Genomic DNA, 72089 nt, shown 5'->3' with positions numbered 1-72089 from the left:
TTACATAAGCGAGATACAATAAAACTTGGGGACATAATTCTATCACAGTTCCAACAGATAACAGTTATTCATTGCTTTTTATAGTAATAAACATTACTATAAAAAAATGTGGATGTCAATTTCTACAAAAATGAATAATAAGGACGACTAAACCTAATTTTTCATATATTAAGGGGAAATATCCTTGAGGAAAAATGACTTTAAGATTAAAGGATATTGTCCCGAGGCAAAATAATTCAAAGCGAAAGTCTGGATACGAGGAGGCTTTTGTGTTTATTTCCTTACTTTATAGATGCTTTTTTCATGACAATTAAACTGCTTTATTCTTCAAAATTGTAGGCGTCCATTTCATTTATGTTAACCCAAAGGCAGGCTACAATCTATATAACTCTATATACAGTATATTTGCAAGTAACGTTAATAGATTTGTATGACATATGACCTAAAATGCATGAACTAGGTATATAATCTAAAAAGTGTTTTTTATTTCCAAAAGCTGTTATCTTTAATTATTGAGGAAGAAATATGAAAGTATAAATTAATCACTAGTATATTATAGATGAAGTGTAGCAATGATGATTTATCGTGTGGCACATTAAAGTCCGACTACTTTGAATTTTAAACTTCAACAATATATAATTTATTAATAAACAATAGAATTTCAACAAAAAGAATACTGTTATCTTTAATTATTGAGGAAGTAAATCTGTCATGGCGTACCATTTCTGGCTGAAGTGTATAAATTAATCACATGAACCCAAAAGGTGTAGTAGGGGGCTATTATAGATGAAGTGTAGTCTTGCGGAATGATGATCTTTTTATCGTAAAGGGGCCTCTCCGTCTTTGGCTCCATTACTTCTTTTAAATTTTATGTGAAACTACTTTGAATTTTAAACTTTCAACAATATCAAATAATTTATTAATAAACAATAGAATTTCAACAAAACTGCTGTTTTTTTTTAATACTATAAATAGAACGTGTGTCTGAGCTCTCTTAATCATTAATGTAGCAGCCCTTAGGGGCAATGATGGTTTTTTTCCTGAAACATTCTTCAAATAATCAGGGTTACCATATTAATTCACCTGATGTTTTTACGTTGTTAAAATGCTTACAATTTAGAACTCTACTCACGAAAGACATACCTATATCATTGCTAGCTATGTAGTGGGATTTGAGTTTATATTCTTCATCTCAAAGCTTCTTGTAGCTGATCTAAGGAAACGTCATGACAGATAAGCTACTCTCTTCCAAAACATTCATCAAAATATCTGTGTGTCCACGTTGATTTTGGGATTTTTTTTATATTATCATATTTTCTACTACAACTCCCCTTTTCCAAGAATATATCATTAACATAAAATATGTAGAGGAAAAGACAAGAACAGCATACGTACATTATAATCCTATATATGTACGTAGCAAGACAGATAAGAGATAGATTAGGATCTAAGCCTTGATTCTGTCTCTCTTTGCCTAGCTGTATGTATGCGTGCTTCAGCAATATGAAATCACACCACACAAAATAAATATTTACTCTAGCATACTACACAAACTGACTAGTTATATTCTTTTGCAAATATTCTCTTCTTCATCTGCTTGAAAAAAAAAAAAAAAAAAAAAGTCCTTACCTTTGTTTACTTATGGTATATTCAGTTACTTACCTTGCAACTTGTATAAGCAAGCTGTACAAGTTGCAACAGTACTTAGGATGAGATGATAATAATTCTTAATGCTTTGACCCCTTCAATGGAATATAGGATTCGTGGATAAAATAAAGTTTCTAGAAATTCGTCTGGAAATTCGTTCGCATATAAATTTAACATATAAAAATTGATGTTGAACTGAAATATCTGTCATTTTCTGTATAATTCTCCATTTTTAAGAAGTAATACCGCACTGCATTTTCTGCAAAAATAATTTAGACTCTAACATTACACTATTTAATTTTCAATTTCCAGAACATTTTATAACATAATTTTTGCAATATTTGCAAAAATGAACCATTTATGACAGTTATTTTTTCGACGACATTATTCTCCATAACTTTTTGTTTTTGTTAGTAGAAAAATAAAATCTTGGTAGGTTTTTTTCCTCTTAACAGTGCTAACACACGCCATGTTCCACTTTTTTTTTTTTTTTTTTAATTAGTGAAGAAAAGTTTTTTTACAATTTTGTTCGTGAATTTCAATTTGGCAATTTTTTGAAAAAATTAAAAGATGGACTTCTCATCTAGCCATTTTTTTCATACACATATGATATATCTATAATATTTGAAGCTAATAACATAATAATGTTTTAATAAAAAAATTCATATGTATATATATATTATACAGGCGCTATATTAACTTTTATTATAATTGTAATAATTCTATTACAAGAAATTACATTGATCACTGTCAGCGTGATTTCCTGCTCCCTCCTTGGCCCAATCAAGGCCGGGTAAACCTTTCTAGTTTCCTTATAAATAGTGATAAAGTCTAAATATATTGTATAATTAAGTATCACTGAATTGTGTTATAATTATATCGATCACAATTGTTCGAATAATTTCTTACGTTTTACCCGGAACAACAGTCATTTCTGACGATTGGGCACCCTATCGCAACCTTGGGAATGAGTGAGATATGGTACACTTTACTGTTGTGCATAAGTATAACTTGTTGTGATCCATTAACTGGAGCTCACACTCATTTCAGGGGTATCCTCAGACAATATGGAGTAATTAACACCTCTAGAGAGCTTTTTCAGACTTATATCAACGAGTATACATGGGGGAAGTGTCTTAAGGATATTAAGTCCTTGTTTTAGAATTCTTGACAACATTATGAGTCAATATCCCATATGAGGTTCTTTCATTTATTTTTTTAAGTTTCTTTGTGGATTTGTTTGCATACATGTTCTTCACAGTGGTATAAATTCCTTTCACCTAAGAAGAAGAAGTATATCTGAAACATTATTCCCAAGTTGGATTTGTTCGATAGCTTTGGATCAAAATATTTTCTTTTGGAAGGATTAAACGAATTGGAAATTTATACTGCTTTAATTGAATGTTTTCAATTTATTTTTTCTTTATTTAAGTATGCCCTACGCTTGACGTACCAAAGGTATTTCCTAATTATTATTAAAAGGTCCCAATAATTGAATTTGAATTATCCTCTATCGCTTTCTTCAATTCCGAGATGGAAGGAGAAGGTATGACGTAAGAGCAAACTTGTACAGGATACTCAATCATTTTGTAGGAAGAAAATGAATTACTACTATAAAGACCTTCTAGTTTTAAAATATCATTACTGCAGGGAAATATTATAATTATCTTTAAATTCATCGATACTTATTTTATTATACATCTTTTTAAAAGCAATTTACACCAAAGATAGGAAAGAATTATTCTTTGAGAGGGAGATGTTAACACACAGACGATTATTAAATAATGGAAAAAGATGAGGAAGGAGCACACGCATCAATCGTTTTTCCTTTATTTTTTTTTTCTTATCAACTATGATGAAAACCAGTGTTTAATGGGCATGTTAACAAAAAAGAAACCAGAAATCAACATGGTAACCCTAATAATTTAATTAAGTTTTTGGAGGAGATAAAGAATAATGCTCATGACGTTTCATTAGATCAGCTACGATCAGCTGTGACAAGGGAGGAAGGAGAAAAGGATTTACACAAGGACATTTGCTGAAGGATATGTTCACCGTTTCTGCAAATCCTCATTTGCTTAAGAATTCTTTAATCCTCAAAAAGAAATGTGGACTTAAGTTTACAGTTATATTTTTAAAAAATTGTATACGATTGGGTTTTAGAGTTCACAACAAAAAAACAAACAGACACAGGGGGTATTTGCCTGAATTACTCCAATGTCGATCTCTAATTCTACTCTGAGTCCAACAAGGACTTACAATTATAACTCTGCAAAAAATCCTCAGGGTTACGTTCCGTCCTTTATGAGAACACACGAATGTTCAATCAGGTCTTGAATATGATTGAATCTATATAGGAAAGGATGTTCACTTCTGAGTAATTAAATGACAACTTCTAAGGAAAAGGAAATTCATTCTTTAGATTACCAAACCCAAAAAAACGGGCCAGTTAAAAAAACCCACAGGATTAACATCACTGCTTATAAAATATGAAAATAAATTATTCAATTTCACCGTCTTATTTATTTACTAGGTGGGATACTCATATATTTACTGGATTCACGCTCACGACAATTTCCCGGAGAAATGATAATGTTTAGTATGTCCCATTTTTTGGATATTATTATCTCTATCGACGTATTGTATATTTATTTACAGAGACTATATGCACATAATATTCTTACTGTATGTCAAATACAAATAATCCAAAAGATAGCAAACAAGGTATTATTATTTTTACACAGTAGGGGGTTTGTTTTTCAACTTTTTTCTAATTTCTATTATGACTAGTGTGTAAAAGTTGTAGTATGGTAGAAGAAATGACCTATGCAAATTGCAATGTCCTCCAAGGTTATCTTTAAGTTGCACATCTCGATTAAATTATATATAATAAAAGACAAAAACTTTTTAATTATTGAATATTGATTCTAAAAACCCACTTTTAGTTATTTTGCAAATAATACTTTTGATAGACATTTTTCTAACCTAGAAAAAGTATTCCTCAAGTTTTTTTCTAAAATTCTCTTATCGATCAACAAAAGAGAAAAATGATATATACGTATAGCTTTTTTTTTATATTTTTCGAAGGAAAATATCAAATTTTTCTTATGTTAATCTCTCTTTTTGCTACATAGGGTAGCTTTAAAAAAAACTTTACTAATATCTTTTATAGTTTAGAATAATGTCGATCATAATTAACAAATGCAAAATAATGATTAATGCAGTAATATTTATTGACGAAATAATAAGTTTTGTCTCCTTTTAAACTTTGAACGACATGCGTAACCTAAAGATGACATCGAAGGACTATGAAATTTTAAATAGGTTATTTTGTTAATGTTAATTTAATGGGTCAGATGGTGTTGAACTGATTACATATAATAAATAAACTCAGGAATTAAATGATAATATTCATTCTTCAGATGACCAATTCCCAAAAAAAAATAAAAAATGGGGCACATAAAAAATACATTATGATTTACATCAGAAGTTATACTGTAAGTTCCTCTTGGACCCGGACTATTATTGAGAATCGACATCAGAGAAATTCCTGCTAATGACTTTTCTATATATATACTAAGTTGGACTTGGGTTAATTTCCTTATTCGTGTAGATGCTTGTAGCTGATCTAATGAACCGTCAAAAACAATCAATAACATTCTTCAAATTGTAAGTGTGACCATATTACTTTCCAGTTTTTGTTTTTACACACCAAAAAAGCTTATATTTAACAGCCCTACTTATGAAAGACGGAGAGTAACTCTCATGATTTAAAAAGGAGGTATAACTGTGACAGCTGTAGCTGATCAAATAATGTTTCATGATATCTAAGCTGCTTTTCTCCTAAACATATGTCTTGCAGGCATTTAGTTCCACTTATCTTAAAAAGAAGAAAAAGTGGGAAGTACTTTATATATATATAAAAAAAATCACGATTAATGGAAATACCGCCACACTTTTTAATAGGGACGTCATAGAGAAAATATGTTACGGAGAGAAGCTATATATGACCCTCCTTGACTGTTACTGTTAGAGTACAGCTGTTATTCTTTATGGCGTCAAAAATTGCATGTCTTGCCTAGCAGTTTGTACGAGACATCAAATTGAAAATTCTAGCAAGGCTGATTACATGATGATTGATGATCTAACCCTGTATTTCTATTCACCTTGAAAAAAATGAATGTGACTTTAGTTTTTAGGCTTAGAAACGAGTTAAAGTACTCCTTGGCTCATCAAATCTTATTTTTCTTGAGAATAGAATTGCTAAGTATTAAGGAAGACGCTACATGTGAGTGTGCTCTTGAAAAACGGAGGGTAACATCAAGGATTTCTTGGGCTGTTATCTTCGATATTATTAAAACTACAGCTAGTACATTAATATTCGAAAGTTTATCCGTCTGTTTGTCCCCCCTAATAAGTCCAAGTAATGCCGGGTACTCCCCGACTCCCACTAGTCTTTAATAAAATTATAATAAATATGAAAGTACTTGGACTTGTGAGCAAGGACTCGAGACTCGATTTGGACTTGCACTATAAGAACTTTTTCTCACCTCTGCTAATTAGTAATGTACCTGTGAACATTTGAACTTGATAATGCAGAACAGAATATATCCCACCGACAAGTAAAAAAAAAATGACAGCATTAATAATATATTGGCCATTGTAGGAAAATTGCACTGTCCACGTCATAGACGTAGGAGACGGTAGAAGGAGAGAAAACTATCAATAATTTATTAGGTAATTAATATTCTATATTCGGGAAATGGTCTCCCTCCCCCCTTTTTGAGGAAAAATAAACAATTTTCGTACAAGCAATATGGTATATTCAAGCAATATTAGAAATTTACAAAAAAAACTAATTCGTTCCAGAACGAAAAACAATTCAGCCGAGTTCAGAAGCCATTGTTTTATCTAAAACAGTTTATAACACTACGAAAATAACGTCACCCGAAAGTTTGAAAAATTGTGTGCGAGAGTGTCCTTTTGCTTAGAACTTTGAATATATCAGTCAAATTTCTGAGTTCTACTTTACCTAACGAGGGATGTATCTAATGTGGTGTCGGTTCTTGGTTATTGACTGTCAGTCCTTGGAATGTCTCCTAACAATGTGGATGGTTTAATAAGCAGAGTAACATATATGAGATATGTATTTTGCAAAAAATATTCCTGTTTCTTCATTTTTAAAGCAATATAATTCGAATAATATATTATTTTTACTTAGTTATATAATTTATTCTATATTTTAACAGAATAATTAAAGAAAAAAAACAACACCTGAATGACGTCACAAGTGAACGATTTTACCTTCTTCAAGGAACGACAAGAGGGACTGGACTAAATTGCAGTCCTGACTAGTTGTATCAGTTCTTAATATGGGACTTACAAATTATTTTTGGTTCCTTTATTTTTAACATACACAAAATATTTGCGATTTTCATCATTAAATATTGACCATGGTGCGTCCGATTCGGACGCCTCATTAGAAATTAGGTATATTAATTTATCTTAACAAGAGAGAGAGAGACAGAGAGCCGATGGTATTTTTTTGGACGGATTTATCTCTAGTATTACCTTTATTAATATTATATATCCGAATCCTGAATCCGGAGACACACTGTAGAAATCTCTAAATTTTCAGTTACTCCCTTATTTTTAATTGATTTTTTATTTTTGTAGATTTATTCCTTTAGCAGGTAAGTCTACAAATACTGTATAATATAATATTACGTGTATATATATATATATATGAGTCTGAAAGTCAGGACCACACAATACGTTGTAGGGATTTCTTCCCGAACTATTTATTTATTTATATTTTTATATATGAGTATTACATAAAACAGAGTGGCCCTTAAATTTGTGGTTTTTTTAACGAAATGTTTTTTGTTTTTTTCATTGAGACCCCCCTAAAAGTTTCTGAAGCTCCCCCACAATTTTTATGATATTTTATAAATATTTATAAGTCTGTTTTGATGTTGACACGCAATACGGTACCCAAAATGGTCTATTAGATAATCTGAAACTAAGCAAAGTAGACGTATAAAATAAAGAAACAAGTTCCTATGGTATGATTTTGGACCTCTGAGATCCTTAAGAGTCCGTTTTTTTCTCGAAATAAAACATATTTTCCCGTTTCTCTTTCAACAGGGTTGTTCAGACCAGCGTTGACAAAATCTATTACCTATTTTTCAACAATAAGACTTCTAGAGGAAAAGCTTAATAATATTTATTTTTAAATACTTGAAATGTACAAAAAATATTAAAAATTATTCCATAAAACCAACTCCCTTTTCAATTACTGCTTGGAGTCTTTTTTTGGCAATCATTGCCATGATTTCTGCACTAAGGATTCAGGTAATGCGTTCTATTCCTGCTCAATGCTATCTTTAAGAGATTCATTATTTGGATGTCGTATTGTTCCTAACTTCGACTCTAGATAATCTTAAACGAAATAATCGAGGGATTTAATATCTGAGTTAAAAGGCGAGCATAAGTTATTTGACCGAAATTCCATATTAGACTTCAGCCACTCTTGAGTTTGTCTTCCGGTATGTGCAGGTCCTGCTCAAAAATAAGTGTTTTTTTTTTTTTTTTGGACTTCCGGGATTTATACCAAAGAAGGATAACATGCTCATAAATTTCGAATACGTAGCGTTGTTTGTTCAATCGAACACCACTTTGAAGAAAAAATTAAAAAAAGGTTGACACCTTGACTTAAATTACGCCCCATACCATCAACGAAGCTGCAAATTTAGACTTAAGGACTACTCTTGCATCTGATGAAACCTCATAACCTGGACCAGCTAATATTCGTTCATTTTGACGGTTGAACTTGGGATCCAGGTCAAGCTTTTTCTCGTACTAAAAGATAATTTCCATACGTCACGTAAAACTTTGAAAAAAAAAAATCTACTTCGTTAAAGACAGAGCGCTGCTGGGGCTGTAGCTTTAGCAATTGCATTTTGAGATCTTCATGAACCATATTAAGATACGCAAAATATTCTTAATGCCTCCTTCTCTCTGTCTCGTTTCTTCTACCGTCATTCTTTGTTTATATTTCCCGCTATTTACCCCTGCAACCTCTACTAGTATATATATATAAAATACACCTATTTATATTATTAATTATGTAATGGTGATGATAATTTTAGGGGCTAAGCACCCAAAAAAGAACAAAGCTATCAAAGCCCCTGATGCAAATTATGAGATCCGGATAGTGGTTATCAGTGGACGCTTCGTTGGTCGCAATTCAATTATTGCCCAAATTGGTTTTAAATGAATAAAAAAAGTTACTAAGAATTGCGCTACTAATAGAATAAATCAACTTTTTTTACAGGGTTAGGCAACAAAACGTGGCTTAGTTTTAATTTTCTCATTAATGTAGGAAAGTTTAGTTAACTATTTTTTGAAACTTCCAGTTTAAACATACTTTGTGTATAAGCAAACTATAATAAACATATTTCGTTATCTAATCATCATGAGAGAGGAAGAAGCCAAAAGGCAGTGCATCTCAGATCTCCTAGATGCTAAAGTTGATGCGCACCCCCCATCGACATAGCCGCCATGGTGGCTGCAGAGGACAATTTGTCTGAGGAGTTTGTTATCAAGGCCTAACGGCGACGTGTAAAGGCTGATATTCATGCTGAAAGTGGCCAAATTAACTATTGAACGATCAAGTTTACAGAGGCATTGTTTAGAAGTTTTGTAAAAATTATATTTTTTTATAACTTTTCAAAATGAAAAGTTATTAAAGTGTTTTTAAAGCAACTTCTCGAGTTTTTGTTGCCCCGCTCTGTACAATGTTTATTCATGTTGTGAGGAACGCAATTCTTTGTAACATTTTACATTGATTTAAACCTATTTGTACATATATCAACGATATTAATAAAGGCGCCTCAAAAACATTGTAATATCAATATTCATTTATTTCTTCTTTTTTTTTATGAAAAATAATCATTTTAGAGGGAAACCGTATTAGTAATTTTGAAATTTTGTCTATTCATCTAATATAATTATGGTTAATAAATTGCTCTATTTATTAAAGGCAATATTTGCAATTTTTTATTTGAAAAAAAAAAGAAAAAAAATATTTAATTTAGAAACTTCAAAGGCCCATTGCAACATTAAAACATTGAACATGTGTCTCAAACTTTTTTTTTTTTTTTCATTTTTTGGTATTACATTATTGTATTGCTCACGGTTTTACATTCTCTCAAAAAAGTACTTGTATTTGTTAAATAGAACACAAATTTCACTCCTTAAAATTTATTATATCGCCTTCAAATTAATCTCCATTTGATACAATACACATATGCCTGCGTTGTTTCCAGTCATCGTAGCATTTTTTATAGGAACTTTTTGGCATGGCCTTCAGCTCCTTCCACGAATTTTGTTTGATGAACTAAAACAGGATTCCACGGAGTGGAAATTTAAGTTTGTATAACAAAAAAAAGTTACACGGAGCTAAATCAAGTGAATATGGTTATTGATTGATGGTATTTATTGCATGTGTGACTTTGAATTTGTGCACTATCGTGGCGATGGTGATCCAGGAGTTGTTCTTTCATAGTTATAGCTGTTTTCGACTGATTTTCTCATGCAAATGCCTTAGTACGCCCAAATAGTACTCCTTTTTGGACTATTTGTGCCTTTGTAACGAATTTATCATGCACCAGATCGCAGGTATCAAAGAAAACAATGAACATCACCTTGACTTTTTTGGAGGATCTCAAGGCCCTCCTTGAACGCTTTGTACTACTCATATGATGCATGGGTTTTTGATAAAACTGATTCCCCCAAAGCTTTTTCTAACATTTTTATCGCGTCCGCACATTCAAATAGAGGATTTTATAGAGGAAAAAAGAATCTTCCCATGGGCCACTCTTTTGACATTCATTGAGAAGATGACGATGCTTTAGGCCAGAGATGAACAACCCTTTTAATATAATGAGCTGCATTGCCACTTGAAATATTTTAACGGGGCACATAATCTATTAGATTAATTTTCATGAAAAAATAAAACCATAAATGATATATTTATTTAAAATTTAGGTCAAATATTAAAAAAGGCCACATCTAATTATTCAAGGCCTAAATGATTAAAAATGATCAACCTGGCAACACTGCTCAGATGTGTTCACAGAATTCTTTTTTAGAAAATAAATCGTTAAAAGAATATTTTATCGCCTGTTTTCTCATTATTATTTTTTTTTACCAAAGCAAAATATTTCTAAAAAATTCTTTATTTGCAAGTATTATACATTACGTATTATGTGCATTTTACGCGATTTGATGATATTGTGACCATTGTAAAAAAAATCTACTTGAATTGGGAATGGATAGTTGGCCGCAATGTTGCCCATGTGCTACGGATTTGATATCCCCGCTTTAGGCAATAAGAAGTAAGGTCAAGATATAGCTTGGTAGATTTTTGCTTTGCTCAGGAGACGATCTTTTCCCAACTTACTCATTGGATAACTTTGGGATGATGTTATTTAACCGTTTGATCCCAGCCAAGAATCGTGGGATACGTTTCTTATCTTATCAAGACATATAGAGCATTGGTAGATTGTTTAAATCTGTCTATAATACGATGGACAGATCGATTGTGGAAAAATCCGAGCTGTCCAATGTCCTTTGCTTCAGGGGCGCGTGGAAGTGGGTAAAAACGGTCTCTCCTTTGATTCGTTTCCATATTTATCAAACCTTAAGATAAAATAATGTAAACAAAGTGTCACTAAACCTATAACATTTCTTAGTTTTTAATTTGAGTCATGGTGAAGATTTTAAATGGTGATTTAAGATAAAGACAATTTACTTGAAATGCACTGTACTTAAAATGGTCTGTAGAATACCAAAATGGCCTGCGAGGGCTTATTATTTGCCAAAATCAGCTGTTTGATTAGCCGCAAGAGCAAAGGTCTTTGTTTAGGGAGAGAAAAATATTAGCCCAAACACGGGACAGCCTAACGTATAAACATAATACGCACATAATTCTTCTGTTGAAAATGCCTTTCGTTCTGTTTGCGGATATCTTATACAGAGTATGGGTGATGGGTGGTTGGATGTGACTATTAAAAAAAATTGCCTCTCCCTACCTGAATCGGATTGATTCACTCTACTCAAAATGTAATTTTTTAATTTTTTTTATAAAATTTTCATCGCATGTCAATGGAAATACGAGTACATATATATGTATATGTAGAATGCATTTTGAAAATACTTTGTTAGTGATGATAATGAAACATGTAACTCGGAATGGACAAGATAAATTGTTCGAGTTATGTGAAGTACTCAGTTATGGATATATATATTTTTTGAATTATATTTTAAATAAATGTGTGGTGCGTCAACATGAAAACAATCTTGATCAAAAATCAATAAATATAATATATTCATACAACTTAGCTGTAATCAGGTGATATTGCATGGGTGTCCACAGGATTATATATCTATGTATATATTTATGATTAATTTTTTGATTTAAGGATTTTGTTTGTAAAAAACATCCAGAAGTTGTATTTAAAAAAGAAAACCAAATCCATTAATATTCTCAGAATATAAATGGATTTGGATAAAAATTACAAAAATTAAATTTGAAATTAGAAATTTTATGAAAAAAAAGATAAAAAATTTAGAAATATTGACAAAAATTAAATTTTTTGAATTTTTTTTTCAAAAATTCGAAGCTGCTTACAAAAAATTCTATTTCCTGGAAAAAAATTCTAAAATTAAATTTGAAATAAGAAATTTAAAAAAAATTAAAAATCTAGATATATTGACAAAACATAAATTTGTTACCAAATTACAACTTCTCGGATTTAAAAACTTGTTCTATTGTCTTTTGAAAACAGGTAATTATGTTGTCTGATCCTGTACATACACAGATGATACATATAGCCCAATGCTTCATAGACATATTTGAGTCAATTATTGCATTTGCATCCAAATTACCGGCAGAATTTAGGATATCCAATAATTTGAGCTGTAATTTAAAGACTTTATTTCAGTTTAGAGACTTATATTGGCTCCGATATTGCCCTTCAAATAAAATCCATTTATTTCTCATTTCTTTAATGTGACTATAAAATTTGTCTACTTTAAATGCAATTTGCGACAAGGGTTCATACGAATGATTTGTAAATATAAGCTGAAGAATACATATAAATGTAATCTACACTTCATTTTGAGGTAAATATTGTCACATTCAATTAAAAAAAGTATATATATTTATGTATTTTGTTGGGATCAGAGAAAATACCTTTATCTGCTTGTATAAAAAAAGTTACAGGGTGCACCGTATATATTGGACCCTGATGTATATCATATATATATAATTGTTATAAGAAATGTAGCCGTATTAATGAAATATTGCAGGCGTGTGCGTATAACAAGAGCACTGCTTCCGTTTGTTTTAATTATTAGTATCTTATACGTATCTGGTATCATCATAATTCATATACATTTACAGTATATCTCAAGGTTAATAGAAATACATGGTTATAAATAAACGCTTTTCCTACAAATATTTGACTTCCACCACGCTTTTTAATAGTGACGTCATAGAGAATAATTGTTACTAAAAGTAGCTATATATCGTCCTCCTTGACTGTTACTGTTATATCACCGCTTTTATTCCCTATAACGCCAAAATCTGCGTTTCCTGCCTAGCAGTTGTTAGAATACATAAAATTGAAACTTATAGCAAGTCCGATTAATTGATGGTCTAACCTTGTATTTCTATTAACCTTGATATATCTTAAGATTTGAGTAAAATATAAACGCTAGTATCTAAAAATGAATTAAACCTCACACGCGTTTTGCATTTAACATACGGGTTTATTTGTTTTTGTTGGTGAGCACTCTAGAGACAAAGGTACTCCTCAGTCATCATATTTAAAAAATATCTAACTTTTATTAATATTCATTTATTCTTGAAGATATAATATATCATATAAATTGATTTATGTATTGAGTGGTTACGTGTGAGTCTGCTCATGAAAACCATAGATTGACACTGACAATTTCTTTGGGAGTTATTTTCTATATTATTCCAAACTAAATTTGTCTTTTAGCCGAAACCTAATCACTCCGGGTAATGCCAAGTACTACCCCAGTAGCTTCTTATATAACTAAGTGGAAATTTAATATAAACTAGTATTATATTACAATATAATAAAAAGAAATATTGTTTTTTGCAAGAAATGTACAATGTTCTTAATAAAATAATCTCATATATTTTATTAGGCCTAATAAACCATCAATATTTCTACGACAAATTCCAGGGACCGAGAGTTAAGAAATTGCTCCGTAGGACTCCTCAGGATCTGTCCCAGGGACTGACGGTCTTATATTCTATTGATATTTGTAAAAAATTCCCAGGACCGATCCTAAAGATATTTTTATGCTTCTTGAAGCAATAGGAACACACTATCTCATACCAAAGGGAAAACTTTGTTAACTCGTATAATTATTTAAGATCAAAATCATTATTTGAATGCCAATAAAAAAGTCAGTGAACACTATGATACTGAGGTAATTTTTTTTATATACGCTCGCAAGATAGAATTGTGATTATATTCGGCTCAGGTGAATGCTGTATCATATAATAGATTATTCATGATTTGATAGTTTTATTTACAAAAAGATGACTTTTGGCCCTTGATGAGTGTTAAAAGTCAATTTAAAATGAAAAAATATGAAGTTATAAATTTTTTTTCTTGAATTGAACTAATTTACAAATATTTGACTCCCCCTCCCTTCTAAAAACGTCATTGATCGGGACCATCTGCCCTCTTTTTTTGGAAATCCAATGTAGTCAATTTGATGGGTTCATATTTGTTTAAATAGTGCCCTTTTAACTACAAAATCAAGTTTTTTGCATTGAATAAGAGTTGTACCTATAGTACTTAGCTGTACATATAAACAAACAAAAAAATTAGATAAAAAATGTCGAAACTAGAGGGAAAACGGGTACAGGTATACACTCTCCTGGATGCCGAAGCCAAAATAGATATCAGCCCTTATTTGCGCCAGTCCAAGCACTATAAAACGTGTGGCAATGCAGGAAAAAGGACCGAGTCAGTTATGATAAGGGACAACTCCCTCTTTCTTGAGGAGCTTTTGAAGATACTCAATAATTTTAACTTAGTCTGAAAACTTTATTTGAGTATGTAGATAAATAAATCCAGATTCAATTTTTCTAAAAATAATTTATGAATCTTTCAATTGGCTGACCAGACAAAATCAATCAAGGGTCATTATCTCACCCTCAAAGTCAGCCATGATACCATGAGAAGGGACTTTACTTCAATAGGCAATAATATATTCAAGCCAGATGGTACATCGGCGCCCAAAGTGGGCAAAGAGTCTTCTGACCAACTCTTTCTCAAAGTTTTGCCCGAAGATATATTGGCCAGATCATCCACAGATATGAATCTGTTGGACTACTTCTGATAGGGTATCAAGGAAAGAAAAGTCAAGGAGAAACAGTCTTAAGAACCGTTCCTAAGACTAAATTGGACCAAATAAATTAAAACCGACACAACACTATTTCAGACCCGTCTTGGATTTCCAGAACGAAAATCAACAATATTGACTGTGTGGTATATTGAAATCTAATCACTTACTAATACGATAATTAATTAAGTTTGAGTGATTGAAATTAATTCATATTCCGATATATTAAACTATGAACAATTAGTTAAAATACAAAGCTCTGAGCTCTGTAGTTTACGTAGAAGGCGAGAAAATGAGACTTGAACGTGATCTACAAATTTTCATTCCCACACTCCAAGCAGATGGGTGTCTCCAAGACTACCGTCTATACCGTCAGCAAGTCCTAAACGTTGGAGAAGAAGAAGAAGGGCTATGTCAAAAAGGCCAAACTGGACACAGATGAGTTAAAGGAAACACCCCCAGACTGTCCGGAGAGCTATCAAACAAGTGGGTAGAAAGAGCCTTGAAAGGGTGGAGAGACCACTTTGGACACCAGCAGTGAAATAAATCTATCTTCTCCACTGCAAGCCTCTTTTGAATGAGTATTTTGAGTTCTTTGGAACTCTTTTTGACACGTTTGGCTCCCTACATCCCTGATGCCAGTCCTTCTCGAATACACCTTTTTGTTGCATGTCGAGAGGAAGGCCTGCAGGGGCTGCCATCCAGTCAGCCAGCACTGAGACACCGTGACAGAGAACTACATCCGCAGTGGTTCCTAGGCCTTCCACCGTTCCCTGTGAGCCACAATTACTGCTAAGGGTAACTACATTAATGGTTATGAGAGCTCAGACACACGTCTATTTATACTATTAGTTTTGTTGAAATTCTATTGTTAATTAATAAATTATATCTAGTTGAAATTTAAAATTCAGAGTGTTCCCGTATTATTAATAGTAGAATGACGAGTTATGTAGGTTTGAATCTACAATGTACCTGAATTTGTCCGTGACCAAACGTTACGACCTGTGCAGTTTCGCCCTGGGAATTTTTGCCCTCATACAGATATTATAGCATAAATATATCTTTCAAATATAATTTGAGGTCAACTTGAAGCCCTTCCTAATTAATGATGAAATTATGGCATTTGAGTAATTAATATGAAATAATTGTTGTTCCTTATTATAATGAATTCGAACCGCTTAATATGTTCTATTTTAAAATTGAACTAAATGCACTCATTTTACACTACTGAATGCAAAAATGCATTACAAAGGACTTTAATTGGGGGGGAGACTAATTTTAATTCTTAAATTATATGTAAAATATACATTTATGCTGTAATATGTATTTATGCCGGCAAATCTTCCCAGGGCGAGAATACCCGGGCCGTAGCATCCAACAACCGAATTTGTGAATAGAATTCCCCGGTTTTATCAAACAGAACATAAATATTTACTTGGGAGTGTCCCTCAAACTCCCTCCCGTGGGAGTTTGTACTATAAGTTATTGATGCTTGTTACTTTTGCCTACTATTAATAAGTTATTAGTTATAACTTTTCCTACTGTAAGAAGAGGAAGAAGAGAAGGGGGAGAAGCTCAATAAATCAAAAAAAAAAAATAATAATAATATTTTTTTATTATTATTTTTAAGATAAAGTTTTATTTTTTATTTTACGAGGCTATAATACTTTTATATGTATATATATGTATAAGTTTTTATTTTCATTTTATACTTTTACGCTCTCTCTCTCTCTCCTGGATGTCACCAGATTATTATTTTTGTTATTCATACTGCTTGTAACTAACTAAACAGGTGGTGGAGGTGGGATAGACAGTAGAGGGCGCTCCATTCAACACCACAGAGCAATCAACGTTCAACAACCAACGTTGTAGTGTTTGCTATTATAGAAATGGAAAATACATTTAATACATTAGAAAACCCGTCAATCAAATACAATATTTTATTCTCTTTTCTTCTTCTTTCCCCCTTTTTTACTCCCAGAATATGATATGAAAGAAAAGTGTACGTTTTGTAATACATATGCCTTGTAGGGTAGTCCAGGAAACTAAATTGCTCAAATGTATGTTTTTGTGTTCTTTTAGCCCAAGTTTGCATTTGCATGTTTAAATTAATACAAAATTCCTTAAAAAGCAGAGGCATTTCCACTTCCTCAATGAATGGGATGACGTTTCCGACCCAATTCATATTTCATGGACTCTTACAAGAAAGTATTGTCTAGTAAACTCCATAGTATCGCCATAAAGTATATGATTAAATGGTATTTCACTATCTAAATATATATCTTCATTTTCCAAGTTTGGCTAGGAACAAGTATCAACTTGTTTTTTAAAAAAATGCTAGAGATATTCCCAGCATTATCTTTTCCCCCCACTTCATAATAATACGTTTATGGTGATAACACTCTAGACACCGCTGTGGAAACTACTACAAGCATCCACTATCTTGGACAATTCGCCGAATAATACAAATGTTATATAAGCTGAGTTTTGAGCTAAATCATTTTAACTTGCTTTTATATTGACAGACTACATATGTAGAGATATTCTACTTAAGGGGAGGGGGTGCTGGAGGGTGGTTCCAATGAAATGCTCGTGAGGAGGAAAAAGTTTTACGACAAAAATAAAGGTAAAACTTTTTTTTAATGATTTTCGAAAAAAAACAAAAACAAAAAAAAAAACCTCCCTCCACAAAAATAATATAATCCTCTGAACGCCCCTGTTCTTTTTTAAATTTCTGCAACAGTTTGTACAAAGGGATCATACACTTTTGGCGTCCCTAAAAAAGTACCATTTTCCCCTGTCTGTGTTTTTCCAAAACTTGATACTCTATTTCGATTGGACGTTCAGAACTTTTAGATCCATCTGTATATATTTCTAAATAAAATATATTGGTTCATTTTTTTTTTGAAAAAAATCCATAAACTAAAATTTTTGGTCCACTGGATAATTTGGTCGAATGACTTATTTTTTTTTTTTTAAACCTCAATTTCCGCATAAAACATTTTCTACCAACCGATAGTTTGTGGCCCTCCAGACTCCCCTCTACACCTTCCCCTCCTAAAATACTTAATATTGTAAGGTTTTGTTCATCAGTGAAATAGTAAACAGTTCTCAATGTAGTGGTCTCCGAAATATACAATCCTACAAAAAATCTTTAAATCGGTACCCCCCGTCAAGTAGACGTCATATATGTATGACTAGTGTTGTGTCATTCTGTATTTCTTCGGGTCCAGTCCATTCCAGTTTCTTAGAACCGATTCTATCTATCCTGGGGAGCGGTCTTACAGACCGCCGGTCCTACAGACTGTCAGTAATGATAAAAAATAAGAAATGAATTTGAGTGCGTCATCAAGGACTTTATTAGTCTTTATGACTGATATGCAGGACTGCACTGGACCGGACTGGGACTAAACTGACCGGAACTGTGTCTTCAGTCCTAAATAAGGATTAACGCAACACTATATATGACCCCAAAAGTAAATAACAAACTCTTGCCCGTCTTCCCTATGTTTTTTTTTTTGTATTCAGGTGGTATCCTTCATATTCTTATCCCTAGTGTCGTGTTCTTTCGTTCGAAAGTACAGGGTGTTGCATCAGAAGGTAGAGAGTTGAACAAGGGGAAAGAGAATCCCCCTCCTCTTTTGTAATCCCCTTATCCCTTTAGGTCTAATCCTCGTGCGACTCGTACACGAAGAGAAATAGGACATTTTTACCCTATATTTATTAATAAATAAATAAAATATAGTAATTTTTTAGGGTTTAGCTTCTAATGTATTTATAAATTCAACAATTCATTGAATTACGAGTTTAGTTCGTTCATGGAACGAACGCGTGACTCAAAAAATACTTGTAAAGAGGGATTTAGGGGTGTTGGATGACTACCGGGCCGGAATGTATTTGTTAGAGAAGCGTCAAATTATATTATGGTGGCGTCTAGGGGCGTTGCTAGCTCTCATGGGCTGAAAACTACCGGATTTAACAATCCTTGTCCCTTGGCTTTTTTAAACTATTATTATGTTATATTATTTATCTTATCCCTTTTCAAGCCAATACATTGCTAAAAACTATATTTTCCCCCCCATCAAGAAGCAGTCTAAAATTAAAGCACGAAATTGTTTTGATTCCTTGTTTTGGAAATAAAAGAAGTAGTGTCGTCACACATAGCACAATAACTCACAAACAAAGGAACCAATTCTCATGAAATTTTGACTACTGTTTTTTGAAGCTTTCTACTAACTCAAAAGGAACTTAATTTAAAAAAAATGCAACATCTATATGTGAAGCCAGGCACTTTTCAGCTCATATATTATATACAATATAACGGTCTAACGACACCACTGATGACGTTATCAAGGGCGTCTGTAGAATCATTTTTTTTCTTTGAGGGGGGACGTCTTTGGACTTTATGGGACAATTTTGGCAGGTTTTTTGATTAATGGAAAATTTGACGAGAAGCCTTTTTTTAGACGATACAATAAACTTTTATTTTTGAATTTTAAAAATTAAAATTTATGTGAAGTTAACTAAATTTGAACGAATAAACAGACTCTTTAGGAATAAAATTAGAGTGATTTTTTTATTTGAAGAGTTATAATTTAAACACATAACCTTTTTTTTAAAAGAAAAATTGAATACTGGTCTTATTTTCGAAATTTTTGACATGTATAACTGTTAGACCAGACTTCATTTAACTAAAACATATAACTATATACATATAACTGGTTGTTTGACTCCTATGGTTTCTGTGCTACTAGTATAATGGAGTATCAAAGTATACAAATATAGCACGTCACTCGGAATTTGAGAACCATTGAAAAAAAATAATATACCTAATTTCACGAAAAATTACTTTTTACAAATGATAAAATATTACTTTCTATATAAAAAATCCGTTACTCGATTGAAAATGAACCAAAGTATTTATTAAAAAGGTCTATATTTTTTTGTAACAAAGTTTACAAATTGAAAATATCAATATATTTTCTTTTTTTTAAAGTGACCACATACTAGATTGGACAATCCTTGTATTTATATACCTATATATATTAAAGAGTCAAAATTGGAAATATGGTCAGTAAAATTGAACGGTTTGTTTTTAAACTTTTTTTCGAATTTTGATTACGACTGGCTTGAAAAAGTTGTGACATGATTAAACAATAGCTTATACAAAATGTCTATTCCCTACGATGCCCGTTTTAAGTAACACGTCTAGTTCAAAGTTTGAAAGGAGAAAAAAGTTTGTTATTTTGACAAATAAAGATTAAAATACTGCATTAATCCTTATTTTGCATTTATTAATTATAATAGACAATATTCTAACCTATAAAAAACATTAATAAAGTCTTTTTTCTAAAGCTACTCTATGGAGCAAAAAAAGGTTAGAAAAAATGGCTATCAAAATTATTTTATGTCAAATAAATAAAAACGTCTTTTTAGTATCTATATTTACTAACTAAAGAGTTTTTGTATTCTATTTATAATTTGATCGAGATGTGCAACCTAAATATTACCTTGTAGGAGGACAATGCAATTTTGCAGAAGTAATTTTGTATACTATATCACAGCTTTTTGAAACTATCCATAATCAAAGGTCGAAAAAATGTTGAAAAACACCCAAACTACTCTATAAAAAATGTAAAAATTGGTATCCGAGAAAATGATTTGAGTGTATTTTTTCCCTTTAAAAAAAAATGTATATTACTGAACAATGATACATTTCTGCTTAAAAAATACTCAAAGGTTTGCTCAAACGTAAAAAAAGGTTAATTTTACTGAAAAAGAAACTAATTACAGATTTGTAATTATCTTATCAAGTACTATTAGGATTGTATATGGAGGTTGAAATAATTTTATTATCATTGACTTGTGTAATAGATCAACGTTGCAAGGGATATTCAATTACTGCATTATCCTTATCATAGGCCTAGGAAACGGGCAAGCAGAATGAGGGACAACCATGAATAATTTATCAGGCAATGAGGCATTTTGATGGACGTCATAAAGTGCATCATAATTGATATTTCTAATATAGCTTTATGAAACTATATCAAATGCTCAATCATTAAAATAAAGACTTGAAATAAATCAGTATAATATCTACTGAAAATGTCTCCAATAACTATGTTTTTGAACGATTGACTATATTTTTGGATGGATTAGAGACAATTAAAGTTTATTATTTCCTAAAAATACATCCGGAACGAAGTTGAACATAATTTTGTTTTTGAACCTGTTTGTTTATTTTTTTATCAAGCACCAGGATACCGCCAAATATGCTGGTCGATTTTCATCTAGCTTAGTATGAAGATTAATTAGAATGGGAAAAAGTAATTTCGTATTCCCTCCCCCCTTGTTTTATAAACTAAGTATATCTTACTCATTATCGGTCACATCAGATCATACAATAAAGCATTGTAAAGGTGTAAGTGTATACTACAACCGCTTTTTGAAAAATTATTGCGCTTGTATGTTTCAGTCGTGAATTATCGTGCGATGAGTGAGGAGTTCTCAAAAAGAAGTAATTTGCCATATTTGACATTGTTACGTTGAAAGGGAAAAACGGATCGAAAGCAACGTGGGAATTTCGTGTTCGTGTTGAACAAGAGTGGTTCAAATGATTTTGTTCTGGTATAGTCGAGGTGAATGATGTACTACGCCCAGGAGCTGAACATCGATCATAAAACCGTTTTTATCCATTTTCAGAAGGTTGGATATCAAAGAAGCTCAAACAGGAGAGGAGTGGGTTTTCATCAATACAACGCCAGGCGTACACATCTTTGATGACGCGCCAGAAGCTCCTAGAGCTCGGATGAGAAGTTTTTATGACCTCACCCTAGAGTCCAGATCTGGCGAAAATTGACTACTACCTGTTCCTCTCTACGACAAATACTCTTGAAGCCCCAAATGTCGCCAAAATTGATGCCTATAAAAATTGGTTGTCCGACTTTTTTTGCCAATAGGGACAACGGCATTTACGAAAAGGGCATTGTGAAGTAGGATTCTCGTGGGCAACAAGTTATCGAATAGAACGGGGTATACTTGGATTAACTCAAATGATTGTAACACTTCTTATAGGGCATTGAAATAAACGAGAAATACGAAATTACTTTTTCCCGAGCCCAATATATGATCACAGTAAGATACCATCAAATTTTGAGAGGTCAAGATAGCACAAAACGTTAAAAGTTCATAATCAAGCATAGCTTCGGAACAAATTGAAATACATTACTCAATTTGATTTTAGGCTGAGTTTTTTGCCCTATATCATATGTTTATTGTGGTTCCTTGATTTTTAATAATTATTTTTGATTCACAATATAGAAATAAGATTGATAAAGACGTAATAATATATCTGTAATCCATTTACAGAGAGTAAGGTTCAAATCATTTTATTTTGTTGGTCCCATTTTGACCTGATCCAATAGTTCCCTTAATATTAATGGAAAAAAGATTTGGATTGCTATGAAACTTGGTTATTTAGGCTCTTAAATGGCCCACGTCAACAATGCTGACGTTACGTGAAAATGCTCTGATAATATCGTATATTCAGGCAATAGTCTGTCATACCAATTTGAAGAAAAAGAAGGAATATTTCACTTGTTTCAAAAACCACAAAGAAGTTTATTCTAAAAAAAAAAAAAGTCATAATGTTTCTAAATTAATATTATCCCCAAAAATTAGGGCAAAATTTGTTGTCCCATCCTACCTTTAACAACAGCAAAAGAAAAAAAAATGAAATATCCACGTCTAAAGCCATGATTATCATCACAAGTAAAGATTGAACGGATATTGGACCAGATCACAAAGTACTCTTGTAAAGTAAACTTGTAATATCCGAAAAGATCTGTGACCCGAACCAACTTTGGCTACTCGAACTTTTACGTATGATATGAAAGCTCTAAAACAATTATGAACTATTATTGAATAATAATTCCATAGTTGGGAAAATTAATTAAATATAACTGATTTTGGGCCGCCTTTTTTTTGTGGTTTATTTTCGGATGAGAGGTTGCGTGATAGCGTAATAACGTAGAATAAGTAAAAATATAAGCCTTAATTCGAATCATATTTGATCATCCACCGAACTTTGGGTAAGTTTGGAAAAAAATTAGAGACAATTGTATATTATATCTTAATTTTGGTAAAAGTATGGCTGTGTAGGAATTGCTTTAGTTAAGTAATATTTTATATGATTAATGTTTATTGCATGTATTTAAATAGTAAATATAATAACCTAAAAACCCCAGAATATATTAGCTATTAATTCAAATTGTCCGTGGCTCTCTTCGGAGTAAAGTATTCGTTAGGGAAATAGCTATTAAATTTCCTTTGAAGATTTTTTTTAAAAATCAATTTTGCTTTACAGATCTTGAAATCTGACTTGTACAATTTTTATGTGTACAAGTTAACACTTGAACAAAATCCCAACTCGTACATATACACAACGGTTTATATAAATAAAAAAAATATTCCCTTTGCCAAGCCCATAGTATCCCTCCTTCAGTCCCTTTATATTTCCAACTCCCACTAAAAATATACGTGTATATGTTCTACAGTGTGTCTCACAAGTTTTAAAGGTATTAACTTACACGATAAGGAATACAAAAATTAATTAAATTTGAGAAATAAAAAAGAAGTTATAGAGTATATTTGTGGTGCGTCAACATAAAAACAATCTTGAACAAATATCCGGAAAAGAAATAAATCTATTTTTTTACTTCATACTTAGATACAGCCAAAATATTTCATAGATATATTTGAGTGAATTAATGGCTTTGCATTGAAATGAATGTGATCAATAATATTTGTAATCCTTGCTTATAGATATTGTCGATAAGTATTCGTTAATATAAATAAGGCGTGTCATTATAAAAACAAGCTTGAACAAAAACTTCGTAAATACACACAGTTCAATATTTCATAGGCACATTTGAGTATGTTAAATATTTATTATTCCAATTTCTGGGATAACTAAAGATAGCTGCAAATTTCAGGTATAGTTTAAAACCTTTGTTTGGTTTAAGGAACTTATATTGGCCCCGATCTTACAAATACATGAAATCTATCAGTTTCATATTCATTTATAGTGAGAAGATTAATTTTGACTCATTTAAGCACTATTTGCAGGTCCTCCTAGGGTCAATAAGAATCATCCTTGATGATAGAAATTGTGGATAAATCGGCAATGAATACAAATTTAATCTACAATCTTGCCTTGGTGTTGACAGGGCATATTTATAAGTTGTTGTTTTTAGGAAAGAGGATATAACCACAGTTTTTAGCCACTAAGTCCGATCAACGTGTTTGGAATGAACTGTTTGCTGTACGGATATGTTATTTTTGGAAGTTCCTCACACATACTTCTACAATGGCTTGACGGAGATAATCCAAACTAGAGATGAGTTGGTCTAGGCCCGAACCCGGAAGCCGGCGGTCTGATCCTTATTTTTACAAGTCCGAAAAGCTCGATTTGATAACCCCCCCTAAAAAAAAATATATATATATATGTTTGACTTCATCAATTAGTTATTACATTTGGTTGTTTTAAATATATATTTAGGTCTCATGGGAATATATTTAAAAACTTATATTTTATAGATTCTCATATTTTGGCTCAAAAGCCTGCAAGCTCGCCACAAACCCAACATCTCTTAGCCCCAAGCCTAATATTATCTAGTACCATCCACTTTTAATCCAGACTCTGGTAGGAATGAAGTTTGACCTTTGTCTTTTGATAATCTTACACATAATTATGACTGAAAACGGTTATTTTCTTGATTCTTGGAGGTGTGTTGCCTTGATCAAAAGAAGATTGAAGGTCTCTACAGATTCTACAGAAATGTAGTCTTCTTTCTTCATGTCAAAGGATTTTTTTTTTCAATAAGGCTATTTATAACTTTTGACAGGATTTAAATGGGATAAAATCAGATATCAGATTGATTAATTATATATACAAAATTTATCGCCAATGATGAAACCAAAACCACTTATGAACTACGCCGAATATGTAGTTTCAGCTTGACATGTTTATGCAAGCTGCCACTTGTATAATCACATTGTACAAGCTGCAATTTCTTGGTCTTAAAATGCATGATTTAATTAAAACATTAGCCATTCTAATTTCCAACAATTAATTGATACCATCATTTCATTTTGATCTATTAAAATTATATGGTTATTACATATTGTTGAGGCATATAACTGATGGCCTTTGAAACATATAATGTCCCACATGGTACTTATATTTTAGTAATTTGTATTAAAATAGTCAAAAATTACAATATTAATATATGGATCATCCATGGAATATTCAATTATTGAACTATCGTCATCCCAGGTACTGCAAATCCTTCATTTAAAATTATTCGTCTCATTTTGTACTTTGTACAAATATCCCTGACACACCCTGTGAGTTCCATTACTTCTGGTACACTCTGTAAGTTCATTTTCTTTTTCTTTATTATTATTATTATTTATTTCAAAGGCAGCGTGTTTTTGACGTACAATTTTTTTATTTTTTTTTCCCCCTCTTTCTTCTCATTTTTTTTTTATTTTTCTTTTTCTTCTTTTTCTTTGAGAGGAGTTGTATATTATAGTAGTAGTAATAGGGATGAGTGCGAGTCCAAAGAGAGAGGGAAGTACATATTTGTTAGTTGTGGATCGAGCCCATGCAATTCTGCATCACTTTTTTTTTTTCGTTCCTTCTTTTTTTTATTCATAAATCATTATTCTTTTTCTTATTTTTGCTTTTTTTTATTGTTTTTTTCTTCTTTATCTTCGGTCATTTCTTGAAAAATAATAATAATAAAGAATAACAAGAAAAATGGCGCTAATCACAGGGTGTTATTGCCTCCTAGTAGTTGTTGTTGAATTCGGGGTTTTTTTCTCCTCTTCTGATTCTTGTTTTTGATGTTTTGACATCAACTAGGTCAATTTTTTTATTATTTTTTTGAAATGATTATTATTACCACTCTACTTTTTAGTATTCGTGGTGAAACATGACGCTCGCTCCGAGACCCAATTGGGTTATTTCGGTTCGGTCTCATCTCATTTTCTTTTATTTTACAAAAATGGATTTGTATATATATTTTGGTGTAGTCAATGGAGTATAGGCCCCTCCGTCTAAAACACAACACTCTTTTAAGTAGATCCTCCCTGTCAAATGACAGGAATGAAAAATGAGCAAAGTCATCCGAGAAATAAGAGCGTCTTAACTAAAAATATGAAGAGACAAAGAGCTACAATTCTGGAGCTATACACGCGAGTGGAAAATCACCATTAGATATATCTTAAGGGTTTGGCTGTAACCAATGTACTGTATATGAGGTGACCGCGAGAGGGACATCTCAAGTTTCCATAAGGTCCAAATTAGAGGCAAAGAGGCCACTCGAATAGTTTGAGGCAGTTAAAGGCACCATTGAAGGTAGAAGAGGTAAGGTGAACGTCAATAACCTTGCTCGTGAATTTGACAGCAATCAGAACACCATGCACCGCTTGGTGAAGCAAGGCTTGAACCTTCATCAGAGGCGTCCGCAAGATTAAATAAATATATATTTTGTGGACGGGGGCTTGTTTTTTTTTTTAATTTTTGAAAAACTTTCCAAAATTTTCAATTCTTCCTTTCATTTTTTTCTTTCCAAGCGAAATTTCTACAAAAGAACTCATCCCCAGGGTTTGAAGCATATAGATCAAGTAAAGCGTATGACCCGGTGCAAAATCTCAAATCTTTGCACAATGCAAAGACATCTTGGACTCCCCACCACCCACACTATTTCCACATGGACTTTGATGTTTTTGATCAATTCAAGGGGAAGCATTAGGAAGTCCAATGTAGAAAATTTAAAGGGAAGGAGCATTTTCCCAGGGGCGTTCTTAATTGGGCCCTACAAACGATTGAAGTTTCCAAAAATTAAACTACATATTCTTTGAAAATATATGATATATTTTCGTTTAAAAAAAGCCATACAAAGACAAAAAAAGAACTGAGTATTCAAAAAAAGGTCATTAAATATTAAAAAAAACGTCACTAGATAAAATATTTATACGATTAAAAAAAAAAGCCACTTTGAGAAAATATAATTTATAAAAAAAATTACGTATTTTTCCGATTATGTATATTGATCGATTTAGATCGCTGTTTCGGTACAGACGGCAGTATAAACAATGGATTGAAATGTATATCGTAAATCGAAGTTAAGCTATGGATTAAATTATACATTTTTTTATGTCCCTCTTCCTTGTTATTGGTCAGATGGAGTTGCAGCCATTAGATAAAATTAGATATTTGTTGGTAGTACAATTAATCCATCTGACCTAAGAAATCTCTTTGTATATATATGCTTTTCTCGGAACAATCTGGAATCCAACCTAAGCACATGATTTTAAGAGAAATACTTGTTCCGAGTACATTGTCCACTATGCAATGTATAGAGTTGCCATTTTTGTAGGGAAAAAACTATAAGGAAAATAGAAGGAGGGAGCAAGGGATATGGTACTACTGAATTGAAGTCCTTGTTAATATCAGCTGCCGTTTATATCCTTTTGGAGTGGTAAAATTTGAAAAAAAGAAACCAAAAATCAACATGGTAACCCTTACAATTTGAAAAATCTTTAGGAGGAGAGGTAGGATAATCCTCATGACGTTGTATTAGATCAGCTATGACAAAGAAACTATATAGAATTAATCCAATTTAGATCTCCAATTCTACTCTGAGTCAAACATGGACTTACAATTATTACTCTGCAACAAATCCTCAGGACTACGATCCGTCTTTTATGAGCACATACAAATGTTTAATCAGGTTTTGAATATAATTGAATCTACATATATAGGAAAGGATGTTCACTAATAAGGAATTAAATAATAATCACAACTGCTAAGGAAAAGAAAATACCTTATTTATATTACCAATTATAAATTAACGGGCCTGCTAAAAAAACACACCGGATTTACATCATTGTATGTATATGTATTTTATTATGCATTTTTAAAACAATTGACATTAAAGATAGACGAGAATGCTTATTTCAGATGAGATGTCAACACTAGTGCTGAGACTCTGTCCAGCACCGATTTTTTTTGGTCTCACTTTATGAACCATTTTTTTCTAGATCAACTGTCATTCATTTTTTTTTTTCAAAAAAATCTTCAAAGTACACGATCAGTTCTAGAACAAATACTGTATACATATAAGAGACAGCGGGATCAAAATTAATCCGAGTTATCTACGACTTTCTACGACGTCATTGTACTTGAAAAGACATATGATGTCATGTTATAAACAATTTATCTGTACAATTGGTCATGAACAATTTTTAGTGACCAAAATAGACCGAATATTTCCTTTGGACAGATCTAGAATGAACTTTTCTGGGACACCAGTCCCGACCCAGCTTTTTTGTTGGACCGAAATAGTTTTTCCTGACCGAAAACTAACACTTAGTTAACACCAAGACTAGTATTATGTCGGTCCTTATTTATTTGGTCCATTCCAGTCTTACGACCGTTCCTCTAGATTCTTAGGTCTGTGGAAAATAAATAACGTAGTTTAATCTTTCAAAAATGATAAAACTCTATTTCAAACCTGTCTTGGATTATTTTCAAACCACGGAAACACAACACATCACTAATTTTTTTTTTTTATCGTAGACCTTCAAATGATTCTTTTCTCTTTTTCTAATTATTTTTATAAATTTAAATTCTTTTTTTTTTGTTTCGTTTTGCGTGCTTCACATTCCAAATAATCGTTTGACTATTTTTGACACCTTTGCGATTTTTTTCTTTTTGTTATTATTGTTTTTACTTTTATTTTTTGCATTTCATGTCCAAAGGAGTGAGAAAAATAAAAAAATAAAATAAGAAAAAAGTGATGAGTCATGACACGAACACTATGTGTTCAATGTTGTACAAATTATTTATTTCCTAGTAAAATAAATCCTATTGTACTTTATTTCGTGGATATAATGTTGTAACTTGTACAAAGTGATTGTACAAGTTGTTTATGTCCAATCGCTGATAGTTATTGTGAAATTGTTTTAGAGTCTTGTAGGAGGCCTGGACTCGCCAATATTAAAAGTCTAAGGACACTTCTCAGGAGGGCGTTTGCAGTATTTTATATTGTGGTAGGGTATGCAATAGGCTGAAATTGACGGATTGAACTTTTTTTGTCCAAAAAAGTTCAATTCTTTTATAAAAACAATAACTTTATTGTGTGTTGACCAAAATACGTCATATTTGACCGGCTCCTGATTCTTGGGGAGCCGGCTCCAGTCCTTTATAACTCATTCTACAAAAAATTAAAACTTTTTTTTTCATAATATCCAGAAGCGTCCGCAGGATTTTTGTATTTTTTTTTCAAAAAAATGTAAAAATCTTATTCACAAAAAATTAACCTTTTTGATTTGTTTTTTCACAAAAATTAAATTTTATAAAAAAATTAAAAAAGTCAAATCTTAAATTTCATTTTTTTTGGAAAAAAATTAAAAATCTACAACTATTCAGAAAAAAAAAAATATTTTATTTGAAAAACTTATTTAAATTTTCTAGTAAAATCAAAAATTCATTAATTTTGGGATGGGGCACAGCTCTCTAGCCTTCCCCTTGCGGGCGCCCCTGAAAACATTTTTCTAATTGTCAGGGTTACCATTTTGTTTTCCGTTGTCTTTTCTTTAACATGCCCAAAATACTAACAATTTTAATCACTGGGATTAAGTGTAAGTCCCTCTTTAACTCCGAGTAGAATTGATGATCGAAAACAGAGTAATTCCTTCCTGTGTCCTTGCTTGAAACGGAGTAGGACTCGTGTTTATTTCCTACCTCTATCAGGTGCTTGCAGCTGATATAATAAAACGTCATGACAGCTAAGCTGCTCTCCAATCTAAACATGATTCAAATTGTCAGGGGTGTTTCCATGTTGATTTTCGGTTTTTTTAAAGAAAGGCTTAAGATTCTCATCACTGGTTATAAGTGTAAGCTTTTGTTGGACTACGAGTAGAATTGAGGATCAACTTGAGAGTAATTCCTGGCTATATCATGGCTAGATACTGAGTGGGATTTTTGCCTATATTTTTTATTCAACATTTCCTCCTTCACAAGCAATTACTGTCGTGACACGCTGGCGAATAGATCGGCAGCTCTTGAAGATGAAGGCCGTGTCCATGGCAGCTCTGGAGCGAATCGAAATATGGATTGGAGAGTCATTCTTCTCCAAGCCTCACCCAACTCCAAAATACAAAGGGTTGATGTCCGGACTGGCCAGAAGTAAGCATGATTTTTCTGCTGAAGTTTTGGTTTTACTCGGTGGTATGGCGTTGTAATGGTGTACTTGATATTGTAGGCAGGCTGGATGGAGATGGCAATAGTCTCTGCAGTCTTCTGGGCACTGACAATGTTGTAGTAGGGATCGCATCCAAAGTGCATTTGTTGATATTGCTCCGACATTTTTATACTTAGAGAAATAAACATGACTTGTTTATTTTGATTTCAGCTGACATTTAGGTGCGTAATGAAACATTGCATTTAAAATAAGTTGGATAAAATTGCTATTAAATGCTATTGGGCCATTGTGTCCCCGCTTTGTACATACTGAAAATGCTCAATTTTACAAACCTATCAATAATATACGCGAAAAACTTTTTCTTCAAGTGCAATTTTCTCTCTGACCAGTTATCAAATCAAAAAAATAAAACCAAAATCTGTAAGGTTGATGGATTTCGATATATTTCCGTCAATAAAGTCACCTCCAGCCACAATTACAGTTTCCATGCGAGGACAAAAGCGTGAGCAGGGCTTCGCCACTTGCACCCTTGGCAAATCCTATAATTCCTTCTTGGTCCGACTGATAAATTCGTCTTTTGTGCTGTAGGTGTTCCAGTTGGTTTGTTGTTCGATCGCACCCCAGCCAAAATTATGTATGGGATTAAGGTCCCGCGAGTTTGGATGCCAAAATGTCGGCCGAGATGAAGTCGTCAAAATTATCTTGGACCCATTTGAGAGTCAGCTCACATTGCTGTTGCCTCAAAACTACTTTTAGAGGCCTCAAATTCGGTCTTAACCTTGCAAACAAACGTCTCACTGAGTCACAAAGTTCGAGTAATTGTTATGTTGTCGCTTTGGCACGGATTTCAATAAGGGCTCTGTGCCTTTCCATATATTTGGGACAACGAATTCGTCAATTCATTCTATTTTTTTTTAACCGCTGCTAGTTTGAACAAACTGTCTTGCAAAAAAAGTGCCCTCGTTTGCTCAAGAGAGCACGCCAAATCGGCGGTATGGATAGCTTCCACACCCTGTATATAATATTTTTGTCTACTTTTCAACGCTTAATAACTTCCGAGCAATGCTGGGGTACTCCTTTAGTTTGTAATAATATTTACTTTAACTTTTTTGAAATGTTTTGAAAGGGTTTTCTAAAAGCTTCATTCTAAGCATTCCTTTTATGACATTACATACACATATTATAATCAAGATTTGATAGAGGAAGTTTGTCTACGTAATACATTACGTATATTCTTACTATGAAGGCAAGCCAATGTACATCGAATAAACGAGAAAAAGAAAAAAAAACCTCTCTTCGATCAAATACAATCATATTTCAACCCAGCTGTGACGTTCATAGGCTCATACATTACATATGTTTGTCAGTATGTACTATAAATGCACCTAATATTAGGATGGAGCTACATTTACCATTTCACGATAAGGTTCTTGGGGTTATCGTTAGAGTTGTCAATCATACGACCTGTTGGTATGTAAAAAAAAAGGGAAAAAATGACATGGTGGTCACTGTAAGAACTTGAATAATGTATTGTTAGCGGCGTCTAACAAGGGTGTGGCCTGGAGAGGTTGTAGCCCCCCCATTAAGAAATTTTTGCTTTTTACTAGAAAATTTAATATTAAACATTTATTTTTTTCTTGCAAAATATTTAAATTTTTTGTGAACAGCTATGTATTTTTAAATTTTTTGGAAAAAAATATCATTTTTTGAGAATAACTATGGATTTTTCAAAATTAAATTTCCAAAAAATTTAAGATTAGTTAATTAGCAGTGAGTTTTTTAAATATTTTTCCAAAATATGTCATATTTGAATTTGAATTTTTTTCTCAAAAAATTTATTTTTTTCTAAACAGCTGTGAATTTTTTGAAATGTTTTTCTCACAAATTAATTTTTTTGTGAGTTGCTGTTGATTTTAAAATGTTACTTGTGAATACAAATAACATTTGAAATTTAATTTTCCAAAAAATTTTAAAAACCAAATTAAATATTTATAAGATCAAAACAATAAGGATATAGGTTGCGTGAACTTTAAATTTAAAGAGCTTAGAGGTAAACATTCAAGACTTCAATAGATCCTCAAATTTCATCGTTGAAAGTTTAAAAAAAAACTCCAACTACGGAAAGGCCTCGTAAATGCCTTAAAAAAAGGAGTGGTACTACCGATTTTTTCTTATAGAACATTAACAGAGCCAAAATTTCGTGAAAAGAGGTATAAAAATCGTCAAAAACCAAAAGAAGGCAACACCACTCAAAATGATGTTACAGTCACGTCACATACATTGAGGACAATGTCATTGAAGTTGAGATTGAGGTTCGTGATTCAAAGGAAGAGCATATGGAAGAGGATGCTAATTGGTCCAAAATGTACTGTTCAGACACTGGAACGTTACAATATTCATCATGCCACATCCAGTCTCTTCCTTTCCATTACGACACTAGCCAAAGGTTCAGAGGCTCTCAAGTTTTACACTGGATTTTATGATTTAGATCACCTCATCTACTTTTTCAACTGTCTTGGTCCAGCCGCCACAAATCTCAAGTACAAATCCAATCTGTCACCACTTGAAGAATGTATTCTGACATTAGTAATCGTAACATAAAAACCGTAACACGGTCAAGGTTATCATTGGAATTTCGCCTTGTGGAACAGTTACTTTTGTTAGCGACGCTTATGGTGGATCTGCAAGTGATAGACAAATAATTATTGAACGTTTTGCGTGCAGGAAAATGAGTTTTTTGAGCGAAAAGATTCGATTATGGGAGACCAAGGAATCCTTGTTCAAGACTTGTTTTGCAGCAAGGGACGTTCAAAATATGTGAACACACCAAAAAGTACTGAGACTTTTGAATCAGATTCCTGCAGATAAAGTCATCAACGACAGAAAAATAGCTTCAAAGTGCGTTCACGTGGAGATAATTATAGGTTATTGCAAGGTATATAGGAATCCAAGGTAATGCCATAGCGAGAGGGCCGATAAATTATACTAATTGACAGCCATTTCTGCCATCTCACTAAGGCAATACCTTGGATTTCTATATACCTTGGGTTATTGGAAGAATTTCAAAATATTTAAGGGATCAATGAGTATTTTCAAAATCCCATTTGCCGGACAAATTATATTTGTATGTTTTGTAATTAATAATTTTAAAACTTCGACAGTAAATATATATGCTGAAATTTAATTAAATCAAGAATATGTTTTTATTCACATACCCATAACATAAATTTCATAAGTTATTTTACAAATATGGTGTGAAAATATACATCGGAAAGACGTTATTTCCAAAATGATTGAAAAGAATATTGATTTGGTTACAAAATATATTAAATGTTACATACGTTAAACAATAAAAAGTGCATAAACGTCTTCCCAAAAAATTTGTAATATAGGTAAAACTTGATTTTTATAAAAATACTCATCAAAATAAATGTTTTCTATAAAAACATCATTTAAGCTCCAAGCAACAAAGTAGCATTAATGGCGCTATGTGATAGACATTTGGCCCATAACTTGATACATGTATTTATGTTTTTTTTTAAATCTAATTTTACCGTTAATAAATTCAAGGAAAGAGATAAAATTGAGATTTCCTTCATTGAATTTTGCTTCTTGACTAATGTAAGGACCCTTAACTTCTATCAACAAACCGTCGACAAATTAAAGAATGTTATTGAGTAAACATGGCTGTCATGACATTCTATTAGATCAGCTGCAATCAGGTATTTGATGAAGAAAATAACAAAAATCAATGAAATCATAGGGTCTGATGTCAAGCCTTAATTCTGCTCCCAGCCCAACAAGGAATTACACTTCAGGGGGTCCGTAGGATTATATTTTAAAACCTAGTTTTGTATTTTTTTTTGAAAAGATTTCAAAAATTAAATTTTTAGAAAAAATTTTAAAATAAAATTTAAAAAAAATAATTCAAATATTTCCTATATTTAATTCTTTCCAAAACAATTTCGAAAAACCACAGATCTTTAAATTACTTTACAAAAAATTGTTTTGTTTTTTTGAAAAAAAAATTTAAAAAACCACATCTATCCTCAAAAAAATGAATTTATTTGGAAAAAAGTTAATAGTAATTATAGAAATTTTTGGAATTTAAATTTCAAATATTATATTTTTTGAAAAACATTTCAAAAATCCATACCTATTCACAGAAAATTAAAATGATTCTGGTGTAAAATATTTGAAAAATTAAATAGCAAAATTCCTTTTTTTTTTTTTTTGGGGGAGGGGCTACAGCCCCTCCAGCCTATATGGCCCCTTTCAACGTTAAAATTGATCAATTCTTCATTATTTATTGTAACCAATTATTTACTGGACATTCAATAGGTAATGTCAAAACTTAGGATTTCTGAGCGATTTCTTAGGCCAAAATGAGCAAAAAAAAGCTTCAATATTTTAAAAACTGAGCTCCCAACATTTTAAAATGGGGCAATTTGTATATGAAGAAAATATATTTTTACCAAGATAATTTAAAGTCATAGTTTATTTACAAATTTCGCTATATCACATCGACAAATGAAGATTTTAGAAAGATTCTCTTCTGTTAAATTTTGCCTGTGATCAGTATTGGTAATTTTAAACATACTAATAGACGGTTTAACGTCCACATTAGTAGTTTGAGCAAATTGGAAGTTGGCGTGATATTCTGGAGTCTTATAAGATGGAGGCATCTTTTCATCCCACCCACTGATATTACGTTAGACCTTTTGCATAAATGGAACATCAGAATTTCAAAATTTGGCACTAAAGTATTTATAATTCGTTGCAAGATTCAAGAGGGATTATTCAACAGTCAATTGTGTGCCAAGTATACACTTTCTCCAATTATCTGTTGTCGGAATCTAGCCCCCTCGTTTATCCTATCATGTAATCATAACCCAAATTTCGTTATATACATATTTTTACCTCATATAGAAAAATGAGAGCCTTACGGAGGGGGATGTTTGCAGGTAGATTTTTACCCTCGAAAAATATGATTAAAATCTGTTGTATAATCTATCTACAACCTAAAGTTTATGTATTTATCTCTTACCAGTTTAGAAAAATTACCCTTTTTTAAATAAAAAGGGAAAAAATGAGTAGTTTACCATAAAAATCAAAAGAGGAATTTTTGGAGCAATTGAGCGATTGCACAAAAATCTGAAGTCCAGTAATGAGTATAATCCTTGAACTGATTTGTCAAAGAATAATTGGACTAAAAATCATTTTAGCTTGCTTTTTGTTGACGGTCACATTTCCAAAAATTAAAAGAATAAGCTCCACCCTAACGTGAGAGGATGTAGGTATGTTTGTTGTTGGTTCGAGTTAGTATAGGAAGTAATAGTGATGTAATGAAGAGGCTCAGATCAGATAGGATTCACATTGAATTCGCCGGAAGTGTCAATGGATTTTTTTTTGTATATTTTGTACATAATGCAGAACGTGAAAGAGAACCATTCACTGTTGATGGAGAAATTTGTCACTTCCTAAAAATGAATATAACTTGTGGTTGTAAAGTATGGATGTATCTAATTTAGTTTGAGTGACCAATCCTGTGTCGTGAGTTAACATTAAAATTATATTGAGCTAGAATACAGAAAAGGAGACAATTTTCCATAAGAAACATACTTACAACCTTCTTCACAAAAACGTTGTGCACTTTTAAAAGGTAAAATAGACGACGCGTTTTTGACTAAAGCGGTCTGGTACACTAATCGATTCACACAAAAATTCAGAAAACGTTTCCGGCAGGAGAGTGACCTACAATGGTTTCACAGAAGTCTTGTAACAAAGAAGTGACCAAAATCGTTCAAAGTTGAGGAAAATAAAAAATGAGAAGAATCCGGTCCAATCGATGAATACGATCGCTGACAGTATCGACGTAGTGTCCTGTTCAGCTGTCCGTCGTATCATCAATGAAAACTTACTGTACCAGAGATCTGCACGTCGTAAGGGACAGCTTCTAATCCCGTCAACCTGGGAGAAAAGCGTCACCAAAAACCAAGGCTTTGATCTAGCTAAAAGAGTAACCTCTCGTGAAACATATTGTCTGGTTCTTCTCAGATGAAAAATAATTCTGTCAACCCCAGAAACTTAACTCGAGTAGGAATAGATGGTTGGCAAAAAGTCTTTATAAAACCCTAGGATCATGAAGGTCCAGTATCCACAGGAAGTTATAGTTCTTGGTATTGTTAGCAGTGAGGGTCTCGTTATGCTTCACCTTCAAGCACGGACTGAAGGTCAACAACAAGGTCTACATCAGCGTTCTGCTGATTAAAGTATTCGCTGGATCTGTAGCACCATGAAAGATTAAGTTTGAATCTCGTAGCAGAACGTGGCGCCCTGACAATTCTCCAATTTCGAGTTAGAAAAAGAAAGTATGACGTACTGGCAACCTGTCAGATGCTTTGACTTTAAAAAAATACCAAAAACTCAAAAATTTTGATTTAAATATAGGTAAAACATTTTTGCTTTAAGAAATAAACAAGTATTCAATTTTCAAAAATTCAGATTATTTTGACCGTGCATGCCTCTAGTGGGCGTGATAGAGTTAACAGACTCAAGGCTGTACTTTATGCAAAAGGAGGATACCATTTTGAATATGTTTTTTTTCATAACAGATTTATTTTGATTATCTATGAATATTAGTGCAATAATTTAACGATTATTCATTACACAATATTTTAGATGCACTCATTATATAATTAAAAATATATATATAATGACCGTTATTAAGGTCAGATTAAGCTAGAAACCCCTTGTAGGAACTAAAAGTGTACAGGGGCCTTTAGTTCTTTCTTTCAATTTTATTTATATTTATAGAATGACCTTTTTAAAGGACATGCTTATTTATGGCCCTATTTCATTTAATGACATTTTTTAGTATAAAAAATATACCTTCCTGTTTTAAAAATGATCTTTTATATAAAAAAATTCTTTTTCTTAGATGTGTGTAATTTTAAGAGACATTTTCAAGAAGAAACGGATTAGACTAAAATTGTGGTATTATTGTCAGTGTACCACCATAGAAATAAAATTTTGAAACTGTCACTCAATCCAACCCTGAGTTCTGAGGCCTTACAGGTGAAGTAATGAAATGGAAGTATATCACATTAAAAAACTGTCAGTTAGCCTTACCAAACTTTTAATATAACTTTTGTCATTTAAAAAAAAATATATGATAAATAACCATGACGTTTTTAAACGTAAATTTTTCAATATTGATAATCTTTTATTTTTTTTTTAAATTCTAACCAATACAGGTAGAAGCATAATTTTTTTTCAACTAACTTAAAGCTATTTAATGATGTAATAAAATATTAATTTTTTTAGTAAAAAGGAAAAAATCTTTTTTTTTTTGGGGGGGGATTATAGTCCCTCCAGACCTTATCCTGCGGACGCCCATGTACTCATCTTCTTTAGAAGATGGACTTCAGGAAGTATTCAGGTATTCGAAAGTTTCATCTTTTCGAGCAAGAACAGTTTCCCTTTCTGCATTCAAGTTATAGTGGTTATCTATTATTAATGGCTTGGAATTGGATCTGATAAGCTGTGGATTGAACATTTCTACCAAGCTCAAAGCTTGGCCTTGATAAAACCCGTTTACCATCTTGTGGAACTTGCTTACATCCATAAATAAAACCAATATTTTTCCAAATAATGAATGCATTGATTAGGCCTTAATCAATAATAATGACAAACTATTTGTCTTGCTTGAATGATAGTTAAAGTTTTACTCAACTAATTCATTTGGTAAATTAAAGTACTTTGTTAAAATATTAGAAAAAATATATACATTTTAGAAAAAAAAAACACTCTATATAGTTACAAGGGGTATTTTTGCCATTTGATAAGGGCCCATAAGTGTAACTGGACTGGACTGCGTGAATATGATACCGTGTAGAAGATGGTAATATTGACCAGAGGTAGGGATCTGGACTGGAGTTCATATTTGAAAACTTCCGACTCAACTTGATCGATCATTCAACGCTGGGAACACGAAATTTTAACAATGAATTGAAGCCAGGGAAGGATTTTAGTTTTGAGCTCAGAATCCAAATCAAATCTCAGTCGTTATTGGACTCATCAGGGAATATGGTAATTCGCTACTACTACTGATTCTGTATCTTGTTCTGAGCTCGACATATTTCCAATGTAGGCTGAAAAAGTCATCATTCATATTGATATAAATTATCTTAACTAGTAAAATATCTCACGTTTTATTCAAAAATATGGACCTAGTAGGATTTTTGTATGATTTTGTATATTTTGAGTGATCCTGTTAGGGAACATTTTCTTAATATTCTATACTATTTCCTGTTTTATCCAGACTTCCTACCCCAAATATCGTAATCAGTCATGAAAATCTGGCGTATTTTTTTGGCATTGGTAGAATAAAGAAGGAATTTTCTTATCCTTAGAAGTTGTCATTATTACTTAATTCCCGAGTAGTGAACATCTTTTTCTAAATAGTTTTAATTATATTCAAAATAATGAAGATTCGTGTGCCTTCATAAAAGACGGAGCTTAACCCTGAGGATTTGTTGTGGAGTTATAATTGTAAGTCCTTGTTGGACTTAGAGGTGAATTAGGGATCGACATCGGAGTATTTTTACCAAACGTCATGGTTTATATCCTTCTATCCTTGTTTACAGATGATCTAATGATACGTCATGACTATATCACCTCCCAAACCTTCTTCAAATGGTCAGGGCTACCATATTGTCCTGCGCTCCCTTTTTTTAACCTGCCCATTCTACATTGGAGTTTCATCACTAATCATAATATATTCCCGACCTTCTTACAAAACTTTTGTAAATAATATACAGCTTTCTTTATATATAATTGACATTTTGAAGCGTGTATTCAAATTTTTGGAATGAATAAAAATACTGTTGAATTTTAGCCCTCCTTAAAAGCCTTTATTTGATTTAAGAGACTTATATATGGCCCGATATGGCACCTTTCAAATTACTTAAAATCTGTCAACTTATTATTGAATTTTGACGTCTTTAAATGAATCTTCGTCTTCTTAACATACACAAAAGTTCGGAATTTCGTTTTTTATATGTTATATGGCTCGTCAACAAAAAAAAAAATGATATCTGGGACAAAAATCAAGAAAAGGGGAAACTCTCAATATATCATTTACTTCCTATAGGGCAATATTATAGGCCTTAATACAAATTACTGGGATAAGCTAAGATACCTAAGAGTTTTAGTTATGGATTATAATCTAAATTTGATTTATGGAACTTATATTGGCCCCGATATGATCCTTTCAAATACATAAAGTCATCAAATTCGCATTCTTTTGTTGTGGCAATCAATTTTGACTATTTTATGTAATATTTGTGGGCCATTCTAAAGGTTAATAAGAGTTGACAGGAATTGACAATAATTATTCGTAAATATATAAACATGTTGTGTCAATATAACAACACTCTTGAACAAAAAAACTAAATTTTGTAGAAAAATATTTCCAAAAATTTTTGAAAAAAAATTCAAAAATCCACAGCTGTTCACAAAAAAATTAATTTTTAATTTTTTTTTCAAAAATCCATAGGTATTATAAAAAAATTTAAAATATTAAAGTTTTGATTAATAATTTCTTAAATCCATAGCTATGCGCAAGAAATTAAACGTTTTGGAAAAAATTTGAAAAATTTAATATAAATTTCGAATATTAAATTTTCCAGTAAGAAGCAAAAAATCCTTAATTTGGGCTGCTACAGCCCCTCCGACCCAAACCCTGAGTGCCCTCGTGATACTCATACATCCAACTCAATATTTCAACGACATATTTGAGTCACGAACAGGTTTATTACTCAAATTTCTGAGATGAATGAAGATACCTGACAGTTTTACGTATTGTTTAGAATCTTTATTTGAATTAAATGACTTATATGGGCCCCGATATGACTTCTATAAAATTATACCTATCAATTTGCGGGTTCTCCAACGGTTAATAAGAATCATATTTGTAGACAGAACTAGAGGATAATTCGTCCTAGAATACAATCAGTCATATTTTGGAGCAGAATCGTTTTAGCCTACCTTTGTGTTCTCTGTTCACATACAAACTACACTCACTTATGTAATTATATAACAAAACAGAAAAATCAGTTCCGAACAAACACCCTGTATATATTCGAATATACAGGGTGAGGTTTTAAAATCCGAAACAAGCTTATACCTCAATATCTCGGTATCCCTGAGATCTATATCTATGAAAGTGTGTTCATCAGATTCAACTAACAAAACTGCATAAGGTAAATAAAAAAAAAGGACTTGGTATGACTTCCGAAAACCAACCTCTACCTATGATGCAAATAACTCCATGGATGCAAGAGAGCTTAGATGGATGTGGCAGATCCCCAATTATTATAGAACTTTTGTTTAGTGTAGGTACTCCAAATATCATCCTTGAAAGGGGATTTATTCCGGAAAAAACACAAGATCTTTATGTTTTGGGCAAAGTAAATGTGGACTCCTTGATACCTGGATCAGAACCCCTATTGACTACTATGTCTTAGGAAGAGTTCAATAAGCGTGTACGTAACACTGTTGACTCCTTGCGGTCTTCCATTCTCGAGGGAGTGACCAATACGAACAGGGAGTTCTTGATCAAGGCCTTTGTCAGGTTCAATTTCGATTACTTTAAGTGATATTTTCGGGCCATTCAATGGCTTAATAAGAATGATCCTACTTGATAGAAATTGAGGATAGTTTGTCCAAGTACACAAATATAATCTAGTCTTATTTCGGAGCACAAATCCTCTTAGTTAGCCTTGATGTTGACTGGTCACATACGTGTATACAACACGTAGCGCTTTCATTTCATATCATGACGAAACAGAAGAATGATTTCCCAACAAAAACAAACACCCTGTATATATGTATATGTGTATTTTGATACACGGAACAACAGGTTGTCCCCTCAGAATACCTCCTCCCGCCTCCCTTACTATTGTTATACATAGAAGAATTCGTGTTTTCACTCACTGGCTCACATCAAATGACAACTTTTTTTTGATATAGGAACGAAAGAGAAAAAAAAAGAAGAACAAAAAAACAACAACAATAATAATAATAAAAACAAAATCATGAAAAATAAAATTCATGCATGAGTGACGTCAGTGGTTGTTCGTGCATCATGTAACGACGACGACTACAACGTCAGAGTGTGTACGTAACTAGAGAATTGTGCAAAAAAAAAAAAAAAAAAATCCCATCATAGACCTTGTCTATGTATATATGAACAATATAAAAGATCCCCGAGTCCTTTCAATATGATATATTTGCTGCATCAAGTTAAAAGTATTCTTAAACAAAAATCTCAACCAATTACGAAATGTGGCCCATCAACACAAAAGCATTCTTGAAGGACTTTCCTCTCAAATGATTGTGGATTATATTTATATTGGATGGGATGGGGCTTCGTTGGGCTACGAGGTGTCGGTTTTTGAGCCAGCTTGCGGGCCAAAATATGATAATCTGTACAATATATGTATTCCAATGAGAGCTAAATATATTTAAAACATCAGAATGTAATAACTAATTGATGAAGTTAAATATCAACAGGGGTGTCCTCAAGGGGGGCTGGAGCCCAAATAAAGGAATATTTGCTTTTACATGAAAATTTAATATTAGAAATGTTAAATTTTTTGTGAACATCTGTGGATTTTTGAAATGAAAGGAAAATAACTTTTTAACAGCTATGAATTTTTGAAACTTTTTTGCAAAAAATTTAATTTTGCGTGCAGATCTGTGGATTTTTGAATTTAATTCCAGAAAATGTTAATTTTTGGAATTTTTTTCAAAAGGATTTATTTTCTAAAAAAGCTCATAATACACTATACAATACATATATGGCTGATCAACAAAAAAAACAAGCTAGAAAGAATGAATTTTTTCAAAATTGAGTGTGGATTACACATTTTTTTTTCTTAAATAACGAATTATCCTCAATTTCTATCACCAAATTATTCTTATTAGCGATTTGGAGTACCCGAAAATGGCACTTAAAATAAAGATAAATTTCCTCGTTTTTGAAAGGGACCATTCAGGCCCAATATAATTCCCTTTAATCAAATAAAGGCTCTAAATTAAACTCGGGTATCTTAACTCATTCCATGAATTTTACTATATATTTTTGCCTTATGTTTAATAAATCTAAGCCAAATTAGGATATATTTTTAATGGGCGGTCAGGCTTGAATCCATTCATTTGTCGGATCCATTTTACAATTCTCCTAAATATTTATAAAAAAAAAAAAAAGATTTTATAGTCATAAAACTTGGTCGTTTACTCCTTCAAAATTAACAACATTCACAATGATGACGTCATTAAGTTTTCGACCAGCATCATCAGCCTTAGGGTTATTAGGAGCATTGGTACTGTTATGCCTCCCAACTTCTTTGAGCCAAAGGAGAGGCTGAGTCCCGACAGGTACTGTGAACTCCTTTCTGACCATTTGATACCTTGGATAAAAACTGAGACCAATGGTGTTGACTTCCTGTTTCAAAAAGACTCGGCTCCCTCTCACAAGGCCTCCAAGACCCAAAACTCTTTGAAAGAAGAAAAGGTACAATTTGAGACACCAGACCTTCCCCCCCCCCTAACTCCATGTATATAAATCCCATGAATTACTTCTTTAAGGGGCTAGAGAGGAAGGTCTCTGCCAATTGACATAACAGCGTCCACTCGTCAAATGCCGCCATCATCAAGTCCTGGGACAAAAGTCTAAGCCACGTACGTGGTAGAGGTAATCTTTTAGGCCTCGTATCAAACGAATGATTGGTGAAGATAGAGAACATAAGATTTTTTTTTTTTGTATTATAAGAATTTGTAATTAAAATTACAAACCTTTACTGGCTTCCCTAATTGGTCCGGATGTAGTTGAAGGTGGTCCAATTTTAACTGTATTTTAATAATAACGAACATGATGGTTTTATTATAATAAAACTTGGTTGTTTCGGACCTACAAATGGCCTGTATTCACAATGATGACTTCACATGAAAACGCTCTACTTCGTTGTATTTGAACATTTTCTACAGATTTAAGAAGGAACAACTGAGAGATCTGGAAATTTACGAATTGAACCATCCATGCTTGTTTTTGTGTTGACTGGCCACATATTATGCAGGTACTGTAGACTGTACCTAGATTCTTCTCCCTTGGTATCATAGAAGATTTAATTTTTAAATATATATATATATATGTAATCGGATATTTTGTAAGAACGGAAATTGAAAAATGTAAAAAAAAAAAAAAAAAAACTACAGGGTGATTAAAACAAGTTGTGGTGCATTAGTTATAAATATATGCATTAGGGTGTTTCAATACATCAGAGGAATGGAATATCAAGGAGTAAAGAGTAGTAGTGGGTTTTGGTCTGAAAATCTTAGACTGGTCTGAGTCTTTTATGATTCCGTCCGTTAAATTATGTTTGGTCTGAACTGTTCCATTTTAAAAATTATGTTTGGTATAAACTGTTCCCATTTAAAAATTATATTTAGGGATGGGTAGTGGGATTTGTAACCTTGGTCTGAACTGTTCCATTTTAAAAATTATGTTTGGTATAAACTGTTCCCATTTAAAAATTATATTTAGGGATGGGTAGTGGGATTTGTAACCTTTTCATCACGGAGCCCCTTTTTTTCTTGAAGAACATCTAATTTGGTTGGTATGTGAAAAAAGAACAACTTTATAATGACTTTTTTCCTGTAGAAGGGAATCTCTGGATGACCTTTTGTTTTTCGAACAGATAATCTCTTGATGACCTTTTTTTTGTATAAACAGTCTCATGATTATCTTTTTTTTTCCTTTTTTTCTGAAACACAGTTTCTTGACGATCTTAATAACTGCACGGAGACGATGCACTGTTGAGCCCATCTGCACAGAAGAGTCCCTATGTAGAATAAATATTCTAGATGAAACCTTTCTCAAGGGCTCCCACTACTGGTATAAGTTAGAATAAATGAAGCAGGTATAGTCAAACTTATATTAAACTGTCACGCATGGAAAATTGAAAAACCTCTTATACCATGTTTAGTATTTTGCAATTCTATTATAAATGTGAAAACTGGAAATATTTGCTTACTACAGTGTCACACTTAAAACAAGTGGCTGTTAGACCAAATTTGACTTTATTTGTCATGGTGGTTTTTTATTATCATTTTTGAACTTTATGATTGTTGACCTCGGGTCAACTAATGACTCTTTTGTAATCTATATTAATAAATTAAAATTTGTATGTTTGTCGAAACCTCCTTTTTGAGTGTGCTTTTAATATCTCTTAAAAACTACAAGACTACTTGCTCTAGGAAGTAACTATCTAGGAACGAGCGTGTGTAGTTATAGCTCAGCGCCTCATATTAAAAAAGGAAAGAAAAGAGGATTATATCTATCTACTATAATATAATATTATAGTAGATATTTGTTTACATGTCCACGAATAAAAACGCATAACCAGGGTATTTATTGTGCAAGTTTGTTTTTTCACAAATAAGTTGATTTTTTTTTTCATAAAAGAAGATCGATTCCCCGTGTGTTAAAGTTTCTTTGAATGTATGGGTTGTAATTCGAAAATGCATCAAAAAAATTGAAAATCCAAAAGAGGTAGAATGTACATATATTAAATACAAGTTAAAAAAGGGAATAGGAAGAGGATGAACAAGTTTGTCTTAATGAAATAATTCGAAAGAAAATAATTAATCACGGGTACCTCCTAATCTTTTATATTATTAAATTAATGTTTATCTGTCTGTTCATCGACGCCTAACAACTCTGAGCAATGCCTAGTTACTCCTGCTTGTTACAAAATAAACACATTTTTAGTCTGAAAAAGCCTCGTAACCTTATTTTTAGTCGTAGATTGTGAATATACTTTTAGTTAAAGAAACACGGCTAATGTATGAGGAACAAACATCTTTCTTTTTGAAACATCCTAATGTATTCCATGCATCAAAAAAGGAAGAAGGTATGTTGTGAAGAAAGAGAAAGAGAAAAACGAAATTCATATTTTTTTGTTCTTTTCCTTTTTTAACTTGTCAAGGGTGAAAAAAAAATGTCGGGAGAAGAGAAGAAAAAATGAAAAAAAAAAAAAAGGAGAAGAAAATAAAAGGGAGAGAAGTGAAGTGAAGAGAAAAAGTCATATCCACAGGGAGTCACTTCCCTAGTGAGTGAGTGAGCCAAAGAGAGAGAGAGAAAGAAAGAAAGAGAATGGAAAAATGGTTTTTGAAGATTATTCCATTATTATTATTATGACTTTTGCAAATGTATAATAATAAGTAAGTAGTTGTAAGTTCAGGGAATTCTTCATTTGATTTCCAAGTCACGTGGGACTCCTCTGGTGAGTGAGTGAGAGAGAGAGAGACAGAGAGAGATATCCAAGTGTGTGTAAGAGAAAACAAGGAGATCGTTAAACACATATATCATGTACAAGTTGCGATTTTGTACAAGTTGTAACTTATGGTAATAGGTAACTTCGTGCAAAACAATTTCCTATAAATTTATGAGGAAACGGGGCATAGACATTATGTATTCTCATTTAAAGTCCCTAATGTTGGGGGTATTTTCGAGTACCGGCGATACTTAAGTAAATACTAAGAGCCTCTTACAACCCTCCAATTACACACCAAATGTTGAGGGTGTTTTCGGGTACCACTGGGTCCCAAAACGGGATTCAACCCACCGCCGATACTTGAAGAAACTATTAAGAGCCCCCACCATCCCAAAATTGTTCCCCGAATGTTAGTGGTGTTTTCGGGTACTGCCAGGTCCCAAAATGGGATGGAACCCACCGTTGATACTTGAAGAAACTTCTAAGAGCCCTTCACAACCCCTCAATTATATCCCGAATGTTGGGGGGGGTTCAGGAACAAATAGTAGATTAAAATTTTAAGCCAATAAGTACCCGAAAACACCACTAAACATTCGGGGTACAATTGGAGGGGGGTTGTGAGGGGCTCTTAATTATTTTTTCAAAGTTTTGTCCATAAGTTGCATCCTGTTTTGGGACCTGGTAGTACCCGAAAACACCCCCAATATTCGTAGTACAATCGGAGGATAGTGGGGGGCTCTTAGTAGTTACTTAAGTATTACCATAACTTATACAAGCAGATTGTACTAGACGCAACTCAAAAATGAGATGAGGAATTGAGAGTAGACTTGTGGTGGGAGGTTAATAGTAGTATTGATCAACCTCAATTAATGGTTACTCATCCATAGTCACTCAAACAAGCCCCAGATGACAGATTCAGTGCCCAGAAACCCTGATGACGGGACTGATTATCCCTGTAACTATTGACTATTGTAAGGGAATTGAGTCATTGATAAGGTGTTTGTCACTGGCAGATTATAAAGTTAAACACCGATAAACATTTGAATTGTTAATGCATAATAACCAAGTACAGCTAGTTATTAATATAATTAATTGTCTTTGGTTGTCCATTGCTAAATATTATATATGGGATTAAAGTCCAGAGACTGGCTATGCTACTCCATGACTATAATGTGCTTCTTCTTATTGAGCCACTACTTTGTTGCGTTGGTAGTATGTTTTAGGTCATTGTCGTGCTTGTAGTCCCATTACCGGATCCATTGTCAGTGCTCTGCCCTGAGGGAAGTCAGTTGTCGTTCATGATTTGTAAGGTACCTGGTCCCTTTCATCCTCCCTTCAATTCCATGAATTTGTCCTTTCTACATGGGAGAGAAACATCATAATATTTCCTCCTCCATGCTTGATGATGGGATGGTGTTCTTGGGGATTTTCCTTAGTATGTTTCTTTCTACAAACACTTTTTGTTTGTTCATTTAATGTCTCTTTCTGTTAAAATAAACTCTTTCATTAAAATCATAGACTCTTCTGTTCTTTGTCAATGTGCAAACTTACAAAATCGACAAGGGATCAAACACTTATTTTCTACACTACATCTTTAGTTTAAAGCTAATTGGTGCTAAATTACATTTTGAAGAAGTTGAGGACTGACCTCTAAAATATGGGGTATGTGCCCAAGATTTCCAGTGTACAGGGCCAAGTCCACCTTCCCTCCGATGCGTAAAGCTGTCCTTTGTCCATTAGAGAGAAGCATTCTTCAAAAAATAATGTTTCGACCTCCATATTTGACGTTGATCCTTATGTTCTTGGGGTTATACTCAACATTTTTTTCCTCCAAAAACTTTTTTTGTTGATATAATAAATCGATTTTTGGTGGAGCTACGGGCAAAGTAGAAGTATGCCACATTGCCCTTTTGACCCTTCCCAATTGCCGGTATCGTTTGTTGTCGTGTCTTTGGGTCAATTTTTAATGGAATATTGGAAAAAGAGCGTTGCAATATATTCCAATAAGGAATTAACCCCCTGAAACATACCCACCTCCACCACATCTATATAAAATACCAGTAAGAGCCCCTCACAACCCCCTTATACATCCGTGTCCCAAAGTTGAATGAAGCCCATTACCACTACTTACATTTACCCCCTTTACACCCTGAAGGGCCCAAGAAATTTGAGGTTGTTTATTGGTTTTATCTTGCTTTGGGAACGGGAAGTACCTAAAAACAGGTAACTTGAAGGTAACTAATCTCATAGTGTTGGGTTTCATCCCTTTTTTGCACTTAGCGTTACATGAAAACATCCCAACTTTCGGGGTATAAATGGGGAGTGAGGGCCGAGGGGCCATTACATATGTTTATGTTGGAGGGAATGTCTTGGTCGGTAAATTTCTGCATAGTAAATTTTGCTACACCTGAAAAAAGAATATCATAACAATTATGGAGCCATCCATTTTTTGCCCTTTCTAACATCCCAATATTTATCTCAGAATACGGGCCCAGAATTTATAATTTCACATGCCCAATTTTATATGAACATGAAAATAATTGAATAAATAAGAATATTAATTTAAAAAAAAAGAAAAGTAATTAATGGCGGGTGGTTTCATCTCATTTTATAGCCCGATGGTACCCGAAATTTCCCCAAATTTCGAGGTATAAAGAAGGGGTTTGTGTGGGTTCCTTACTGTTAGTTTATTTAGGAGTGACGGGGTAAATATTTCGGGCGGGAAATGTCTGGAGTACAATTTTTATAGATACTGTTTTTCATATTTTTAAATCTAATATAGGACGGTCAACGTTTTGTCCATTCGAATTTTTGTCACTCTACGTTTTGTCTGTTGACGTTTTGACCTTCTACACTTAAAAACCTTTCTTTTTTTTTGTCAGTTGGTAAACTTACCTAATCGGTAAGGGATCAAATACTTATTTACAAGTTGTAACTTGTACAGGCAGAAGTTAAGCCCCAAAAGTAAGGTGAAGAATTTAGAAATGTCATCGACGTGATGAGGATTATGCAATAATGGATTATTCTTGAATGATTGATATTATAAATGTTGAATTCGAGGAGTATTCCTGCAACTCATTAAAAAAAACTCGAATTCAATAATTAAATTATAATCTTATACAAAATTACTGTAATCCGCTCGAAATATATATATTTTTTTCTTGAACTACTCTGATCATGAAAAATCGAAACATTTGAACAATGATCATTAGTCAAATTTCTAGTACATTTGTCTCAATAGGACAGTTCAAAACTACATAGAGACGTTGATCCTTTCTTAGTTATGAATGTGAGAGGTGATACTGAATTGAATAGGGGAAATATTTAGTTTTGTGTTGGTCATTATCTATTCAGTCCAGTCCAGACTTAGTACAGGTTCTATCGGTCTTTAGGACTGCCAAGCCTTTGGACAGTTCTTCACTATCGCTCTTTGGAACTCTTCCTTATAATATCGATGGTTCATTAAGACGAATAAAATATATGATATATGTATTAAGACACATTGTGCAATGAACATATTTTCCCAAAATATTCATGTTTTGTTATATTGCAAAATAATGAAAACTTATTATAAAACTTATTCTTTTATATAACCGAATAATGCAAATAAGAACGACACACCGCATTCACATCATGAGGGATCGATTTTACCTTCTTTAAGGACCAACAAGTCAGACTCGACTGTAGGGGGTACCAAACTGGACAACAATGGGTACAGCCACATTACATAATATGTGGAAATTCTTCAAAACTCGAACTACATCGTACTCGAAAATCGGTAATGGACCTTCCTAACACGAACTCGGTTGTACGTAAAACTCAAACTCCCCCAAACTACAAAGTTTTTACTCGAACCCAGTATTACAAACTATCCGATGATAAGACATACTCTGTCGTACATCATATTGTTCCAATGTATACAGTAGTGTTCTTGGGATTTAGTCTGAAAATCCTAAATCGGTCTGAGAGCATTATGATTTTTAATGGACCGAACTAATTCAGTAATCTTTTTCTGTTGCATATGAGAAATTTTATAAATAAACTTCTTTTACACTTTTTATAGTTTAAAAAAATGTCTATCAAAGTTATTTAATATAAAATTACTAAAAATGTATTTTCAGTATCTATATTTATGAAGTAAGGAGGGTTGTCCTTTTTTATTAATTTGATGGATATGTGCTACGTAAGATGACCTCGTAGGACAATACAATTTTGCATAAGTAAATTTACAACTTTTTCACACGAGCCGTAATCAAAAAAGTTAAAAATCAAGCTGGTCTGTTCTACTATTTGCTTTTTACTAGTTACAAATTGTACAAGAACGGAACTTGTACATGATATATATACATATATTGTATATATATCTATAGGTATACAAAAGTGAGTCATGAATTAACCCCTCCCCCTCCCTTTCTTCTGCCCCCCTTTCCCCTTCTTTGTACATATGTACAATGAATGTATTCCTGATCCTCAAATATGATATCAAATAGGTACCCCTACATAAACAAATCAACTCATAAATAATTGAAAAGTGTAGCCCTTTGTACTTTCATAGAATATCCTTTATTATATATATATATATATTACAGGGTGAGGTTTTTAAATCATCCAAAACAAGTTTAGAGCTCAATATACTCTTGGCAGATGTATGTTTGTAAAAGTGTGTGCATCAGATTCAGATTACAAAGCTATACATGGTTAGTCAGAAAAACGTGGACTTTCGAGCTTCCTGGCCTTTATAACATCTGTCAAGAGGTGCACAGCCTCTGCGAGGAAGAGTTATAATCGCTCTGAGAGCAAAAAAAAGCGACCTCCATACTTTCTGGAGCTAAAGGTAAGGGTAATGGAGCCTCCTATCTCGCCGGCTCTGACCTTTTTGGACTGCAATGTGTGGCTGTGGTCATGGACGTGGTAGAACAACTTTTCTTCGGACTTCACCAATGCCAGCTGTGCTTCTGTTCGTCCCTGTATTGAAGTCATCATTTAGAATAGAGGGGGACATATTTTATAAAAAGTGTATACAATTGTTGAGTTGCCAACTTTTGCTTCAAAAGTTGGCCATAAAATGGCACAAAATTAAAATATATGTAGGAGTGAAAATGACTTTTTAAATTTTCTAATTTTTGAGTCCATACCCTGTAAATCTGAAGAAGAATTCAAAATAGAGAGGATATAAAGAAGAAACTGTGTTTAAACGGAGTAAGGAGTCGCAGATCAGGGATCATGAATCTATTGCAAAATGACTCATTGATCAATGGCACCTTATGTAAGGAACTTCATCGATATAAAGAAATATACCTTTTAACAGTAAAGACTAATGGTAAAGTTCAATCAAAAAAAAGTAGTATCAAAGAAATATTTCTTAAGAATTCCCATTAAATGTCTAAATTTCTACATTTTTTTTCATTTTGATCGATTAGGTACGAAAAAAGTTGGATAATTAGAGACGTATATCTATTTATTTCCATTGTAATAGTTAATTTTTATCTACAATATGGAAATAAGATTACGTAACGATGTAACCACCAAACACTCTGCTTTGGTGATGATGTTAGACCTGGTTGCATCCAACGGGAAGGCCATGAATCCCGTGAGGTTCCCTTTAGGATACAGGCTGAATTTTGATGAGTACATCAAAATTCTGGACACCAAAGTTCTCCCATGGATCAAATTAATCGTCGGCAATTCTTCCTGAGTGTTCTAACAAGATAGAGCTCCGGGCCACAAAGCAAGGAAAACCCAAGAGTGGCTCCAGGCCAAAATGTATTTGTGGGCAATTTAATTCTGGCCTCTGCACAGATCAGTCCTCAACCCCCTAGACTATTCCATCTAGGCTCATGTAAAGTCCAAGACTTACAGGATACGCCACAAAAGCTCCCCAGCCCTAAATACCTCTGTCAACAAGGACTGAGCCTTCATGATTGCTGAGCACATCCAGAGGGCCTGCAGCAGCCTTCTCCACTCCCTGGAGCTCACCATCAATTTTGAGGGCGTATACTTTAACTAAAACATGTTTTTGGGTTTCAATTAATAAATAATCAACTTGGTTCAGGATCCCGCGATGGATTTCAATACTTTGTGTGTTAAAATGGGGTAAATAATAAGGGTTGGCCAGGTAAGGTTTAGGTCCTTTTAATTTGTTTGTATCATTTTATTTTTCTTAACATTAATGGAAAAAGGTTTGTCATTCTTCAACCATAGAACTTGGTTGTTTAGTCCTCTTAAATCGACCGACATGTGGACGTCACATGAAAACGTTTTATATACCTCTAAGTGTATCGAATATCAATCGATCAAATATAATACAGTCAGAATATTACACCTAGCAAAATGTGTAGCTTTTGAAACAAAACTAGGAAAATGAATGTGTCAAATGTAAGACTGCTTAAGAAAAATATGAGGTTATTAAATTGTACTTAAAAGTACTACATTGAAGATCATATTTAGGATCTTGATAAAACACATAAAATCTCATGATTTTATATATTATAATATGTGCCCAGACACCTTTTTTTGGACAGGGTGACAAAAGGCGTACAGTTGGGCACACTAATTTCCATCACAAACAAATAATGATGGATTTTGATTTATAATTTTAGATCCAAATAATTTCGGTTTTATTTTTAAAATCATTCAAAGTATTTTGCATAATTTGTCCATGTGATATTCATTTTTAAGTTCATCATGCTATTTTTATTATCATTCACAGTTATCTTCCTATTTGCATGAAGAGTTGACATTTTTGTAAGGGATAAACTATTTTTAAAAATAAGAAAAGGAAAAACGGTTCTTCCGCGTGCTCTTTCTTCTTAATTGTTTGTTATTTAATCGGTCGTCGCGGTGTCAACTTTAAGCTTTTTTTAAACACAACTTGAAGTAGAAACTTCTTATTAGCTCATAACTCGATATTTTTAGTTTTTAAATACGGTTCTTACCTTTTTCAGGTTTGAATCCGCAAATATCCGTATTTCTGGTGAAAACCACAGTTTAGATATATTTCATATATAAAGAGTCAGAACCGAGTTTCTCTTACTACTAATAAACAAGCCCCTTTTAGAAATAGGATAGTTTAAATGAGAGTTTCTCATGTTTCGAAAGATTGTACTAGAGATGCACCCTATTTCAAAATCCAAAGTTATTCATATAAGCCATTTGCAAATATGAGATTAATTATTTCTTTGGCACGTGTTGGGAGGAAAAGACGGACGTTGGGGAATTGTTTTAAGTCTTTCTACACATTCTTTAGATATTTGCACAGGGCAATAAACGTTTAGCATATTTGTGACAAATTATTCTGTAGACACATTGATCCCTTTCACAAAATGGCGAGTCATTATAATAAGATTTTATGTATACAGTTGTAGAAAAAATATGGCTTAAAATACGTGTAAGATTTTTTGTAGTTGCTTATTAAACCGTTTTCTTTAAGTTTCAAAGATGTTCATTATCTTTTCAATCTTGGAAAGAGAACAATAAAGTTTACGTCTGATCATGAAACATTTTTGCTGGGGAGTTATAAGCGAAAGCCCTGGTTCATTTAAGAAAGTAATTGAGGATTGATATAAGAGTAATTCCTGTCTAGTCAGGGGGGTCCGCAAGATTATATTTTATTGAATTGGGGGGGAGGAAGGGCTGATTTAGTAGTTAGTAATTATAGCTCTGTGGGGATTTTTTAAAGTCCTCCCTCGTCACAGCTGATTTTAGCTGATCTAATAAAACGTCACAACAGAGGAGCTAGTTTCTTCCCCAACAAAAACATCTAGCATTTTATACTAATTGGCAATCTGAAGATCGTTTTTTTAGTATACGAAGCTGTTATTATTTATAGACTTCGGATTTGTGAACCATCGCTCAATGGCTCAAAAAATTGCTCATTTTGTCCTTTTTTGAGTGAAAACTACTCATTTTTCTAAGCAGGTATCAAATTAATATAGATAATTTGGATTCTAGTTAGATTAAGCACAGGTTTTGATAATATTGTTCGTGGGAAAATCGTTTATTAAGCTCTCTTTTTGGAGGTAAAACTATGTATATGATGCAATCAGGATTATGATTACATGATTGAATATGTGTGGGAGAAGGTTTCTTACCACCACCAATTAGAGGAAGGGGAAATTTGGTACAAAATTGACTGTTGAATAATCCCCCTTGAATCTTGCAACAAAGGGGAAATACATTTTTTTCAAAATGCAAAGTCCTAATCTTCCTTATATGCAAAATAAAATATCACACCAAATACTTTAAATTATTCTTATAAAAATGTATTTTTATTTAAATACAAATTGTTTAATTTTTTCAAATTTTGGGGGCTCATTTTTCAAAATATTAGCACTCTCTCATTTTTCACTCCTTTTAGTCAAAAAAATGGGTCTAAAATCCTAAGTCTAGTAATAATTAGTTCTTGTGCACATGAAGGACGGTGATTTCAAGCAACCGCTATTCACCAAACAATTAAATTTTTTGGAGAAAAAATTCAAAAATCGAGAGCAATTAGAAGGAAATAAATTTTTGCAAAAAAAAAAATAAAAAAATCAAGAAGAGCTATTCAGAAAAAATTAAATTTTTTGGAAGAAATTTGAAAATTTAAAATTTTTGAAAAAATAAATACAAAAATCAACAGCTATTCAGAAAAAATAAAAATTTTGAAGAAATTTGAAAAATTAAATTTTATGGAGAAACTTTCAAAAAATTTAATTTCAAATGATTATTAATTTTTTTTTGAAAATTGTTTTCAAAAATTTATAACTTTTTGGAAAAAAATTCAAAAATCTAGATTTATTGACAAAAAATTAAATTTTTAAGAATATTTTTCAAATATTTAACTTTTTACTCTGCTGGATAATTTCCTCGCATGACCGTACAAATGATAGTAAAGAGAAAAATCTCCTTAATGGGTGGGGGGTAAAGCCTCCCCTGCGAAAGCCCTTGATTTTGCAGTATCTTTTTACTTTCAGGTCATATGATTTACAACTCTAACAATAACCATGCGTTATTTTAATAAAAAAAAAGACATTGCATGTTTCTATTTTGAAATGAGAGGTATCAGGGATATCTCATACATTGTACGTACTTCAAGGTACACACTGCATTTTTAAGAGTGCATAAATGATTAGAGTTTATGAGGATTCAACTCATATTATAATGTTTTTTTATTTATCTAGGTTGAGGAGGGGAGGAACCATTTTTTATTTATTTAAAAGTGCAATAACCATAAAATAACCATAGAGCTACCTGAACGAAAAATAAACAAACCTACGAACAATTCATCTGCTATCTCTTGATCCGTCCTATTTATGAGCAACTAACTAGCAAATATCTTATTCAAATTACATCCCATTACATGCCCATTAAAAATTTCTTAGTACAGTCCAGCTTTTATGAGTCCAAGTCAATTATGTAGAATATGGGGTTTGAAATTGACTTGTCCCAGTTATAAGTTCTAGAACAGTGGTTCTCAAATGGGGGTAAACGTACTCCTTGGGTTACTTGGAGGCACTCCAGTGGGTACTTAAGGAATATTTTACTAGATGCACAGGGGCGTCTGCACGACGTGAGTTGGAAGGGCTCTCACCTCGAAATTAAGGAATTTTTGTTTGTTTTTGGAAAAATTAATATTTTAAATTTACTTTAATTTTCTGTGAATAGCTGGATTTTTTCATTTTCCTCAAAAAATTTAATATTTGAAAATTTTTTCTAAAAATTTTATAATTGAATTTTTTTTCGAAAAAAAATTTCAGTTTTTGTGAACAACTGTGGATTTTGAATTTTTTTCACAAAAAAACTTATTTTTTTGAGAATATATATGGATTTTGGAAATTTTTTTCAAATAATTTTTGAACTATAGATACGAATTTTTAATTTTCTTTTCTAAAATTTTCTCTCTGGATAATAGCTATTAATTTTTGAATTAAAAAAAAAATAATAATAATATTAACCCCCCCTCCCCAAAAAAAAAAAAATGCTTAATGCTGGTTAAATAAATATTTTACAAGTGGTACATCACTGAAAACAGTTTAAGAATCCCTATGCTAGAACATGTTTTTCCTAGTTTTCATGTGACGTCAGCATTGTTGTTGATGTGGGAGGGTATATAAATAAAAAGTTTTATAAGAATAGCAACCTTTTTTGATTAATATTCAACTATCGGATGTCAAAATGGAACCAATATATAAAAGGACATACACTTTACTGCTTATTAAAATTTGATCCCACAATAGTCTATTGTCTAGTTTCTGACTCCAAAATGTTTGTTAAAAGTATTTTTATTACATCGTTATACAATCTTATTTCCATCTTGTAGATACAAATTAACTTTTACAATGGAAATAATAAAATATGTTTATCTAAATATCCTACTTTTCTCGGCCCTCAAAAATACAAATCTAACCATTTTGAGGATTTTATAGTATCTCATGAGGGGTGTCCACTGTAGTCCCCCCCCCCTCCCGTATATTAAGGATTCTTTTCTTTTTAACAGAAAATTTAATAAATGAAACTTTTTATATTTATTTTTGAAATTAATTTACCCAAAAAAAAGAATAGCAATCGATTTTAGAAATTGTTTTTTTTTACAAAAATTTAAATTTTTTTGAGTGAACATTTGTGAATTTTTAAAAAAAATTACAAAATATTTAATCTTTTGTGAATAGTTAAGAATTTTGGAAATTTTATTCACCCAAAATTTTTTTTTTGTTAAAAGCTGTAGATTTTTGAAAAAAAAATCGAAAAATTTAGTGTTTCAATTTTTTTTTTGAAAACATGTAATTATTTTTTGAAAAGCTGTGAATTTTTTGAAAGTTTTACCAAAAAATATATATATATAATCCTACGGACGCCCCTGCTCTGAATTTGAATGAGTATGAAATGCAGTCTTATTATATTCTTCAAACTATATGATGGAGTAACATCAAGATTTATTGAAAAAATTTATATTTTGTTCAGCAAAAATATTTATTATGTGGCCCCAAAATGACGTATGATACATTTTGTGGCGTGAATAAAAGCGCTCAATATATAAAAATATAATATGTTTTCATAATATATCAATATTTTGACATAAAATGGGGAGGGGCCGGAGGGATTTTCATAAGAAATATTAACATATCATTAGCGAAACATTAGCTGAAACATTAACACATGGATGCCAACCATTTATATTGTTTGCGAATGGAAAAAAAATGTTGATATCAACTACATACCTAGTCTGTTTTTTGGGTTTAGGGAGGAGGTTTCGCTGAACGATAAATAAATATGTGACTTGTCAACATAAACACTATCTTGACCATTTCTATTGTTTAAATTGCTTGGATGTAGCCGTACCACTTTTTTTCGTGCCATGGATTCATTCACCGCCACTATGATTTTAAACGTTGTGGCTAGTACAAGCAAAGTTTGCCATCCCATTTTTACGAAGAGAAACGATTGGCTCAATGCAGATACCTACATTAAACTTCTAGATAAGAAAGTACTACATTAAACTAGAGAAAAGTTAGGAGACAACATTGTTTTCATTCAAGACCGAGCTCGTTGTTATCACGCCGCTAAGACAAAGGCTGTCCAGAGAGACAACGTTCCGGACTTTTGGGACCTCAACATGTGCTCGCCCTCTTCTCCAGATGCGAACCCTTTAGACTACTCTATCTAGGCGTGTTTGGAGGAGAGGGTATGTGCTACTCCTCACAGAAGTATCCAATCTCTAGAGGCTTCCATCATGAAGGAGTGGACCAAGCTCGAGTATGACTAAATAGTCAAGCCCTACAAGGGATATTTTGTCTTGTATTGAGGCAATTATTAAAGATCACTATTTCAAAGGATTTTGTTAAATAAATGTTGGACTCACAAATCCTCTCGTATATATGTAATTTTTGAAAAAATGAAAATAAATATATATGTGTCCTACTATATAAAATAACCCCTGTATCCATAGATGGGTTCTGAATTGAGGTAGGGGCTACTGCAGAGGCCTTTGGATAAATATATATGTGACGCGTCAACATAAGAACTATATTGAGCAAAAATCGAGAAAATGATAAAATTTCAATATATTTTTTGCCATGTACATAAAATCCAATATTTCATAGGCATATTTGAGTCAATTATAGGCTTTGTATTCAAATTTCTGGGATATGTAAAGATTTCTCAGAATTTCATCTATGTTTTAAAATCTTTATTTGAAAAAAAAAAATATATTAGCCCCGATATGGGCCCTTTCAAATACATAACATCAAATAATTTAGTATTATTTTATTATGAGGATCTATTTTGACTACTTTAAGTGAATCTTCGTTTTTTTAACACAGACGACAGCTCGACATTTGTATAGGACTAACCTCAAAATGCTGAATTTTATATATAGCCTGTCAACATTAAACAGTCTTGAACAAAAATTTAAGAAAATATATAACATTTTTACTTTATACAAGCCAATATTTAACAGACATATTTGAGTAAATTATAGGCTTTGAATTCAAATTTCTGGGATTATTTAAGATACCCAAACATTTTATCTATTGTTTAGAGTCTTTATTTGATTTAAGAGACTTATGTTGGCTCGAATATGGCCCTCTCAAATACAATTTGTCAATTTATTACTCTTTTATTGTGACGATCCATTTTGATTACTTTCAGTGAATCTTCGTCTTCTCAAAACACACAACAGTTTGAAATTTGTTTAGAAGTGATCTCAAAATACTGTATTATATATATTATTGGCTTTGACTTCCAATTTCTGGTATGAGTTAAGATACCCAAGCCTTTTATATATAATTTAAATCCTTTATTTGATTAAAGAATCTTATATTCGCCCCGATATGGTCACTTTTAAATACATAAAATCTATCAATTTATCATTATGTTATTGTGACGCTCAATTTAGGACTCTTTAAGTGATTATTCACCTTTCTAATGCACAACTTAGTTCGAAATTATATAGAAATGAACGTAAATGCTCTATTTTATAAATATTGTCCGTCAAGATAAAAACAATCTTGAACAAGAAAAGGAGAAAATCCCAATATCCCAATATATTATACTGCCCAATATTTAAATGACTTTTTTGAGTCCTTATAGACTTTGCATTCAAATTTCTGGGAGGATTTTAGATACCTAAGACTCATAACTACAGTTATGAGTCTTGTTTTATTTTCAGACACTTATATTGGTCCCGATATGTCCCTTTCAGTTATAAAATCTGTCAATTCCTCATTATTTAGTGTGACAATGAATTTTGGCGCCTTTATGTGATATTTGAGATCCGTTCAAAGGGGGTTTTAAGAATAACTTGTACCATAATTCGGTGAAGAATACAAATGTTCTCCACACTCAATTTTGCAAAGAATCATTTTACCATACTTTTGTGTGAACGGGACAATTTTGTATGTAGGTCGAAGATACATACAGTAGTAGATTGATCCTTTTCAAAGGAATTATAATCCTTGGATGCAGAAACTATTTTTAAAACGGCTACATAATAAATACATGGAAAATTAAGAACAAAATAATGAAATTTGTGTCATTATTTTCAGTTCTAATTAAAAAAAAAATCATATTTTTTTTGTTAAAATCTTTTCTTTCTTTTCAAAAAGAAAATAAAAAAGTATCAATCATTCTTAATCTTATATAGAATAAGACCCCTTGTTGTGAAAAGAAAGAAAAAAGAAAAGAAACAGAAAGAAAAGATGGTGGAAGAAGTATAAAAGAAGATTATTTCTTTTTTGACAATTTTTAATATGTATTATTTTTTTTGTTGAACAAAAGTGGTTTGACCAGATTGAAACTCATTTATAACAAATATCAAAAGGACATGGAATATTTCGGGTGACTCAAAATGGATAATTTGGAATTTTTTGAGGGAGGTGGGATAAAATCCCTTCGATTAAAAACTGGGTGTTTGAGAACTGGGATTATTCCGCTATCCGTTAAGATTTCTTATAGTAAAAATTGATTCGGAAATTCACTGCTGCACCGTTACTTAACACTCTTTCCAGAACGAATTCAATTCGAGTTCCAGAGGGTTATTGTAGTCTGAACTTTTTTAATGAGTGTACGCAAAGGATTGGCTCTTTCAAATTTCTTGGCAAGAAGTTATATTTTTTTGTAAATAACCGTGGATTTGGAATTGTTTTTTTCTTCCAAAAGAGTTAAGGTTTAGAGGATATTTATGGATTTTGTAATTCTTTTTATAAAATTTAATTTTAGCTAAATAGCAGTGGATTTTTGAATTTTTTTACAAAAAATTATAATACTTTAAATTTACTTTCAAAATTTTAATATTTGAAACTTTTTTTTCAAAAAGTTTAATGTTTGAATTTTTTTTTCCAAAAAATTTATTCTTGAAATTTAATGATTGAATTTTTTTCAACCAAAAAATAATTCCCCCCGCCCCTCTCCATCCCCTTCTCCCTAAATATAATGCTGTGGACAGCCCAGCATGTTATCTGCCCGGTCAACATCAAACCAAGCTAGAATGATTTTTCTCACAATTGAATGTGGATTCCATTGTATTCCTTGATTTCTATCTACAAGGATTATTCTTATTAAACCTTTGAGTTGCACAAATTGCACTGAAAGTAACCAAAATGGATCGTTACTATAAAAACATGATACATTGACTTACTTTATTTGAAAGGGGTCATATCAGGGTCAATACAGGTCTCTTCAATCGAACAAAAAATCTAAACCAGGGTTATAATTATTTGTAGTGATGGGAGGATTTAAAAAAACCCAATGTGGATTCTGTTGCGATTCTAGTAAACATTCCGATCCTTTGCTATTTTAAAGAATGGTTCAAAATTACCATTTTGCTATCAAGGGCGTCCACATAATTATATTTAGGGGGAGTGGAGGGGCTTGGTTTTAGATTTTTTTTTCAAAAATTAAATTGGGTCGTAGGTAAAAATATATTTGGATTGTCTCCTTTGTTTGATGTTTGTTCCTTTTTGTTTTTATGTTGACTTGCCACCAATGTATACATAAATCATATACCACATGTTGAGGTACTAATTGAGTGTTTTCGTGTGACGTCAACATTATTGATGTTCTGCGTGAACATCAATAATGAATTAAAAATAAATAATCAGTACTGATGGATTGAGGATACAATGACACCAAAAAAAGACTCATAAATATTCGAGGGTAGACTGAAAAGTACGCGATAAGTCCGATAGATGGCACTACTGGGACGTATCGGGGTTATGTTTACTTAGAAGCATCTCTTGGAAGAGCATACACAAACTTTTAGCCAGATTGGTACATTCCTTTCTGTTTGGCATTTGTTTAAATCAAAAATGGACGAAAAAGAATTTCGTGTGATGAGTAAACATTACATTATGAAAGCAAAAGGCCTCAGAAAAAACTAAAAGGAGCTTGATGCACATTATGGGGACTCTGCACTTTCGATTGGAACAGTTTATAAGTGGTTGCAAAGTGGCCATATGGGCATAAGTGACACTGAAAGTTCTGGAAGCCCTGTTGAGGATGCTACTCCAAAAATCATTGATATCATCTATGATTTGGTGTTGGATGACAGAAGAGTGAAGGTGCGTGAGGGCAAACTTGAGTTGGGACCATATTTCCATTGATTTTGCAACCAGAACTGCTGAGGTGTGAGCTGGTACTTTGTCGTAATGGAAAATGAGTTGTTTGTGGGCCAATCGTGGGCTTTTTTCTTGCAGCTCGCTTTTCAAACGTTCCAAGAACGATGAATAATATACATCGGTCATATTTTATCATTTTCCAGAAGGTCGATGAGGATTATTCCTTACGAACTCAAAAGACATAATATTAGGATCGGTCCTAAGACTGGATGGGGCCGTATAGGTAAATTAGTACCCACACAACACAAGTAATAATGATTTTCTCTTAAACAAATTCTGATCACGAGTCCGCAAAAAAGGAAAAAGAGTCGTTGGATGATCGTATCCAATTTGCATGCTAAGCGTATTTCTAAGATTTCCTTTTCAAAGTTACATACTTCTTAACACTCGTTATCCCTCCCTTGGTGCTGATGATGTCTTATATCGTATTTTTAAGTCTTCCCTCAGAGATTACGTGTATTTTTGATTGATTTGAAAAGGAGGAGTCTGTCGGTAGGGGAGACAGGGACAGTTTCTCAACGAGTTCTGGAATTCCAAAGCACTAAATAGGCTCTGGTTCTTCTTACTTTTGTAAAGATCATATATTTATAATACCCAAAACCATAGCTGGATGTATATGAGCAATAAGGATGTGAATAAGAATGTATATAATGAGCTAAGCTACTAAATAACTATTAGAATGTTATTTTTTTTACTTGTTTGATTCAAGCGTATATACAGTCCTCTGCTTTATATTGCATACACATTTGAAACTGCATTAAAAGTGCATATTTTGACCCATTACAGAGCAAGCAGAATATACAAAACATTAAGCGATTGTAGAACCAAATCTGCTTTACAATTTCTGCCGTTTGTGTTGCAAAAGGATAAACAAGAGCAGTTTCGACTAAATGTTTAGTATATAATACATTCGTTGGTATTACAAAAATGTTGACCTTCTTTGTGTAAGATCAAATACTGCCCGTCCGTCAAATGGTCAGAAATCTATCCGAATAATCTAAGGAACCATACAAATATCAATGAAGTTTATCTTAGAGGAAAGGCATATACTCACATTTGATGAATAAACCATGGGATGAAATTATTGAAAGACAATTTAAACATGAGTGTTTTAAGTTCCTTTTAAAGCATTGTAGTCAAATATCAAAGATATTCAATTTTGACAAAAATTGGATAATTGCAAAGCTAAGATTAATAGATCATATAGTGTATCAAAACTCCCGCGTTTCAGCACGATTTATTCTTCCATAAGCTGTTCATTTCCCTTTACTGAAACATACAGAAAACTACATATCTTAATGATCAAAAGACGCTTTACCGTGTATCTGCAGCCGACCATTTGCATATATCTACGAAAATTTTATGAATAAACATTATAAAATAGATCACTAAACTAATATTTTGTTAAATCCTCGGGTTTTCTTTAAAATCTTGAGATTTAAATTGCTAAGTTTGGGATTTTGTTATAAAGTTCAGCTATGTCCTAATTATTTTTAAGTATTCAACATTACTATAAGCTTTTTAAGATCCATAAAAGTGCAAGTACCCAAAGCATGTTTGGATCCCACATTTCTGATATACAAGTGTACCTATATGTTACCTGAATACTTCATATTTGGATCCAAGACCCATCCTATCTTTATTAGGTAATACTATCAGGTTTTTAAGATCCTAAAATCCCTCAGATCTTTTTTATCATATGTAAAATATATGACTTCGTTCCTTGCTTTATTCAAATAAAATTTCTGTGAAAAAACTTGTTAAACTTGTATATTTTTTAAATATGTATATAAAAAAAGCTGAATAAGGGAGACACATTGAGTAAAACTTTGTCAAATTTTCGTTAAACTAGCTGAAACAAATTGAGCTTAAAAAAATAAAAATAAAAGTGTTGCAACTGTCCCGGTCTAGCCTAAATAATACAATTTTTTTTAGTTTCATATGGAAGCAAGGAATGCCTCTCATTTGCAAATATGGAAGTAACTACACATGGGGTAAATAGAAGCCTCGACCAGTTATGTCAATGCATTTGCCTGAAGCATATTTTTTAAAGCTATGAAAATGCTTGGTTAGGGGGATTTTTTCCTCAAAAAAAAAAAAAAAAAAAAAACTACTCATCCTTAGCTAACAAAAAAAGAAAAGAGAGAGAGAGAGAGAGAAAATTTGATATATGTAGGATGTCAACATAAGAACAATCTTGAACAAAATTATATAAAAAGAGCAAATCTCAATGTATGTATATACTAGCAAAAAATTCATAGACATATTTGAGTCTATTGTTGGCTCATTTTTTTAATTTGTGGGACGACATATGATACCCAAGTATTTTAGCATTAGTTTAGAATCACTGTGGGATTTTAGAAACTTATATTAGGCCCGATATGACACTTTTCAACCATATCATCTATTAAATTCTCACTCTTTTATTGTGACCATTAGTTTTTGATTGATAAGAATATTTTTTTGATAGAAATTAACAATCATTGAAGTGAGAATTGAAGATTTATTGTCTAGGGATTCCAATTATTAAATAAAAATTAACACAGAGATGAGGGTTTATATCTAAAGACTATGTTCAGCGAGCTAAATTTTGCTACTCGACTACTTTTGTGTTTCTAAAATAAATAGTAGAAGAATTACGAGTTTAATCACTGGTGTATGGGCAGGGGGTGGGTAGAGGGGCTGTATACCCCAAAATTAAGGAATTTTTGCTTTTTAATATTTGATCTTTTTTTTCAAAAAAATTAATTAAATTTTTTCTGATGTTTCTCCTAGAAATTTAATATTTGAATTTTTTTTCCAGAAATTATTTATTTGAAATATATTTTATTAATTGTGAACAGATGTAGGCATTTAAGTCTTGAATTTTTTTTTGTGAACAACTGTGGATTTTTGAATTTTTTTTCCAAAAAAATTTATTTTTTGTCAGCAACTGTGAGCTTTTGAATTGTTTTTTTCAAAAAAATCAAATATTTGATATTTTTTATCAACAGCTGTGGATTTTTTAATTTTTTTTCCAAAAAATTTAATTTTCTGTGAATTTTTGAAAAATTTAATATTTGAGTTTTTTTTCAAAAAATTATTTATTTGAAATATATTTTATGAATTTTGAACAGATGTTGGTATTTGAAATGTTTTTCCAAATAATTTAATATTCGAAATTTTTTCCGAAAAAAATCAATTTTTTTTGAGCAACTTTGGATTTTTGATTTTTTTTGGTAAAAAAATTATTTTTTGTGAATAGCTGGGGCTTTTGAAATGTTTTTTTTTAAATTAAGTATTTGAAATTTTTTGTCAACTGTTGTGGATTTTTTTTTTTTCATCTAAATTTAATTTTCTCTTAATAGCTGTGGGTTTTTGATTTTTTTTTCAGAAAATTTACTATTTCAATTTTTGTTAAAAAAAAATATGAATATTTGGGCTATTTCAAAAAATTCAAAAAACAAAGCCCCTCTCTCCGGAAAAGAAAATCCTACTGACGCCCCTGACTCGTTACTTGCCCTAACAATATTTCCTTGAACTAATGCTATTTTAAGTTATACCCTTAATTCATTTTTACCGCCAAAATTATATATAAAAGGCAGCTGATATTAACAATCATCTTAATTCAAGTGTACCATATGTCCCCCCTTCTGCTTTAGACTAGGGCATAGAGGGAATGCATGTGAATGCCACCAGTAATGACGGTAAGGTAACTTAGATTTTTGACAACATACTTCGGAGCTCAGATTGTGCATGATGTCGTCCTTGAAGGTAATATTTGAAAAAAATAAAACTTTCATATATATGTATATTTTGTTACTACGTTGGTTCAGGTGTTGCTCATTTTGGCTTCTGACAATGTAAGACTATATTTTATACACTGTAGAAGACTTTGATTTTTATGATTTTTTACTTAATAATACGTTCGGCTCTCGTCAATGAGTCTTGAAGCTGTTCCAAAATATTTTATGATTGCCTTTTTCTGCATGGTAGATTCCTAAAAATGAGTACTTAAAGACCTCTTTTATCTTAGTCTAATGCAACGTTTTCATGTAACGACATCACTGTTCAGAGATGTCCAACTTGTGACACACGTGCTGCATTGCAGTCCACTTAATGTACAAGTGAGGCCAACTACTCATTCGCACTTCAAGTAGTATTTTTTTATTAAAATTGTCACAATATCACCCAAACGCCTACAAAAAAAAATATTTTGAAATTTTTTATATGAGAAAACAGAGATAAAAAACTCAAGCAGTTTGGCCTCATTTATAATTGGTTTTAACTATAAATAATAATGTGTTTAATAGTTTTTTTTTATGGAGCCATTTTTCATGAAGTTTAATTTGCTAGGTTTAATATCCCATTAAAATAATTCAGCTGGTAATGTGGCTCATTATATTAAAATGTTGGGTATCCCTGGCATAATTGATGTTGGCCATTTTGGGGGCCCAAATAATCAACTTTTTTAAAGACTAAAAACCAATTTTTCATTAATTTTGAAGGAAAATAGCAAACTATTGGATCATTCAAAATCGGACCAACAAATAAAAGGACTTACACCTGACTATCTATCAAAAATCTATCCCTCTAATGCTTAGATTTATTATAAATCTGATTCTGAAATGTATTAAAAATATCTTTTAGCGTCGTTCTGTAATCTTATTTCCATAGTGTAGATAAAAATAACCGTTTACAATGAAAGAATTAGATATATGTCTATAATTATCCAATTTTTTTAGTCCCTAATCGATTAAAAGATAATAAAAATTGTACAAATCAAGCCATTTTTGGCGATTTTCAGTAACTATTACTTTGATTATATTCAAATATCCTTGTTTATCATTAGAATCAAGTAGTAATTAATGCAGGTAACAATTAATATTGTTGTGTCTATTCTTATTCATTCGTTCCAGTCTAATCTTAGCACCGGTCCTTTCAGATTGTCGGTCCTTCGGACTGTCAGTCCTCGAACTGATTAAACAAAGTAGAAATAAAGTTGATTGACGTCATCAAGGACCGAACTTTATAAGTTTTAGGACTGATATGCAGGATTGGACCCAGACTGAACTGTACAAGGGTGCAGTCTTCAGTCTTAAATGAATATGGGGAATCCTGTATATCGCACGTCTTACTTTTTTGGAGACAGCGACAGAAGATAGTTGAAATTAAATTATCGCAACCTTTTAATAATAAGTAGATAACTTCGGTACGTCATGTGCAAAGTACTCCTGAAAGTAATTCATTATTTGGTAGATATAAGAAAAAGTCGTAGTGTCTTACATATTTAGATATGATCTCCTCCGGCCTCATCCCTCAGTCAACGGATGCACTCCGAGAGAACTCCCTCCCTACCCTCCTTCGAATACTCCATAAGAGTCAAATCCACAACTTCTCCCACAGAATGAGACCTTCCATCTAATTTCGTGACCCTTCAAAGTGCTAATTATCCAAATAACTCCAAAAAGTCGATATAAGAGTTAGTGCAGAAACTACATTGAGCTTGGAACTGCAATTTAAGGATCCGTTATATCCAGGGTTGCTCGACTCCAACTTCAGTATTTTGAATGTCGCCAACTCTAAGAAATTATTTTTTAATAATATATTTTATAGGCTATGTATGTAAGTACTATTGGGTCATTTGAGTCTAGAGACTATAAATATAGATTTAATGTGTAGCTATTAGTACTTTTACAAGGTATGTATAAAGAATATTTAACAAGATGAACTACAAATGAAATGTAATACAAAATCTATCTATTTTGTAATACATTCATAAGTTTCTGCACATAATTTATTATCAACTCGTAATTGACGAACATTGCAACTCCACTCATTACTCTGATGGCATTGCCTTTTCACAAGACTAAGTAATATACTAGCATGGTTAGTGGCCATGCTCTACAAAACATAAGCATTTAGACTTTAGATATGTTCAGCAATTGGGATTGTATTGACCATAGAGACCGTTTCAAATTTGTGAAGTTAACTTTCAAGTTTAAAAAATTAATAGTTCTTAATCTACTCTGCAGAAAATTGCCCATGGAAGATTGCCTTGGATAAAATTGCCTGTATTTTGTTCAAACTTCATAATGAATAATAACACATTCTAAATTGTTTTAATATCATTTAGTATTTAAGCATTATTTCCGTAAACCAAGGGAGTACCTTCAAGTGTGAGTAATATTATTACATACATTGAAATTGGGAGGAACGTGCGTTTACCATCAAAAATAAATATTGCCAAGAAATGATTTGACATAATATTTTATAGAATTAAACTAATTGCTAAATTTCAAATATAAAATTTTTTGTAAAAAAAAATTCAATAAAAATTTAATTACATTTTTTGAATTTTTTTTCTTAAATATTGCATATTCTTTTAAGAATACAAAATTCCTTAATTTCCCTCCAGCCCTCTTCCTATGGACGCCCCTAATAATTGTACCTCAAGAGCCGCAATTCCTCCAAAATATCAGTTTGAAGCAAAAAATTATGCCTTTCAATCAATTTATGATAATGTCTTGAATTCATCTACTGAGTCAAACCTTATATTCACTCCAATTAAATCTATTTCAAAATGTTATGCAAGTATAAAGTTTTATCATTTGGGAAAACATAAAAGTGAGAGGCTTCAAGGGGCCAAAGTTAAGAGCGGAATCATCAATCTTATACAATTTAAGAATGATTCATGATTGATTCTTGAATTGAATTATAGGCGGAATAGTGATTAAAACTTCTAGACTATTTATTTTTTATTAGGATTTATTTATTATTTCATCACTGTGGTCCTTTTTTCTTCTGTTCCTACCTATATAATTAATCAGAGGGAGAGACAACAATAAAGTTCGAACCAATAATATAAAACCATAAAATGCCGGCGAATATGGCATGCGGCAAAATCCCCACAAGGCGACATTACCAGCATTAAAAAATGTAGGCGGCTAAATTGCTGTCTGCAAAAATGTTCGGACCAAAGTCACATACAACCGATTATCCCTTATACGCATTTCAAAATAACCACCACCACCACCACCACTACCAATTGAAGGAATCGCCCTATAATTATTTTTCATTTGGTTGTACATACATATACTTATTATTTCTATGACGGTAGTTGAAACCAAAGGAATATATTATATAGAACTGACCTTAGGGTGTTTAAAAAAACCATCAACATACAAAAAGAAGGGAAGAAAATAAAAATGGTTGATGGTTGAGATAGAGAAAGAAGAGGATCGCTATTGAATCACTCTGTAGACTTCATTTTTGAAAGGAATACAGGGAAGGAATTATTCAAACATCAACTTACTTTTACCTATACTACGAGTAAATAGAAATCTTATCCAGTGGTACACATATCATTGTTTTCAATTGTTCAAGAGTGAAATTGAAATAAAAGGGTTTGTGAGGACATTTATTTAACAAAACCAATATAAACAACTTTTATTCAATATTTTAGCCTTCCCCTCTAATAATTAACTCAAAACGATGCCTATGTAGTCAGACTCAAGCTGAGTCCACTCCTGCATGATGGAAGCATCTAGAAACTGGACACTCCTGCCAAGAGTAGCACACACCCCTCCTCCAGATGCACCTAGATAGAGCAGTGTAAGTGTTTTGCGTCTAGAAAGAAAGGTGGCCATATTTTGAGATCCCAAAAGTAGGCTCTCAGGAATGCCCGGGTCTAAGCGGGCAATGTCAATGAACTCCGTCTTGAGTGAAAATAAAGTTGTCCTCGAATTTTTGTCTGTCCCAAAGTAGCATTTTCTTATGCAGAAGGTCGATGTATATTTCGCCCGTGATGGCCAATGGATTTTTTGTTCCAAAGACATGTCTTACTGAAGCTGGGACATTGTCTGGATGTTTGGTTGTGATGTAGCAGCTGCTTTGCTTATACATAATGTCATCAAGGCTGAAAAAAAATTAACTCGAAAAGACCAAAACTTTGCCAGAATTTTTGTTGGCCTAGAGAAAATTTAGAATCTTCTTTCAATTATCAGCCTTGGGCTGATGATGACCTTTCTACATACCGGTGGTACATTCAAATCTGATCACTTTTAATTTTAAACTTCAGCAAGATATAATTGATTAATTAACAATAGAATTTCAACAATATTAATACTATAAATAGGTGTGTGTCTGAGCTCTCTTAATCATTCATGTAGCCACCCTCAGTGGCAAAGATGTCTCAGGGGGTGGGGTAAGGCCTGGCATCCACTACAGGTGTAGTCATTTGTTATTCCCTCCTAGTGCTGGCTGAAAGTGGCCTTGAGGGCCTCGGTGTTTGAATGATGGATTATGCAGGCGTTCCACTCGACATGTACCCAAGTGGTGTAGCCAAGGGGGTTGGTGTCAGACCTGTAGAGGGACCAAAAATGAGTAAAAAAGAGTTTGGCAACGGAGGAGATGGGGTTCTTTCATTGCTGGTGTCTTAAGTGGCCTTTCCAGCCTCAAAAGGCTCTTTCCATCCCTTTTTATACCTCTTTGGAGACCCTGGTTTGAATCTCCGATATCTCTTGTATGGACTCTCATAGACCGATCATAGGCTTTTTTATTTAACTCCTCCATATCCAGTTTGCTTTTTGACAAATGCCCTTCTGCCTCTCCAACAATTTAGACTTGCTGACGGCGTAGAAGGTAGTCCTGGAGACACCTAACTGCTTGGAGACGTCCGTCGGTATTTTTCCAGCGTCAAGGAGTGGGGGAATGATAATTCATCGATCATGTTCAAGTGTCATTTTTTTCGACTTGTGCGTAAGCTAAAGAGCTCAGGTTTGTTTAATTTTGTAACTAATTGCTTATACTTTAATATCTCGAAATATGAATTAATTTCAATCACTTAACCTTAATTAATTATTGAATTAAAATGTGTTTAGATTTCATTAGACCACCTGATATACAGATTTCCAACTTGGGTGAAAGTTTCCGCTTTCATTATGGCTATGAAAGGTTTTTAGGTATAAGAAATTAGTTTTATTTGGGGACTAATTTTGAATGGTTGTTTTGAACAACAAAAGTTGGATTGCAATCTTTGACAAGTACTGGCCATCTATATAATTCTTCAAAACGTATTACTTGACTTCAACAATGTTTTTGGGATTATGGAGTAATATTAAAATTACCATCTTTTATAGATGTGGAAAGATACACAAATCTTCAAAAAAAAAAAAAAAAAAAAAAGGATGAATATAGACTGTTTGAATTATAGAAGCCCCCAGTAAATTCCAATCTACCCTAACAATCCTGTTCCAACTTCATTGCAGACTAAAGATAAATCATATGTTTTACTATTGGGCAAAAGAAAAGTATAAAAAAATGGAATCATGCCCAAATATCTTGAAAAAAAGTATTAAATATATGTATCATAATTATAAAATCAAGGGTGAAAGATTGTACGAAAACCAAGAAATTTTATTTATGTGTTGAATATTTTATTGCAGTATCAATACTTGAATTTTATTCTCTTATTTAAAGCAGTTTTTGTCGTATGATTTCCCCTTAATGCAACCGTATATGTGATGAAAATTTGTTAAATTGAACAAAAATCATATATATACCTTCAATATATGAGTCAATTATAGACCCTGTACTCAAGTTACTGGGATAAGTAAAGAAAACCAAGAATATTGGTATAGTTTAGAACCTTTATATTATTTAAAAATGTATATTGGCCCGATCTGGCCCCTTTCAACCATAAATTCCATCTATTTTTTTATTCATTAATTGTAACAATCAATTTTGGATACTTTATCGGCAATTTGATTTTTTTCCAAAGGACTAAAAAGAATAATCCTTGTCGATATAAATAAATGAAAAAATTCGTCAAAGTATAGAAATGTAATCCACTCTCAATTTTGAGAAAAATCATTATAGCTTAATTTAGTTTTGACAGACCAAATATATACAGTTGTGTACAGGGGAGTTCATACGGCAAGAACTGCTTTAAGCATTGACAAAATTGAAGTAATTAGTATCGTTTATTTCTATCGACAAGAATTATTCTTATGAATCCTTAGAATGTGTCGTAGGTAGACAAAATTAATTATCAGAATGAAGGAATAATAAATTAATATATATATTTTTTAAGAGGCTTTAATGGGGCCATTATAAGACTATTAATTCACATAAAGATTGTAGAATATTGCTGAAATTCTTGGTTATCTTAACTCATCCCACAAATTGGAAGTCAAAGCCTATGAGTCAAATATGTGAACGACATATTTGACTCATAGGCTTTTGATTTTGACAGGTTTCGATAATGAGGTCCTTGGGCATGGATACAAAGTTCTCCTTGATGGCGGCCAACAGACTTGCTTTAGTTGTATGGGGACGTCTATTAGTGTGTGCATCAAGGTAGCCCCAGACAAAATCATCCATCTGTTAACGAGTTCATATCAGTTCTCCTCAAACTGGGCGGTTTGTATTTCATAAGACATGCAATTGAAATCCTCCTTAACAGATACAAAAACTGTATTGTCACTAACTTCAAGTTCGTTTCCAATCAAGACGAAGGACCTCTCGTCAAGGACTAGTCAATGATGGTGCACAACTTCACAATGAATTCTGCGTTCCTAACCTCCTTGGAGCCCTTTCATAAATTGATTTTTTTAGAAATAAAAAATCAAAATCCATAGTTATTCACAAAAACATAAATTTTTTGGGAAAAAAATCAAAGATCTATATTTATTCACAGAAAATTTATGTAAAAATTTCAAAAGTTATGCTTCAAATATTAAATTTTCCGGAAAAAAAATCAAAAATTCCATAGCTACTCACAGAAATTTTTATAA

Source organism: Lepeophtheirus salmonis, chromosome 13 (assembly GCF_016086655.4).
Source record: "Lepeophtheirus salmonis chromosome 13, UVic_Lsal_1.4, whole genome shotgun sequence".
Lineage (NCBI taxonomy): Eukaryota > Metazoa > Arthropoda > Copepoda > Siphonostomatoida > Caligidae > Lepeophtheirus > Lepeophtheirus salmonis.
Note: the sequence above shows the minus strand (reverse complement) of the source record.